The sequence below is a fragment of the Aotus nancymaae genome, unplaced genomic scaffold, assembly GCF_030222135.1.
Source record: "Aotus nancymaae isolate 86718 unplaced genomic scaffold, 86718_ANA_hifiasm-v0.15.2.pri h1tg000183l, whole genome shotgun sequence".
Classification (NCBI taxonomy): domain Eukaryota; kingdom Metazoa; phylum Chordata; class Mammalia; order Primates; family Aotidae; genus Aotus; species Aotus nancymaae.
In genome coordinates this window covers 643,389-715,477 of record NW_026988598.1, presented here as the reverse complement: position 1 = coordinate 715,477, position 72,089 = coordinate 643,389, and the positions used below count along the sequence as shown (strand labels likewise).

The window sequence follows — 72,089 nt, the reverse complement described above, 5'->3', positions numbered from 1 at the left end:
CAGAAAGTGGAGTTTGGGTCTTGCAGTGATCATGAGTTTCTTAATAATGAGGATATTCAAGGAGAGGCTGACTTAGTGGCTTGGTATAGAGCAGACGGAACATGAGATGTAACTCTTTCTGACCTGTAATCCCAGCTTGCGAACTAAGTAACATCAGTGGTACTCAGCTTTCCTTGTGTGTCTACACCATTCGTATACTCCCATCAGCAATGTGTAGCAATTTTGTGCTGGGGTGTATTAGGGAATAGTATGCTTACTGTTCTCTCTGAGTATTCATGGACTGTACTTTATGTCCCTTTTAGTTTAACAGTTCTAATTTTCTTGGCATCCTTTCTGATGTTGTAGTGGGGCCTGATTTCACGAGCATGTTGGTCTACAGGACCTGTCTGCTCCTCCACTGAAAGCTGCTAGAATGTTTTGTTACGTTGTCAAGAATGTCTGTTTATCTTGTAGCTTTCTCTATCATATCCCATTTCCACTGTCCTCTCTTCTGTCTTTCACAACGTTTTTCTTCCTCTTTCTTTGTTCATTGTTTTTTCGCTATTGGGACTTGGCTTTTTAGGTCAAGAATTCTAATAAAAGTACTCCTTTCTTCTGCTGTTGACTTGCCAGTCACATACACGGTGCTGTCTCTGGTGGGCTTTGCTTTAAAAACAAAACAAAAAACAAACAAACAAAACAAAAGCAAAACAAAACCAGCTATGCATGTTTAGAAGCTGGATTTTAGTTCCCAGCTTCTATAGGAAAGATGAGACTATAAAATATCCGATGCTTGGAATATTGCTGTACTGTGTTCCATCTCTTTTACTCTCTACTTCATTAAATCTGAAATGTGCATTTTTTTTCACATTTTAATATCTCTGAAATTGGGAGCTTCTTACAATTGATGGTATTTTAAAAATTATATGACGTTGAAATGTAGATTGGCCTAAATTTTAAAATGTAATTGTACAATATTTACTGCAGCTAGATAATAGTTTATTAAATACTCTCTCAGACTATATAACTGAGAAAATACACTAACAAATTCCCTCCTTGCTTCTAAATTAAAAACATACTATATATGAATATCGTTTTCATATATCTTGCTATTTCTTTTGCCTTCTTATTTATAAACTTGAGTCAAGCAGCTATCATTTGCTGACTACTTACATATTTAGATGCTGTTCTAAGTGTTTCACATGTATAAACTTACTTAGTAACCGCAAGTGGGAACTATTATCCTCATTGTTCAGAAGAGGAAGCAGAACCCCATACAGGTTAAATAATTTGTCCAAGTTCACATGACTAGTAGGTGGGGGAGTGAAGATTTAAACCCATGCTTTTAATCTCTGTACTTTTCTATCTCATTTAAATTTCTTATTGCCCATTTGTAATATCATTGAACATGAGGATATTGTTTATCTTTAGTAACGGAAAAATCATTTCCTCCTGATACTCTTTATCCAGTTTATCTAAAGTCTAAAAAACAAGGCAACTTTGATTTGTCACAGGGAGAACCCCCAAACTGGGATTCAGCCAGAGAGGCCACATGAAGTGGCTGGTACTGGTTGTTCCTTTCCTTTTTTAGTGCTTCCTTCAGGAGCTCTTGTAAGGCAGGCCTGGTGGTGACAAAATCTCTCAGCATTTGCTTGTCTGTAAAGGATTTTACAGACGAGGATTTTATTTTTTCTCCTTCACTTATGAAGCTTAGTTGGCTGGTTATGAAATTTTGGGTTGAAAATTCTTTTCTTTAAGAATGTTGAATATTGGCCCCCACTCTCTTCTGGCTTGTAGGGTTTCTGCAGAGAGATCTGCTGTTGGTCTGATGGGCTTCCCTTCGTGGGTAACCTGACCTTTCTCTCTGGCTGCCCTTAACATTTTTCATTCATTTCATTTGTTAGTTTTCCTTCTAACAGTCAGGCCCCTCTGCTGTAGGTCTGCTGGAATTTGCTGGAGGTCCACTTCAGACCCTTTTTGCCTGGGCATCACCAGTGGAGGCTGCAGAACAGCAAAGATTGCTGCTTGTTCCTTCCTCTGGAAGTTTTGTCCCAGTGGGGCACCCACCAGATGCCAGCTGGAGCTCTCCTGTATGAGGTGTCTATTGATCCCTGGTGGGAGGTATCACCCAGTCAGGCACATGGGTCAGGGAACCATTTGAGGAGGCAGTTTGTCCCTTAGCAGAGCTCGAGCGCTGTGCTGGGAGATCCACTGCTCTCTTCAGAGCCAGCAGGAAGGAACATTTAAGTCTGCTGAAGCTGCACCCACAGCCACCCTTTCCCCCAGGTGCTCTGTCCCTGGGAGATGGGAGTTTTATCTATAACCCTTGATTGGGGCTGCTGCCTTTCTTTCAGAAGATGTCCTGCCCAGAGAGGAGGAATCTAGAGAGGCATTCTGGCTACCAGGAGTGTCTTTTAGCATGTTAATTAGTGTATATAACTATCATTAGATATAATTAGCAGTGAGGACAACCAGAGGTCTCCTGTATCGCCATCTTGGTTTTCGTGCATTTTGGCCCGCTTCTTATCCTGTTTTATCAGCGGGGTCTTTGTGACCTGCATCTTGTTGAAACAAATCCTGCCAAATTCCTTTCTCAGGTTTACTATAGTTAATGAGGAACAGAAAAAAAAGATGTTTTCAAGGAGAAACAGAAACATTGTTAGAAAAGATTCTGGGCTGGGTGCGGTGGTTTACGTTTGTAATCCCAGCACTTTGGGAGGCTGAGATGGGAAGATCACCTGAGGTCAGGAGTTTGAGACTAGTCTGGCCAACATGGTGAAATTCCAGCTCTACTAAAAATACAGAAATTACCCAGATGTGGTGGCAGATGCCTGTAATCCCAGCTACTCTGGAGGCTGAGGCAGGAGAATTGCTTAAACCTGGGAGGCGGAGGTTGCAGTGAGCCGAGATTGCATCACTACACTCCAGCCTGGGTGACAAAGTGAGACTCTGTGCCTGCCCCCCTTTCCCCCCACCAAAAAAAGAAAATATTCTTCAGGTGGAAACAAGAAATAGTTTCCTGATCTTCGCTGGGCAACCATACTTTTATTGGTAATACTTGATTAACTCAAGTCCTCTATTGTTTTCTAGGAACTTGTTTGACTAGATTATATCATATCTCATTAGCAGGGTGACAGTTACCTACTAAATTTTGAAGTTAAATGAATAATCTTTATTTCCAAGAATCCTTGAAATTTTATATGTTCTGCAAAAACAAGTAAAACTTCATTCCTCTTTTACCCTATGAATAAAACTAATAGATGCAGATATATATATAGATATATATAGATATATAATTGTGTGTGTGTAAAAGTAATATTAATATATCAATATCATGATCTTACTGGTATATGCTGGCAAACTACTTGAATTTTTCTAAGAGAATTAGGTAAGCCTGTCCCACTCTTTTAACATCTTAGTATAATAACAAATTGAGTGAGAGTATTCAATTTGGACAGAGATACTGTCCAAAGTAGAAGAACTAGCTGCTGGACTGGGAACTGACTAGGGTGCTAATTAGAGCCCCTCTGTAGTCCTTTTATAGAAAGTGGTAAACTTAGGCCATTGCCTATGAAAACATTGAAAAGAAGGGAAGAGAAGGGTTCTGGGGGAAGCAAGGAGAAAACTGCCAACGATGGCAGTCATTGTTCCGAAGTCAGTGTGGTGCCCAGTCTAAGCTGATTTTCATTGACAGCGAACGTCCAATTCCAAGTTTTGGAACTGAGTGAACAATGGTATGTTCTTGTTAACCTGGGAGACTTGACGTAGCCACGTAACGGGGATCGGGGAGGTTGAAAAAAGGAATAGGAAATTACCGGTTTTCTTTTTTGTTTTGAGATGGAGTCTCGCTCTGTCGCCCAGGCTGGAGTGCAGTGGTGTGATCTCGGCTCACTGCAACCTCCACCTCCCGGGTTCAAGCAATTCTTCCGCCTCAGCCTCCTGAGTAGCTGGGAATACAGGCATGTGCCTCCATGCCCAGCTAATTTTTTGTATTCTTAGTAGAGACAGGGTTTCATCATGTTGACCAGGATGTTCTCGATCTCTTGACGTCGTGATCAACGCGCCTTAGCCTCAAGCAGTGCTGGTACTACAAGCGTCAGCCACCGCGCCCGGAGGATTTTTTTTTTTTTTTTTTTTTAAGACGGAGTTTCGCTCTTGTTACCCAGGCTGCAGTGCAATGGCGGGATCTCAGCTCACCGCAACCTCCGACTCCTGGGATCAGGCAATATTCCTGCCTCAGCCTCCTGAGTAGCTGGGATTACAGGCAAGCGCCACCATGCCCAGCTAATTTTTTGTATTGTTAGTAGAGACGGGCTTTCACCACGTTGAACAGGATGGTCTCAATCCCTTGACCTCGTGATCCACCCACCTCGGCATCCCAAAGTCCTGGGATTACAGGCGTGAGCCATGACCCTCGGCCTTCTGTTCCCCAGGCTGGAGTGCAGTGCTGCCATTGCAACCCCCGCCTCCCAGGTTCAAGCGGTTCTCCTGCTTTGGCCTCCTGAGTAGCTGGAACCACAGGCATGCACCAACACGGCCAGCTAATTTTTTTTTTCTTTTTTCTTTTTCAGACTGGAGTGCAGTGGTGCGATCTCAGCTCATTGCAACCACCGCTTCCCAGGTCAAGCGATTCTCCTGCCTTGGCCTCCCGAGTAGCTGGAAACACAGGAATGCACCACCATGGCCAGCTAATTAAAAAAAAAAAAAGAAACTCCGAGCATGGTGGCTCACGCCTGTAATCCCAGCACTTTGGTAGGCCGAGGCGGGTGGATCACGAGGTGAAGAGATCGAGACCATCCTGGTCAACATGGTGAAACCCTGTCTCTAGTAAAAATACAAAAAATTAGCTGGGCATGGTGGCGCGTGCCTGTAATCCCAGCTCCTCAGGAGGCTGAGGCAGGAGAATTGCCTCAACCCGGGAGATGGAGCTTCCGGTGAGCCAAAATGGCGCCATTGCACTCCAGTCTGGGTAACAAGAGCGAAACTCCGACTCAAAAAAAAAAAATTAGGTGGCCATGGTGTTGCATGCCTGTGGTTCCAGCTACTCAGGAGGCCAAGGCAGGAGAATCGCTTGAACTTGGGAGGCGGCGGTTTCACTGAACTGAGATCGCACCACTACACTCCAGCCTGGGGGACAGAGTAAGACTCTGTCTCAAAAAAAAAAAAGGCCGAGGGTCGTGGCTCACGACTGTAATCTCAGCACTTTGAGAGGCGGAGTCCGGTGGATCACGAGGTCAACAGATCGAGACCATCCTGGTCAACATGGTGAAACCCCGTCTCTACAAAAAATACTAAAAATTACCTGGGCACGGTGGCGAGTGCCTGTAATCCCAGCTACTCAGGAGGCTGAGGCAGGAGAATTGCCTCAACTCGGGAGGCGGAGGTTACGATGAGCCGGGATCGAGCCATTGGACTCCACCCTGGGTAACAAGAGCAAAACTCTGCTCTTTTTTTTTTTTTTTTCAGGCTGGAGTGCAGTGGTGCGATCTCAGTTCATTGCCACCCCCACCTCCCAGGTCAAGCCATTCTCCTGCCTTGGCCTCCTGAGTAGCTGGAACCACAGGCATGCACCACCACGGCCAGCTAATTTTTTTTTTTGAGACGGAGTTTGGCTCTTGTTACCCAGGCTGGAGTGCAAAGGCGTGATCTCGGCCCCCCGCAACCTCCGCCTCCCGGGTTCAGGCAATTCTCCTGCCTCAGCCTCCTTAGTAGCTGGGATTACAGGCACGCGCCACCGTGCCCAGATAATTTTTTGAATTTTTTGTAGAGATGGGGTTTCACCACGTTGAACAGGATGGTCTCGATCTCTTGACCTCGTGATCCACCCACCTTGGCCTCTCAAGGTGCTGGGATTACAGGCGTCAGCTACCAGGCGCAGTCTTTTTTTTTTTTTAGACAGAGTCTTTCTCTGTCTCCCAGGCTGGAGTGCTGTGGTGCGATATCACCTCATTGCAACCGCAGCCTGCCAGGTTCAAGCGATTCTCCTGCCTTGGCCTCCTGAGTAGCTGGAACCACAGGCATGCACCACCACGGCCACCTAATTTTTTTTTTTTTTTTGTGACGGAGTTTGGCTCATTACCCAGGCTGTAGTGCAAAGGCGCGATCGTGGCCCACCGCAACCCCCGCCTCCCAGTTTCAAGCGATTCTCCTGCCTTGGCCTCCTGAGTAGCTGGAACCACAGGCATGCAGCACCATGGCCAGCTAATTTTTTTTTTTTCTTTTTTTGAGACCGTGTTTCGCTCTTGCTACCCAGGCTGGAGTGCAATGACCCGATCTGGGCTCACAGCAACCTCCGACTCCCGGGTTCAGGCAATTCTCTTGCCTCAGCCTCCTGAGTAGCTGGGATTACAGGCACGCGCCACCGTGCCCAGCTAATTTTTCGTATTTTTAGTAGAGACAGGGTTTCACCATGTTGACCAGGATGGTCTCAATCTCTTCACCTCGTGCTCCACCCGCCTCGGCCTCCCAATGTGCTGGGATTACAGGCGTAATCCACCACGCCCGGCCTTTTTTTTTGTTTTCTTTGAGACAGAGTCTTACTCTGTCTCCCAGGCTGGAGTGCAGTGGTGCCATCTCAGCTCATTGCAACCCCCGCCTCCCAGGTTCAAGCGATTCTCCTGCCTTGGCCTCCTGAGTAGCTGGAACCACAGGCATGCACCACCACGGCCAGCTAACTTTTTTTTTTCTTCTTTTTGTTGAGACGGAGGTTCGCTCTTGTTACCTAGGCTGGACTGCAATGGCGCGATGTCGGCTCACCGAAACCTCCGCCTCCCGGGTTCAGGCAATTGTCCTGCCTCAGCCTCCTGAGTAGCTGGGATTACAGGCACGCACCACCATGCCCAGCTAATTTTTTGTATTTTCAGTAGAGACGCGGTTTCACCACGTTGAACAGGATGGTCTCAATCCCTTGACCTCGTGATCCACCCACCTCGGCATCCCAAAGTGCTGGGATTACAGGCGTGAGCCATGACCCTCGGCCTTCTGTTCCCCAGGCTGGAGTGCAGTGCTGCCATCTCAGCTCATTGCAACCCCCGCCTCCCAGGTTCAAGCGGTTCTCCTGCCTTGGTCTCCTGAGTAGCTGGAACCACAGGCATGCACCAACACGGCCAGCTAATTTTTTTTTTTTTTTTTTTTTTCTTTTTCAGACTGGAGTGCAGTGGTGCGATCTCAGCTCATTGCAACCCCCGCCTCCCAGGTCAAGAGATACTCCTGCCTTGGCCTCCCGAGTAGCTGGAAACACAGGAATGCACCACCATGGCCAGCTAATTAAAAAAAAAAAACAAAAAACGCCGGGCATGGTGGCTCACGCCTGTAATCCCAGCACTTTGGTAGACCGAGGCAGGTGGATCACGAGGTGAAGAGATCGAGACCATCCTGGTCAACATGGTGAATCCCTGTCTCTAGTAAAAATACAAAAAATTAGCCGGGCACGGTGGCGCGTGCCTGTAATCCCAGCTCCTCAGGAGGCTGAGGCAGGAGAATTGCCTCAACCCGGGAGACGGAGCTTGCGGTGAGCCGAAATGGCACCATTGCACTCCAGTCTGGGTAACGAGAGCGAAACTCCGACTCAAAAAAAAAAAAAAATTAGGTGGCCATGGTGGTGCATGCCTGTGGTTCCAGCTACTCAGGTGGCCAAGGCAGGAGAATCGCTTGTTGTACCTGGGAGGCGGGGGTTGCAATGAGCTTAGATCGCACCACTGCACTCCAGCCTGGGAGACAGTTTAAGACTCCGTCTCAAAGAAAAAAAAAAAAAAATTCCTGGCCGTGGTGGTGCATGCCTGTGGTTCCGCTGCTCAGGAGACCAAGGTGGGAGAATCGCTTGAACCTGGGAGGCGGGGGTTGCAATGGGCTGAGGTGGAACCACTGCAGTCCAGCCTGGGAGACAGAGTAAGACTCTGTCTCAAAAAACAAACAAAAAAAGGCCAGTCGTGGTGGCTTACGCCTGTAATGCCAGCACTTTGGAAGGCCGAGGCGGGTGGATCACGAGGTCAACAGATCGAGACCATCCTGGTCAACATGGTGAAACCCCGTCTCTACTAAAAATACAAAAAATTGGGTAGGTACGGTGGCGCGTGCCTGTAATCCCAGCTACTCAGGAGGCTGAGGCAGGAGAATTGCCTGAACCCGGGAGGCGGAGGTTGCGGTGGGCCCAGATCGCGTCATTGCACTGCAGCCTGGGTAACGAGAGCGAAACTCCGTCTCAAAAGCAAAACAAAACAAAAATTAGCTGGCCATGGTGTTGCATGCCTGTGGTTCCAGCTAATCAGGAGGCCAAGGCAGGAGAATCGCTTGAACCTGGGAGGCGGCGGTTGCACTGAGCTGAGATCGCAACACTGCACTCCAGCCTGGGGGACAGAGTAAGACTCTGTCTCAAAAAAAAAAAAAAGGCCGAGGGTCGTGGCTCACGACTGTAATCCCAGCACTTTGAGAGGCGGAGTCCGGTGGATCACGAGGTCAAGAGATCGAGACCATCCTGGTCAACATGGTGAAATCCCGTCTCTACTAAAGATACAAAAAATTACCTGGGCACGGTGGCGAGTGCCTGTAATCCCAGCTACTCAGGAGGCTGAGGCAGGAGAATTGCCTCAACCCGGGAGGCGGAGGTTGCGACGAGCCGAGATCGCGCCATTGGACTCCACCCTGGGTAACAAGAGCAAAACTCTGCTCTTTTTTTTTTTTTTTTTTCAGGCTGGAGTGCAGTGGTGCGATCTCAGTTCATTGCCACCCCCGCCTCCCAGGTCAAGCCATTCTCCTGCCTTGGCCTCCTGAGTAGCTGGAACCACAGGTATGCACCACCACGGCCAGCTAATTTTTTTTTTTCCTGAGGCGGAGTTTAGCTCGTTACCCAGGCTGGAGTGCAAAGGCGCGATCTCGGCCCACCGCAATCCCCGCCTCCCAGTTTCAAGGGATTCTCCTGCCTTGGCCGCCTGAGTAGCTGGAACCACAGGCATGCAGCACCATGGACAGCTAATTTTTTCTTTTTTTTTTTGTGACCGTGTTTCGCTCTTGCTACCCAGGCTGGAGTGCAATGACGCGATCTCGGCTCACCGCAACCTCCGCCTCCCAGGTTCAGGCAATTCTCTTGCCTCAGCCTCCTGAGTAGCTGGGATTACAGGCACGCGCCACCGTGCCCAGCTAATTTTTCATATTTTTAGTAGAGACAGGGTTTCACCATGTTGACCAGGATGGTCTCAATCTCTTCACCTCGTGCTCCACCCGCCTCGGCCTCCCAAAGTGCTGGGATTACAGGCGTAATCCACCACGCCCGGCCTTTTTTTTTGTTTTCTTTGAGACAGAGTCTTACTCTTTCTCCCAGGCTGGAGTGCAGTGGTGCCATCTCAGCTCATTGCAACCCTAGCCTCCCAGGTTCAAGCGATTCTCCTGCCTTGGCCTCCTGATTAGCTGGAACCACAGGCATGCAACACCATGGCCAGCCAATTTTTTTTTTTGTTTTCTTTTTGAGACGGAGTTTCGCTCTTGTTACCCAGGCTGCAGTGCAATGACGCGATCTGGGCCCACCGCAACCTCTGCCACGCGGGTTCACGCAATTCTCCTGCCTCAGCCTCCTGAGTAGCTGGGATTACAGGCACGCGCCACCGTACCTAGCCAATTTTTTGTAGTTTTAGTAGAGACGGGGTTTCACCATGTTGATCAGGATGGTCTCGATCTGTTGACCTCTTGATCCACCCGCCTCGGCCTTCCAAAGTGCTGGGATTACAGGCGGCGTAAGCCAGCACGACTGGCCTTTTTTTTTTTGTTTTTTGAGACAGTCTTACTCTGTCTCCCAGGCTGGAGTGCAGTGGTTCCATCTCAGCCCGTTGCAACCCCGTTGCAACCCCGCCTCCCAGGTTCAAGCGATTCTCCCTCCTTGGTCTCCTGAGCAGCGGAACCACGGGCATGCACCACCACGGCCAGCAATTTTTTTTTTTTTTTTTTTGAGACGGAGTCTTAAACTGTCTCCCAGGCTGGAGTGCAGTGGTGCGATCTAAGCTCATTGCAACCCTCGCCTCCCAGGTACAAGCGATTCTCCTGCCATGGCCACCTGAGTCGCTGCAACCACAGGCATGCACCACCATGGCCACCTAATTTTTTTTTTTTTTTTGAGACGGAGTTTTGCTCTTGTTACCCAGACTGGAGTGCAATGGCGCCATTTCGGCTCACGGCAAGCTCCATCTCCCTGGTTGAGGCAATTCTCCTTCCTCAGCCTCCTGAGGAGCTCGGATTACAGGCACGCGCCACCGTGCCCGGCTAATTTTTTGTATTTTAACTAGAGACAGGGTTTCATCACGTTGACCAGCATGGTCTCGATCTCTTCACCTCGTGATCCACCCGCCTCGGTCTACCAAAGTGCTGGGATTACAGGCATGAGCCACCACGCCCGGCGTTTTTTGTTTTTGTTTTTTTTTAATTACCTGGCCATGGTGGTGCATTCCTATGTTTCCAGCTACTCGGGAGGCCAAGGCAGGAGAACCGCTTGAACCTGGGAGGCGGGGGTTGCAATGAGCTGAGATCGCAGCACTGCACTCCAGCCTGGGGAACAGAAGGCCGAGCGTCATGGCTCACGCCTGTAATCCCAGCACTTTGGGAGGCCGACGTGGGTGGATAACGCGGTCAAGGGATTGAGACCAACCTGTTCAACGTGGTCAAACCGCGTCTCTACTAAAAATACGAAAAATTAGCTGGGCACGGTGGCGCGTGCCTGTAATCCCAGCTACTCAGGGGGCTGAGGCAAGAGAATTGCCTGAACCCGGGAGGCGGAGGTTGCGGTGAGCCGAGATCGCGACATTGCACTCCAGCCTGGGTAGTAAGAGCGAAATAGGGTCTCAAAAAAAAAAAAAAAAAAATTAGCTGACCATGGTGCTGCATGCCTGTGGTTCCAGCTACTCAGGCGGCCAAGGCAGGAGAATCGCTTGAAACTGGGAGGCGGGGGTTGCGGTGGGCCGAGATCGCGCCTTTGCACTCCAGCCTGGGTAACAAGAGCCAAACTCCGTCTCAAAAAAAAAAAAATTAGCTGGCCGTGGTGGTGCATGCCTGTGGTTCCAGCTACTCAGGAGGCCAAGGCAGGAGAATCGCTTGAACCGGGCAGGCTGGGGTTGCAATGAGGTGATATCGCACCACGGCACTCCAGCCTGGGAGACAGAGAAAAACTCTGTCTAAAAAAAAAAAAAAGGCTGCGCGTAGTGGCTGAGGCCTGTAATCCCAGCACCTTGGGAGGCCGAGGCGGGTGGATCACGAGGTCAAGAGATCGAGACCATCGTGGTCAACGTGGTGAAACACCGTCTCTACAAAAAATTCAAAAAATTAGCTGGGCACGGTGGCGCGTGCCTGTAATCCCAGCTACTAAGGAGGCTGAGGCAGGAGAATTGCCTGAACCCGGGAGGCGGAGGTTGCGGTGGGCCTAGATCGCGGCTTTGCACTCCAGCCTGGGTAACAAGAGCCAAACTCCGTCTCAAAAAAAAAAAAAAATTAGCTGGCCGTGGTGGTGCATGCCTGTGGTTCCAGCTACTCAGGAAGCCAAGGCAGGAGAATCGCTTGAACCTGGGAGGCGGGGGTTGCAATGAGCTGAGATCGCACCACTGCACTCCAGCCTGAAAAAAAAAAACAAGTACAGAGTTTCGCTCTTGTTACCCAGGGTGGAGTCCAATGGCGCGATCTCGGCTCTTCGCAACCTCCACCTCCCGGGTTCAAGCGATTCTCCTGCCTTGGCGTCCTGAGTATCTGGAACCACAGGGATGCAGCACCATGGCCAGCTAATTTTGTTTTGTTTTGTTTTAGAGACGGAGTTTCGCTCTTGTTACCCAGGCTGGAGTGCAATAACGAGGTCTCGGCTCACCGCAACCTCCTCCTCCCGGGTTCAGGCAATTCTCCTGCCTCAGCCTCCTGAGTAGCTAGGATTACAGGTACGGGCCACCGTGCCCATCTAATTTTTTGTCTTTTTACTAGAGGCAGGGTATCACCATGTTGACCAGGAAGGTCTTGATCTCTTGACCTCGTGATTCACCCGCCTCGGACTCCCAAAGCGCTGGGATTACAGGCGTGAGTTACCAAGCCCGGCCTTTTTTTTTTTTTTTTTTTTTTTTTTTAAATTAGATGGCCATGATGGTGTTCGCCTGTGTTTTCAGCTACTCGGGAGTTCAAGGCAAGAGAATTGCTTGAACCTGGGAGGCCGGGGTTTCAATGAGCTGAGATCGCACCACTGCACTCTTGCCTGTGAGACAGAGTACAACTCTGTCTCAAAAAAAAAAAAAATGCCGAGGGTCGTGGCTCACGCCTGTAATCCCAACACTTTGGGAGGCCGAGGCGGGTGGATCACAAGGTCAAGATATCGAGACCATCCTGGTCAACGCGGTGAAACCGCGTGTCTACTAAAAATACAAAAAATTAGCTGGGCACGGTGGCGCATGCCTGTAATCCCAGCTACTCAGGAGGCTGAGGCAGGAGAATTGCCTGAACCCGGGAGGCGGAGGTTGCGGTGAGCCGAGATCGCGCCATTGCACTCCCGCGTGAGTAACAAGAGCGAAATCCCGAGCTGGGGCCCCGCCTTAGTCGCCTACTCCAAAGCCCCGCCCCGCCGCGCTTCACCGCGCCTGCGGCGCTGCTCCACCGCCCCGTCTCGCTACACCGCGCCTGCGCCCCACTCCATCGCCCGCTCCCGCTCCACCGCGCCTGCGCCTCGCTCCACGGCCCCGCCCCGCTGCGCGGCGCCTGCGTCCTGCTCCAGTGCGTCTGCGTAGCGAGCGCCAGTGTTGCAGTTGCAGTCCGTCGGGGGCAGTGCGCGGGTCGTCTGGCGGTTGCGGAGTCGTTGGCGTCCGCCGCGAGGGAGCGTCGGCGTGGAGGCGCCTTCTGGCTCGGGCTGGGACCGGCTGGAGCGCGAACGAGTAACGGCGGCAACTGCGGGCATGTGGACGGCGGCCTCAGTGGCCAGCAGGTAAGGTCCGCGCGGGGGAGGGTGGGTCTTGCAGGCCCCTGACGGGGTGCGGGTTGCGGGCGTGCCAGGGTTGCGGCGGCCTGGCCGAGGGTGTAGGCGAGCGCGGCCTGCGCGGAGTCCGTTCGGGAATTGTCCTTCCGGCGGCGCCCGCACCGCGCCCACTGCCGGCCGGCCCTCGACGGGGACCCGGGCGGGGCGGGCCTCGGTCTCGGGGCGGGCGAGCGCTCCTTCTTCGCCGGCCCGTACTCCTCCGTCTTCCCATTTCCTCCGCACCCAGCCAACGTGGCCGCCACTCTCCTGTCTCCACTTACTGGCCGTTTCCGGCCTCTTTGCCAGGGGGCCTGGGCCTCGGTAGGTGCCGGGTTCCAGGGCCTCTGGACAGGGAAAGGTGCTGGGGGGACTGGGTCTCTGGACAGGGGCTGGTGCCGGGGGCCTGGGTCTCTGAACGGGGATAGGTGCCGGGATCCAGGGCCTCTGGACAGAGGTAGGTGACGGGGGCCTGGGTCTCCGGACAGGGTAGGGGCTGGGGGCCTGGTTCTCTGGAAAGGGTTAGGTGTCGGGGTCCTGGGTCGCTGAACAGGGGTAGGTGCGGGTTCCTGAACAGGGGTAGGTGTTGCGGTCCTGTGCCTCTGGACAGGGGTAGGTATTGGGGGACCTGGGTCTTTAGACAAGGGTAGGGGTGGGGTCCTGGGCCTCTGGACAGGGGCAGGTGCCGGGGTCCAGGGCCTCTCGACAGGGGCACGTGCCGTGGGGCCTGGGTCTCTGAACAGGGGTAGGTGCCGGGGGCCTGGGTCTCTGGACAGGGGCTGGTGCCGGGGGCCTGGGTCTCTCAACGGGGGTAGGTGCCTGGGGCCTGGGTCTCTGGACAGGGACAGGTGCCTGGGGGCCTGGGACTCGACATGGGTAGGTCCCGGGATCCAGGGCCTCTGGATACGGGCAGGTTCCGGGGGGCCTGGGTCTCTTGACAGGGGCAAATGCAGGGGCGCCTGGGTCTCTGGACAGGGATAAGTGCTGGCTGGCCTGGGTCTGGGGACAGGGGTAGGTTCCCGGGGGGCCCGGGTCTCTGGACAGGGGTATGTGCCGGGGTCCAGGGCTTCTGCACAGGGCTAGGTGCCGGGGGCCCTGGGTCTCTGGACAGGGGCTGGTGCCGGGGGCCTGGGTCTCTGAACGGGGATAGGTGCCGGGATCCAGGGCCTCTGGACAGAGGTAGGTGACGGGGGCCTGGGTCTCCGGACATGGTAGGGGCTGGGGGCCTGGTTCTCTGGAAAGGGTTAGGTGTCGGGGTCCTGGGTCGCTGAACAGGGGTAGGTGTTGCGGTCCTGTGCCTCTGGACAGGGGTAGGTATTGGGGGACCTGGGTCTTTAGACAAGGGTAGGTGTGGGGTCCTGGGCCTCTGGACAGGGGCAGGTGCCGAGGTCCAGGGCCTCTCGACAGGGGCACGTGCCGTGGGGCCTGGGTCTCTGGACAGGGGTAGGTGCCGGGGGCCTGGGTCTCTGGACAGGGGCTGGTGCCGGGGGCCTGGGTCTCTCAACGGGGGTAGGTGCCTGGGGCCTGGGTCTCTGGACAGGGACAGGTGCCTGGGGGCCTGGGACTCGACATGGGTAGGTCCCGGGATCCAGGGCCTCTGGATACGGGCAGGTTCCGGGGTCCTGGGTCTCTTGACAGGGGCAAATGCAGGGGCGCCTGGGTCTCTGGACAGGGATAAGTGCTGGCTGGCCTGGGTCTGGGGACAGGGGTAGGTTCCCGGGGGGCCCGGGTCTCTGGACAGGGGTACGTGCCGGGGTCCAGGGCCTCTGCACAGGGCTAGGTGCCGGGGGCCCTGGGTCTCTGGACAGGGGTAGGTGCCGGGGGCCTGGGTCTCTGGACAGGGGTAGGTGCCTGGGGGCCTGGGTCTCTGGACATGGGTAGGTGCGGGGTGCTGGACAGGGGTTGGTGTTGGGGGACCTCGGCCTCTGTACAGGGGTAGGTGTTGGGGGACCTTGGTCTCTGGACAGGGGTAGGTGCGGGGTCCTGGGCTTCTGGACAGAGGCAGCTGCCGGGGGTTGGGGTCTTTCGACAGGGGCAGATGCCGAGGGGCCTAGGCCTTGGTAGGTGCCGGAGTCCAGGGCCTCTGAACAGGGGCAGGTGCCGGGGCTTAGGTCTCTGTACAGGGGCAGGTGCCGGGGGGGCCTGGGTCTGTGGACAGGGGAAGGTGCCGGGGGGGCTGGGTGTCTGGACAGTGGTAGGTGTCGGAGGGGCTGGGTGTCTGGATAGTGGTAGGTGCCGGGGGGCCCGGGTCTCTGGACAGGGGTAGGTGCCGGGAGGCCCGGGTCTCTGCACAGGGGTAGGTGCCGGTGGGCCCGGGTCTCTTGACAGGTACAGGGGCCGGGGGGCCTGGGTATCCGGACAGGGGTACCCTGGCCAGGGTCCAGGGCATCTGGACATGTTCAGGTGCCGCGGGCATGGGTCTTTTCACACGGGCAGATGCGGGGGCGCCTATGTCTCTGGACAGAGGTAGGTGCCGGAGGGCCTGGGTCTCTGGACAGGGGTAGATGCCGGCGGGCCTGGGTCTCTGGACAGGGGTAGGTGCCGGGGGTCCTGAATCTCTGGACAGGGGTAGGTGCCCGGAGCCTGGGTCTCTGGACAGGGGTAGGTGCCGGGGGGCCTGGGTCTGTGGACAGGGGTAGATGCCGGGGTCCAGGGCCTCTGGACAGGGCTAGGTGCCGGGGTGCCTGAGTCTCTGGACAGGGGTAGCTGCTGGGGGCGGGTGTCTCTGGGCAGGTGTAGGTGCCAGGGGTCCTGAGTCTCTGGACAGGGGAGGTGCCGGGGGCCCGGGTCTCAGGACAGGGGTAGGTGCCGGGGTCCTGAGTCTCTGGACAGGGGTAAGTGCCGGAGGCCTGGGTCTCTGGACAGGTGTAGGTGCCGGGACGCCTTGGTCTTTGGATAGGGGTAGGTGCTGCGGGGCCTGGGTCTCTGGAAGGGGCAGGTGCCTTGGTCTCTGTATAGGGGTAGGTGCTGGGGGGCCTGGGTCTCTGGAAGGGGCAGGTGCCGGGGGCCTAGGTCTCTGAACGGTGGTTGGTGCCGGGGGGCCTGGGTCTCTGGACGGGTAGGTGCCAGGGGTCCTTGGTCTCTGGACGGGGGCAGGTGCCAGGGGGCCTGGGCCTCGGTAGGTGCCGGGTTCCAGGGCCTCTGGACAGGGAAAGGTGCTGGGGGGACTGGGTCTCTGGACAGGGGCTGGTGCCGGGGGCCTGGGTCTCTGAACGGGGATAGGTGCCGGGATCCAGGGCCTCTGGACAGAGGTAGGTGACGGGGGCCTGGGTCTCCGGACATGGTAGGGGCTGGGGGCCTGGTTCTCTGGAAAGGGTTAGGTGTCGGGGTCCTGGGTCGCTGAACAGGGGTAGGTGTTGCGGTCCTGTGCCTCTGGACAGGGGTAGGTATTGGGGGACCTGGGTCTTTAGACAAGGGTAGGGGTGGGGTCCTGGGCCTCTGGACAGGGGCAGGTGCCGGGGTCCAGGGCCTCTCGACAGGGGCACGTGCCGTGGGGCCTGGGTCTCTGAACAGGGGTAGGTGCCGGGGGCCTGGGTCTCTGGACAGGGGCTGGTGCCGGGGGCCTGGGTCTCTCAACGGGGGTAGGTGCCTGGGGCCTGGGTCTCTGGACAGGGACAGGTGCCTGGGGGCCTGGGACTCGACATGGGTAGGTCCCGGGATCCAGGGCCTCTGGATACGGGCAGGTTCCGGGGGGCCTGGGTCTCTTGACAGGGGCAAATGCAGGGGCGCCTGGGTCTGTGGACAGGGATAAGTGCTGGCTGGCCTGGGTCTGGGGACAGGGGTAGGTTCCCGGGGGGCCCGGGTCTCTGGACAGGGGTACGTGCCGGGGTCCAGGGCCTCTGCACAGGGCTAGGTGCCGGGGTCCCTGGGTCTCTGGACAGGGGTAGGTACCGGGGGCCTGGGTCTCTGGACAGGGGTAGGTGCCTGGGGGCCTGGGTCTCTGGACATGGGTAGTTGCGGGGTGCTGGACAGGGGTTGGTGTTGGGGGACCTCGGCCTCTGTACAGGGGTAGGTGTTGGGGGACCTTGGTCTCTGGACAGGGGTAGGTGCGGGGTCCTGGGCTTCTGGACAGAGGCAGCTGCCGGGGGTTGGGGTCTTTCGACAGAGGCAGATGCCGAGGGGCCTAGGCCTTGGTAGGTGCCGGAGTCCAGGGCCTCTGAACAGGGGCAGGTGCCGGGGCTTAGGTCTCTGTACAGGGGCAGGTGCCGCGGGGGCCTGGGTCTGTGGACAGGGGAAGTTGCCGGGGGGGCTGGGCCTGGGTAGGTGCCAGGGTCCAGGGTGTCTGGACAGGGTCAGGTGTCGGGGGGCCTGGATCTCTGGACAGGGCCAGGTGCTGGGGGCCTGGGTCTCTGAGCGGGGGTAGCTGCTGGGATCCAGGGCCTCTGGACAGGGTAGGTCCCGGGGGCCTGGATCTCTGGACAGGGGTAGGTGCCGGGGGCCTGGGTTTCTGGACAGGGGTAGATGCCGGCGTCCAGGGCCTCTGGACAGGGCTAGGTGCCTGGGTCCCTGGATCTCTGGACAGGGCTTCAATTCAGATCTCTACCAAGCAAACCTAAAAGACATCTACAGAACTCTCCACCCCAAGTCCACAGAATATACAGTTTTCTCAGCACCACATCTCACCTACTCTAAAACTGACCACATAATTGGAAGTAAATAACTCCTCAAGAAATGCAAAAGAATGGAAATCAAACTGTCTCTCACACCACAGTGCAATCAAATTAGAACTCGGGATTCAGAAATTAACTCAGAACCACACAACTTCATGGAAACTGAACAACAGGCTCTTGAATGTTGACTGGATAAACAATGAAATGAAGGACAAAGTAATGATGTTCTTTGAAACCAATGAGAAAGAAGACACAACGTACCAGAATTTCTGGGACACATGTAAAGCAGTGTCTAGAGGGAAATTTATAGCAATAAACGCCCACATGAAAAGCAAGGAAAGATCTAATGTCGACACCTTATCATCAAAATTGAAACAGCTAGAGGAGCAAGACAAAAAAAAAAAAAAAAGGTGAAGAGCTAGCAGAAGAAAGGAAATAACTAAGATCAGAGCAGAACTGAAGGAGTTAGAGATACAAAAAACTCTTCAAATAATCAATAAATCTAGGAGTTGGTTTTTTGAAAAGATCAAGAAAATAGAGAGACCACTAGCCAGATTAATAAAAAAGAAAAGAGAGAAGAATCAAATAGATGCAATAAAAAACGATAAAGGGATGTGATATCACCACTGATTCCACAGAAATTCTATCATCAGAGATGACTACAAATAACTCTGTGCATATAAACCAGTAAACCTGGAAGAACTGGATAAATTCCTGGACACTTGCAACCTTCCAAGCCTAAACCAAGAAGAAGTAGAAACCCTGAATAGACCAATAATGAGGGCTGAAGATGAGGCAGCATTTAATAGCCTGCCAACCAAAAATAAAGCCCAGGTCCAAATGGGTTCACAGCAGAATTCTAACAGATGTACAAAGAGGAGCTGGTACCACTCCTTCTGAAACTATTCCAAAGAATACAAAAAGAGGAAATCCTTCCAAAGTCATTTTATAAGACTAACATCATCCTGATACCAAAACCTGGCAGAGACTCAACAAGAAAAGAAAACTTCAGGCCAATATCCACGATGAACATAAATGCAAAAATCTTCGGTAAAATTCTGGAAACTGATTGCAATAGCACATCAAAAAGCTTACCAATCACGATCAAGTAGGCTTCATCCCAGGGATGCAAGGTTGGCTCAACATACACAGGTCTATAAACATAATCCACCACATAAACGGAATCAAATAAAGAAACCACATGATTATCTCAATAGATGCAGAGAAGGCCTTTGACAAAATTCAACAGTCCTTTATGTTAAAAACTCTCAATAAACTAGGTATTGATGGAACATATCTCAAAATAATAGAAGCTATTTATGACAAACCCACAGCCAATATCATACTGAATGGGCAAAAACTGGAAGCATTCCCTTTGAAATCTGGCACTAGACAAGGATGCCCTCTCTTATCACTCCTATTCAATATAGTATTGGAAGTTCTAGCCAGAAATCAGGCAAGAAAAAGAAATAAAGTGTATTCAGTTAGGAAAGGGGGAAGTCAAATTGTCTCTACTTGCAGACAACATGATTGTATATTTAGAAGATCCTATTGTCTCAGCCCCAAATCTCCTTAAACTGATAAGCAACTTCAGTAAAGTCTCAGAATACAAAATCAATGTGCAAAAATCACAAGCATTCCTATACACCAATAACAGACTAAAAGAGTGCCAAATCAAGAATGAACTGCCATTCACAGTTGCTACAAAGAGAATAAAATATCTAGGAATACAACTAACAAATGATGGAAATGACCTCTTCAAGGAGAACTACGAACCATTGCTCAAGGAAATAAAAGAGGACACAAACATGAAAAAACATTCTATGCTCATGGTTAGAAAGAATCAATATAGTGAAAATGTCCATACTGCCCAAAGTAATTTATAGATTCAATGCTATCCTCATCAAGCTACCTATGACTCTCTTCACAGAACTGGAGAAAACCACCCTAAACTTCATATGGAACCAAAAGAAAGCCTGCATAGCCAAGACAATACTAAGCAAAAAGAACAAAGCTGGATACGTCACGCTTCCTGACTTCAAACTATACTACAAGGCTACAGTAATCAGAACAGCATGGTACTAGTACCAAAACAGAGATATAGAACGATGGAACAGAACCAAGGCCTTGGAGGCAATGCTGCACATCTACAACCATCTGATCGTTGACAAACCTGACAAAAACAAGCAATGGGGAAAGGATTCCCTGTTTAATAAATGGTGTTGGGAAAACTGGCTAGCTGTGTGCAGAAATGTGACCCCTTCCTGACACCTTACACTAAAATTAACTCCAGATGGATTAAAGACTTAAACGTAAGACCTAATACCATAAAAACCCTAGAAGGAAACCTAGGTAAAAACATTCAGGACATGGGCACAGGCAAGGACTTCATGACTAAAACACCAAAAGTATTGGCGACAAAAGCCAAAATAGACAAATGGGATCTAAGTAATCTCCAGAGCTTCTGCACAGCAAAATAAATAATCATTAGAGTGAACTGACAACCAACAGAATGGGAAAAAAATTTTGCAATCTACCCATCTGACAAAGAGCTAATATTCAGAATCTGCAAAGAACTAAAACAGATTTACAAGAAGAAAACAAACAAACCCATTTAAAAGTGGGTGAAGGACATGAACAGACACTTTTCAAAAGAAGATATATATGAGGCCAACAAACATATGAGAAAGAAAATGCTCTTCATCACTGGTCATTAGATAAATGCAAATCAAAACTACATTGAGCTACCATCTCATGCCAATTAGAATGGCAATCATTAAAAAATCTGGAGACAACAGATGCTGGAGAGGATGTGGAGAAATAGGAACACTTTTACACTGTTGGTGGGAGTGTAAATTAGTTCAACCATTATGGAAGACAGAGTCTCAATTCCTCAAGGATCTAGAAATAGAATTTCCATTTGACCCAGCCATCTCATTACTGGGTATATATCCAAAGGATTATAAATTGTTCTATTATAAAGACACATGCACAAGTATGTTCATTGTGGCACTGTTTACAATAGCAAAGACCCGGAACCAACCCAAATGCCCATTGATAATAGACTGGACAAGGAATATGTGGCACATATACCCCATGGAATACTTTGCAGCCATAAAAAATGATGAGTTCATGTCCTTTGTAGGGACATGGATGAATCTGGAAACCATCATTCTCAGCAAACTGACAAAAGAACAGAAAATCAAACACCGCATTTTCTCACTCATAGGGGGTGTTGAACAATGAGAACACATGGACACAGGGAGGGGAGCATCACACAATGGGGTCTGTTGGGGGGGACTAGGGGAGGGACAGTGGGGTTAGGGAGGTTGGGGAGGGATAACATGGGGAGAAATGCCAGACAGAGGTGGCGGGGGATGGAGGCAGCAAACCACATTGCCATGAATGTACCTATGCAACAATCCTGCATGATCTGCACATGTACCCCAGAACCTAAAGTACAAAATACATATATAGAAATAAAAATTTATATATATATACACACACATATATCAATATATTTGGATATTGATATAATCTCATGTACATATATCTCATATATATTGATATAATCTCATATATATATATATATATACACACACACACACACACACATATATGTGATTATATCAATATCCAAAGATGTCATTTCTGGAAAGCTGATTTGGAAAATATGGATTAATGCCTTGACCAAAAAAAAAAACTTTTCAAATATTTCCCCCAGTCTTGACTTTGGAACCTGAACAAAGAAAAGTTTCACCTGAAGAACAGACCCTTACCCACTTAATTCAGGGAAGGTCTTCACTTGCCTTCCATCTCTCTTGTGCAGAGTCCAGAGGAGAGATCAGATGAGCTCACTGATCACTGACATATTAACCTTACTGACATGCAAACATGGAACAATGGATGTAAAATTTCCTATCCACCAAGGAAGTGACATCTCCTGGTTCTGGGAATGAGCCAGATCAATGTGGAGAGTTGATAGTGTTTCTATTCAACACTTGGGAGAAGACAGAAAGTCTTGTCAGTGGGAAGACAGAAATGCAATTGGGAATGGAGGTTGGTATGTGTTTCTCATTACTGACTGACTTTTTTCATTCATCTAGTATATGCTGAGTGTTTCCCCTAGAATAATTGACCTTTAGAAAGATGATTCCCCTCACAATTGTGTTATTTTTGTGCTGAAAAACTGATTTTGATTTGTGTTTCATATAGTGTGCATTGAAATAATGGGGGGAATCTCTGTATGAAAGGAAAACAAAGTTTTTCTTTCCTCCTCAATATTTCCAGAGACATCTGCTCAGATTATCTGAGTTTTCCCATTCATAGGATGAGTCTCCTCAATAAATTCCACAATTCTGTGTATGATCATTTAGGCATAGATCACAGTGACACTTGGAAGCATGGTATAAAAATATACATATGTCAAATAAAAATATAAACAAATGTTAAAAATGGAAAACAGATGAGTAAGGCAGGGACTAGCTTGTAGTTATGTCAACAGGAACAAACACTGCAGTTTCAGTCAAATATTTGCTATCTTTGTAGTAGAAGATTTTGACATGTAAACTTTAATTTTGTTGCTTTATAAGTAACTGTGATGCTTAATGACATGGCAGCTTTTAGTATCTTAGGCCATTTACTGAAGGCCTATTAAATCATTTCAAGGCATGTAAGCCAGTGCTTCTGAGAAAGCAGTGACATACATGCTTTCTCCTGATTTCTCCAACTATGTAAAACTTCATTAAAGCTATTCCTGAACAATATGAAGGAAGTTCCTTGAGTAACATAAATCTTCCCAATCTTTTGCCTCAGGAGAGAATGTGGATTATAGAAAAATAGTGGGTGTGAGTAAAGTGGGAAATTATTTGGGTAATGAGAATATATTTTTTCCTTTGGTCAAGGAAGGAAATCATTGAAACAAGATTGGAATACAGAAATATGATACTAACATATATGGTAAGTTCTTGAGAAAACAGGCTGATAAAACAAAATTTTAAAACACAGAAACAATAATATTAGATTTAGAACAAAGTTTATAAGAAAGTGTAAAAAAAATACATTCTTGTTCAGGATACATAAAGAACTCTTACCAATCAATAAGAAAAAGGCAATCAATTAAAACATGGTCAAAAGATAACAACCAGGTATTTCATCTAAGAAATGACAACTGGCCAGTAACCACAAGAAGATATGCTCAACATCAAAGGGAAATGCAAATCAAAACAACAATGAGGTACCACTTACCACTAGAATGCCTATAATAAAAAGATGAAAAAAAAATACTGGAAAAGATGTGGAGAAATTGGAACCCTAAACCCTGCTCGTGGAAATGTAAAATTATACAGCTGTGTTGAATAACAGCCTGACAGTTCCTTGAGATTAAACATAGTTACCATTTGACTTAGATTCCCACTTGAGTAGTTACCCAAGAGAAACATGTGTCTGCATGCATGTCCAGTGCATTATTCATAATAGTAAAAACCTGGAAACAGTCCAAATGTCCATCAACTGTTAAATAAAATGTGAGATTTCTATGCAATAGAATATTAATCACAAATAAGAGGAAACAATCTACTGATACATGCTGTACAATATAGATGAGCCTTGAAAACATTATGCTAAGTGAAATAACCTAGACACAAAAAGTCACTATTTCATGATTTTACTTATATACTATACCTGGCATAGGTAAATTCATAGAGACAGAAAGTATAATAGAGGTTACTAGGGATAAGGAGAGGGATTATGGGAAGACATTATTTAATGCATACAGAGTTTCTGTTAGGGATTATGAAAAGTTCTAGAAATTAATAATGTTGATTGTTGTATGACATTGTAAATGTATTTAATTCCATTGAAGTATGAAGTTAAAAACTGTTAAAATGTGAAATTTTATATTATATATACTTCACCAGAACTTTAAAAAATAATTGACAATGCTTAACATCTTTTAAACAGAAGATTTAGAATAAAAAATTTCAAGAAAAAACTGTTTAAACATTATTTTGAATTAAAAATATGAACTTAACCTTCTCCCCCAAATCAATCTTATATTAACAATATTAAAAAAAACCCCACATATGTATTAGATGCAGAAAAAACATGAGAAAATTGAACATTTTTCATTAAAAAAATAATCTCGGTGGGGCCAGGTGTGGTGGATGACACATGTAATCCCAAGAGTTTGGGAGGTTGAGGCAGGTAAATCACCTGAGGTTGGGATTTTGAGACCATCCTGACCAACATGGAGAAACCCTGTCTCTACTAAAAAATATACAAAATTATCTGGGCATGGTGGTGCTTGCCTGTAATCCAATCTATTCACGAGGCTAAGGCAGGAGAATTGCTTGAACCTGGGAGGCGGAGGTTGCGGTGAGCTGAGAGCGGGCCACTACACTCTAGCCTGGGCAACAAGAGTGAAACTCCATCTAAAAAAAAAAAAAAAAAAAAAATCTCAGCAAACTGTGAATACAGGAGAATTTCCTGAACATGTCAAAGGGCTTCTTTAAAATGCCTAATGCTGGCCGGGCGCGGTGGCTCAAGCCTGTAATCCCAGCACTTTGGGAGGCCGAGGCGGGTGGATCACGAGGTCAAGAGATCGAGACCATCCTGGTCAACATGGTGAAACCCCGTCTCTACTAATACAAAAAATTAGCTGGGCACGGTGGCGCGTGCCTGTAATCCCAGCTACTCAGGAGGCTGAGGCAGGAGAATTGCCTGAACCCAGGAGGCGGAGATTGCGGTGAGCCGAGATCGCGCCATTGCGCTCCAGCCTCGGTATCAAGAGTGAAACTCCGTCTCAAAAAAAAAAAAAAAAAAAAAAAAAAAAAATACCTAATGCTAACATCCTACGTAATGATGAAAGACTGAATGTTTTCCCCTAAGACCAAGAATAAGACTGGCATGTCAGCTCTTACCACTTCTGTTCAACGCTGTACTGGAAATTCGAGCCACTGTAACCACTTTTAAAAGAGTGTCAGGAGAAGGAAGAAAGGAGGGAAGGAAGAAAGGAAGAGTGGAAGAGAGGAAGGGAGGGAGGAAAATAAAATAAAAGGAATTTAGACTGAAAAGAAATGAGTAAAACTGTCTTTGTTCACAGACATAATCATCTGTGTAGAAAACCAAGTGAAATCCATTGCAATATTACTGACATCAGTAAGTGAGTTTTGCCACATTGCAGGACACATGATTGATATACAAAAATCAACTGTAATTCTATATGTTACAAATAAACTGTTAGGAATTGAAATTTTAAAAATAATACTATTTCTAATAGCATTAAAATATAAAATTCTTGGGAATATATCTGACATACTATGCAAAATATCTGTACAATGATTACCAAAAAGTACTGTGGAGAAAAATCAAAGAAGATCTAAGAAAATACCTTATTCATAGGTTGAGAGACTCAACATTATTAAGATGTTAATTCTTTCCCATGACATAATGCAATCCCAGTCCAAATCCAAGCAGGTATTTTGTAGAAACTGACAACTGATTTTAAGACTTCCATGGCATATAGATAACACAGAAATGCACAGTAACTCGGAAAAAACAAAGGAATAGATTTAGAGAGCAAATACAATGCAGTTTGAAGAATTATTACAAAGCTACAATAATCATAACAGTGTGATTTTGACATATAGATAGATCAATGGAACAGAACAGTGTCCAGAAACCAGGTATACATCACACTCACACACACACACACACACACACACACACACTTAAAATGTCACTGGTGAAGTGACTGCTTATGAACAGTAATTGCTTGATACATTAATCTAGGATCTGTTGGCCTTAAATCACTACCATAACCTTGAGCAGTTGATGATGTCTTTGTTTTCTGAGAACAGTTTCAGTGTGCAAGCTGATGGTTCCATAGAGATGGCAGAACAAAGTGTAGAGCCAGAAAAAAAGGGATACCCACAGACTTCTTGAGATTTTTTTTAAAGTTATAAAACATGATAAACTAATGAGGCATAAGTATACTTTTCATTATGAATGTTTATGTTTTCACATCTTTCAGTAATGTGTATAAGAAAAAGTATTTAATGCAGTATTTATTAACAAAGCAATGGAGAGGGATGACATTCACTATTTACAGTTCATTTCAGAAATCAATGATTTAAATTTAATTCATAATTTTTGGCAACATACCCTCATGTACTTCTGCAGTTATGTTCTCTTGCACACCTGCTGTATTTGAAAAAGTCAAATATTATTAATAATGTTTAAATTAAACAAGAGACATTCTCATGTAGCTCCATTGTAAGTCAAGGAGTATCTCTACTCTGGGTTGATCATCCCTAACCTGAAAATCTGAAATCCAAAATGCTCTACAATCTGAAACTTTTTGAGCACAGGCATGTTATCACAACTGGAAAGGTCCACACCTGACCTCATGTGACAGGCTGTGATGAAAACATAGTTAAAACTTTGTTACATGCAAAACGTTTTTGTAAAACATTGTACAGGCTGGGTGTGATGGCTCATGCCTATAATCTCAGCACTTTGGGAGGCCAAGGCAGGTGGATCACCTGAAGTCAACCAGCCTGGCCAACATGGTGAAACCATCTCTACTAAAAATACAAAAATTAGCCTGGTGTGGCAGCATATACCTATAGTCCCAGCTACTTGGGAGGCTGAGGCAGGAGAATTGCTTGAACCTGGGAGGCAGAGGTTGCAGTGAGCTGAGAACACACCACTGCACTCCAGCCTGGGTGACAAAGCAAGACTCTGTGCCCCACCGCACCCACTCCTCTCTTGCAAAGAAAAAAAAGAAAATGAAAGAAAAAAGAAAAAGAAAAATATCGTATAGAATTATCTTCAGGCTGTGTGCATAAGGTATATATGAAACATAAACGTATTTCATGTTTACACTTGGTACCATTCCCAAGGTATTTCACTAGGTGTATACAAATATTCCAAAATCTGGAAAAAATCCACTTTTGGTCTTCTCAATAATTTCAGGCAAGGGATATTCAATCTGTCCTACTAGAAAAATAAAATTCCTTTTCAATGTGACAGAAATTAAGAGATTGTCTTATTGAACTTCAACTTACCAGAATTTTCGGAAGCTGCTCAATTTTGTTCGCTTGCTCTTTCATTCTAATTTTTAACATGACATTTTCCAGTGTAAGCCTAAAATACATATATTTTAAAATAATTATTTACAGACATAATTTTTAAAAACAACATATAAATTCTGAAAAAATATCTGAAGAAATAATTACATAAATTCTGAGACATTTGAAAATTAGAAAATTGAGCAACTGCCATTTTTCTACCTTTGTTTTGTGGATGATGTGTAAAATTAAAAGTAAAGTAGAAAAATTATGCATTTCAAAATAGCTTACAGCTGAAATTTTTTCTTGGCTTCACATAGACATACTTATTATCTTAACTGATATAGTTCTCATACTACACTACTCATTTGCTTTATAAATACTCAAGATATTATGTGTGCTGCTTTAAATTGTACTTTTGCACGTGGTCTGGCATCTCCTCATTATATCTTAGAGTCTCTGTGAGTTGATCCTGGATTTCCTGTATCTAAAACAAAGAATTGAAAACAACCTTTAGGTGTGGAAACCAAATGCCTATCAATAGGTAAATGAATGAACAAAAGATGGTATATATAAAATACTGTTTTTAAACTATCAAAATGTATTTTATTAAAAAATGATAATAATCTAGGACAAATCATCTATTACCTGTTTTTAACTAAATTTTATTGGAATGCAGCCACACTCCTGCAATCTGCATATTGTTTGTGGCTACATTTGTGCTGTAAGTGCAGTGTTGAGTTGTTCCAACAGGGATCTTATGGCTCACAAAGTCTCCAATAATACTACCTGGTCCTTTACAGAAAAATTTACTGACCTATGCTGTAGGATTAAAATACAATATTTTTCTTGCTTTTACTTTATATTTTATCAGATACTCAAATTGATAAATTTGGTTAAACGGGGAAAGAGAAAATTACTTTATGGTAAGCATTTATATTTTTGAATTCCAAACACCACTACCACATCAGCTATAATTTTGTTTCTTTTTTGTGTGTATGCATTTAATTTTGTTGTAGCAAGGCAACTTATACATTTTTAATATTTAAAACTAAGCATCATCTTTCCTCTCCAGGCAAACCACAAGAAAATTTAAAAATAAACGGGAACATAATTAAAATAGACAAGATCAATTTCAAATAAGATCCTACAGGTTCTGTTGATTGAGTAGCAGGGCTCACATCATCATTAGGAGAGAATTTATTTACAAGTGTCATCTTAAACGGTAGGGATGTCCATTAAACATGCCAAAGGATAAGCCATGTTATCAAAATGCCCACTTGACCCACGCAAACATCTCAAACCTACCCTTTGCTGACCTTCTATAACTCCATTTTTAAAGTTGTTTTTTTTTTTTTAAACTAGAGAAAGTAGACAGACACATGTTGGCAAATGCTAACTGCTCATAGTCATATGACTCTGACTATAGCCCAATATAAAGTCAGAGCAAGGATTTTTATCAAAACAAAAATTTATTCTGTAGAATGGCCTTTCTGTACAAGTTAAACTGAAACCCATGAAATAAGTAAGCACAAGTTCTTTATTCACACAGAAAAGTAGAGATTAAAAAAAGAAAAATTTCTGAAACATTCCATTAGGAATTATCCTCTGAATTAATCTGGCTTGTATCCCCATGGCAATACAAAAATCACTAAAAATATACTGTAAGCAGAAAAAAAAATTATCTAATCTATGAGAAATGATGTGTAATTCTCAACTTTCTTAACTGGAAATATTATAAGAAAAATATTTATTATTATAAAACATAGCAGAGATTGAGAAATGAGTGCATTACAAAGATAATAAAATTAATTATAATTAAAATATGAAAAAAGCTGTCCACTAAAACTAGTATCCTACAACAGTTGATATTAACCAGCTACAGAGTAACTGTTGACATGCTAAGTTTCATACATACCTGACTTCTCATCAGTCCGAATTTCTTTTTTGTATCTCGTGTCTCATCTTCTAAAGTATTTTGACGTTGTGATGAAATCTCTAGCATACCTTCTGACAGTAATTGTTTGTTCAGGGCATCACCCAGTTCTCGTTTGAGTTTTCTCACAACTACCTGATAAGATGTTATTTTTGTTACGGATTTTACATATCACCTTATTATTAAATTGTGTTAGTAATATTTAACTCTAATGTATACACTTAGAAAAGTATCACCACACACACAGATTCTTTCTTTTTCCCCCTCATGTGTATACACTCCTGTTTATTAATGAATCCAGTTAAGGATAAAGAAGGTGTTATCTTCATGCCAAACTGCTGCTGTGTTACTCATACAACAGATTCAGTCCACTGATGAATATGCACTGAGGTTTTTAAGCCTCAAAAAGAAACAGGTATGTGGGTGGGACTGGTGGTAGTGAATTTTACACTGTGCAATGCTTTCTCTCTTTTTTATAAGAAGAAGCTCAAATCAACCTCAGAGTTCCTCACATATTCAGTCACCTGCTCATATCCTTCCAACAGATTTCCATCTCAGAAGAAAAGTTACATTCCAATGGCCTTCAATGCTCTAGGTAACCTGGCTTCTACCTCCCTCCCTGATCTTGGCTGCTATGTCTCTCTTCCCTACTCCCTCCATTCCTACCACCCCTCATTAATCTGAAAATGGGGATCCAACGTGAAACTAATAAATCACAGACAGCTAAGCTTATCTTTGTACAGGACATTATATCCAAATGAGAGTCACTGAGCCTTGAAATAAAAATTATAACCACATTTTTCATTAAAAAATCGAAAGTAACTTATAAATGCTAGTGGGAAGATTAAATCAAATCTAGTTTGGTAACATTTACCACATTTTCCCCATATTATAATGTAAGAAAAACTAGATGTCTTTGAAGAATGGAAAGGTCACATCAATGTATAATTTAAGATTGAATTATTTTCAGATTTAAGTGAAATTGACATGAAAAAAAATAAAATTGACCAGGCACGGTAGCTCATGCCTGTAATCCCAGCACTTTGGGAGGCCCAGGTGGGCGGATCACTTGAGGCCGGGAGTTCAAGACCAGCCTGACCAACATGGTGAAACCCAGTCTCTACTAAAAATACAAAAATTAGCTCAGCATAGTGGCAGGTGCCTATAATCCCATCTACTCGGGAGGCTCAGGCAGGAGAATCACTTGAACCTGGAAGACAGAGGTTGCAGTGAACGAAGATCGCACCATTGCACTCCATTCTGGGCAACAGAGAGATATTATAAATAATATTATATTATTTATAAAATAATAAATAAAATTATACCAACTAAGATACATTAAAAGCTATTGAAGAAAAATAATTTTAAAATAGGGATTACACTTTTGTTCATCTGGGAAATCTGGAATTAATGGTCAAAGTAAACCAATTAATTGAATCAATTTCAAAATAACACTTTAGGTATGAATATTTCTTTATATCTGTTTTATCATAATCCTAAAATGTGGCAACATACAGACATTAAAATTATTTCAGCAGTGTAAGACTACATTATAAATATTAGTCTATATTAACATTTTGTAACTGAAATGCTTAAAATTTCCTGAGTGTCACATTGTCACATCTCTTAGCTCTAACTTTTATTTGCTGGAAACAAGTTACGTTTTTTAAGGTGATACAGCAGATCTGTTTATCGTGTATATACTTTCATATTCAACTAGATTCACTGTTTAGCCATAACCAAATATTACTTTAAATTTTACTTCAGGAAGTTTGAAAAATATGTATTTTTCTTGATACTTACTTCTTCTTCTTTCTCTTTTTCATACTGACATTGCCTTTCTTTTAAAAGAACATATTCCTCTATCAACCCCTTGCTGTTCTCTTCTAGCAGAATACAGTGCTTTCTACACTCAGCTTGAAGTTTCTCTACAGTATCTTCACATTTGGCTTGGATATTAATTATTAATTTTTCCTGATTGTCAGCTTGCTTGTGAGCATCATTAAGTTGCTGTTGATGCAATGCATTTTGGCTTTGTATCTGAAATAGTTCATCCTCTACAGATTGTTGCTTTCTCACATATTTTTCCACTATATGTTGGTCATTTTGGTACATGTGTTCAATGGCCTTCAATCGACACTGTGTTTGGCTTATGAGTCTTTGCATGTTTTCTGTAGCCAACGTCTTTTTCTTGAGAGCCTCTCTTTCACAATGGAGCTCAGTTTCCAGGCCACTGGATTTACTCTCAGCTTTAGAAAGTTGCTGACAAAGAATCTGAATATGAGAATTCATATTTTCTTGTAAATGACACCACTGATTTACTGTGTTCTGGAAAGCAAGCTGTAGGTCTCTTTTTGATGACTGACTTTGATCACGATCACATAGAACAGCAGCCAGTCTACAACTGTATAATTCCAGTTCTGTTTCCAGTCTTTGCTTTCTTTGTTTTTCCTTCTCTAGCTCAGAATTGAGCACTGTATTCTTATCCAATGTCAGAGCATTAAGCTTTTCACTATACCAGTTTATCGTTTTTGTCAATGTTTCCTCATTCAGCTTTAGAGTCTTTTCAAGGTCTTCACTCTTTTTCTTTATAATTTCAATATCCTTGAAATACGTATTTTCATTTTCCTGGTTCTGATGTTTTATTGTGTCTATTTCTAGCCCGAGTCTGGCCATTTCATCCTGCATCAAGTGATTTTTCTGCCGCAGGTCTCTTTCTTTTTCATGAGTACGAGAACTCTAAAACAAAGAAAACTTTCAATTAGTACCCAAAAAAATGACACATTATGACTTCTTCTGAAACTAAATAAGTAATAACCCATACATTTATACAATGAAAGAATTGTCATCTGGATATCCAACTGGAAAAGAGAAGTTGAATCAAAACTTCAAACATTTTAGAGCATAAATTCTCAAAAGTTCAAAAATGTATTTCAAGACAATTAATTTTAAAAAAGGCTTTTACTGAATTTCAACAAACCCAAAGGCATAAATGATTAGTAACTATGAGTACATTTAGAAATTGGGTTTACACACTAACATCTAACCTATACTTTTCCCTATAGTGTAAGAGCCTTAGCTCTGCAGATATTTGGACAGATGAAATTTTCCAAATTCCTTTCCTTTTTCCTGCAAATATTTTATAGATAATTCTACTTTTCTTACATTTTTAGAGTCAGTTTTAAGAATGACAGGTATTGATAAATGATAAATCTAGGCATTGTACTAAGCACTTTTATATGCATACATCAATTCAGTCATTTAGTTATCACAATTCTGAAGGGAAAGTTTAAAAATACAAGAAGCTGCTGGATTTTCCCCAGGTCTTCTGACTCCTAGTGCTCCTCCACCAGATCATGGTTACTTCCATGAAGTAGATATGCAAATACAATAAAAATCTTTTCTTTCAAAACACCAAAAGTAAAGAAGATAACATTTATAAAGCTCTTCTTAGGACATCATGAGATTATGTACTATTATGATAACTTTTATTTCATTTTCACAATGCTTGAAACCATAATTAATGTGAAATAGAAAAAACTATATTGAACTATATCACTAGGAACAAATTACTTATCTATAAAATATCACTAAGTATATATCATGGAATATCATTGTTTTCCAAAGGTCTTTGAACTGAAATAAAATACTACTTTGATGCCAAGATTTACAATAAATAATTGTAGCTATAAGTGTCATTCATTTTTAAGATGAAACAAAATTTGTGGTTTTAGAACTAAATATATATTAAGTCAAAGGGATATTATAATATTAACAAAATAATATTAGAAATATAAAATTTTACCAAATGTTAATGTACCTGATATAAATTATTTCTTACAGTCTTCAATTTCATTTCCAATGATTTGAGAATCAGTTGAAGTTGTTTTTTCGCTCCAGCTTGTGTCCAATATTTCTTTTCCATTATTTCGAACTCTTCTGTACCTTTTTCATACTTTTCAGGCTTTCTTCTTTTTTCTTCTTGTTGTAAGATTAATCTGTGGTTAAATATACTTATCTTAAAATCCTTTAAAAACAAAGCACTCGTATGCTGGTTTATTTTCCTAATAAAGTGCTCATGCTCTTGAATATTTTTTCTTTCTGGTTTTCATGTTAATTTCTCACTTCAATGTCTTCCAAAGGACATATATAAATTGAAAAGTAGTAAGGAATAAACATTCTGCTAATTGATTAGCTTCTGTTACTAATAACTCTAGTAAATATTATTGAAAAGGACATTGAAAATTCTTAGGTAAAGTTGCAAGCTAAAAATTACCTTTTCTTCACACATTAATAATTACTCCTCAGTCAGAATGAATCATTTAGAGTAAGCTAATTAAAAAGAAGTTATTTTTTATAAATAAGTTGATACCTTCAGCAGAAATAAATTTTCATATTCATGAAATATTGCAGGTATCCCTAAACATGATTTACATTGTAAGATAGCACCTTCAGGTGTCTTCTTGCAACATTTATCTGCAGATAACTATCATCCAAGCCTCGGCTAAGGAATCTAAGATGTTACCCCATACCTTTTATGTTTCTTTTTTTAATAACACTTTTAACTTACCCTATTGATTATTATGTATTTTACAAACAATGTTAAAATCCATTCTCAAACAAGACAAAATTTAATATTTAAACAGTAAAGAGTAATATGTGCTTTCAGCATAGAATCTTGATTTAATTTAATCTCTGTAGCAGAGACAGATGTTGACTAAGCTAATCAGTAATCACTAAAAGTAAAATTCCATTTTACTTTTAATTCCTTGCATACTAAAAGTAAAACTAGGCCAGGCATGGTTGCTCATGCTGTCATCAGTGGATAATTTGCAGTCAGGAGTTTGAGACCAGTCTGGCCAAGGCCAGTGGATAACTTGCAGTCAGGAGTTTGAGAACAATCTGGCCAACACAGCAAAACCCTATCTCTGCTTAAAAAAAAAATTAGCCAGGCATGGTGATGCATGCCTGTAATCCCAACTACTTGGGAGGCTGAGGCACAAGAATCACTTGAACACAGGAGCAGAGGTTGCAGTGAGCTGAGATTCCACCACTGCACTGCAACCTGGGTGACAGAGCAAAACTCTGTCTCAAAAAAATAAATAAATAAATAAAAATAAATAAAACTGAATAATTTTAGAAATAATTACTCTGGGTGGAGAAAAATATCCATGTCATACTCTGTTGAATTATAAATTAATATAAACTTTCTTAAGAACAACTTAGAAATATTCATCAAAAATCTTTTTTAAAAGCTCCTATACTCTAACCAGATAGCTCTATTTTGAAACATTTTTCCAAAGTAAATGAATAGAAATGGAGAAAATTATGGCTATGTAGGATGTTCCTTACAGCATTAATACAATAAATTAAGACCCCAATTTCAATTTATTAAATAATGAGATTGCCATAGAGTAGAAATCTATATAATCATTTAAACAATGATTTAAAGGAATATGCAATTAATTATTAGAGAAATATTCACAATTAAGAGCTTGTGATATTATACCCAAGAATTTCACATTCCACAATTTTAAGAAGTTTTTTTCTCTATTAAACCCTAGAAGGTAAGTCAACTATTATAAAAATTATCCTACATATCTTTAGTATAAACAGCTCAAATATTTCTTTAAAACTAGAATGTTTTACCTTAAATTATGGAGCTCTTGTTTCCATTCAAGTTTCTGATGCTCTGACTGTGATTCGGTTTTGTCTGTTTCAGACAGTTCCTTTTGTAGTGTACTAATCTTATTTTTCATTTTTTGAAATTTCACTGTAAGTTGTTCACAGTAATATATTTTATGTTCTACTAATATTTCATGTGCAGATACTGCATTCTTGATTTTCAATAGGCTAACAAAATCTGTAACCAAGGGAAAACAAAATAGAGATAAAATACATGAGTAGGGTTTTAGATATAAAGGACTGTGGATATCAACATGGCAATCATTCATACACTGAATGAGTATGTATATATTGACTGCCTGCAATGTGGAAATTATAGAAAGAGCTTCAGATAAAACAGACAACACGTCCGACCTTGTTCAGCTTAAAGCATAGTGAAGAACAAAGACAAAGGTGACAAATATAAATTCAGATAGCTGCTTTAAGAATACATAGTTTTATAATCACATAAGAGAATTTGACCTATAATTGCCCAAGGGAAGATTTCCCTGAGGAAGAGAAGGCTACACTGAGAAATGAAAAATGAGAAGGAAGCACTTGAGCAAAGGAGGAAGCAGAGCACTCTGGCTAGTCTGATGCATGTTCTGGAGCTCTGCTGCAATCTGCTTCCAGCCAAGAGGGAGCAACGGGTGCTGATTTTCTTTCTTACCTGAAGCCAAAAACAACCAGGCAAAATAATGAAACAATGCCTTTCAACACAGTGGACTTTGGTAATGAGGATGGTAATCACTGAAAGACAAGAAACAAATGTAGGCCTTACAAAAGTCCCAGCTTTTTGTGTGGACAGAGCTCCCAGGCCATGACAAAGGGAGAAAATCTGACACAAGATTCCCTGAGCTGTGGTGGTGACGCTAAGAGTCTGGTAAAATGAAAGCAGAGAGAAATCACAGGACAGAACACTTGAGAGGAGAAAGCAGCAGAGGAAACAAACCCTGGACATCTGCAGAGGTCCACTCTAAAGTATTTAATAGAATAATGAAAAAAATCCACATGTGCTAGGAAACTTCCTAAGACCAAGGCGGCAGGGAAAACAATAGAACAAGATTAGAAGAAACAATGTCTGCTGTTCTCGAAGCGCCCAGAAGAGGGTCCATTCCCAGGAGCCAGGTCCAAAAACTCATACTTCACAGGACAAGAAATAATCAGGAAACTCTTGCCTCAGGAGTGGCAAATTACCCAAAATCTAAAAGCAAGAAAAAAAAGAATTCTGTTTATAAGTAAATGACTGTACCCCCAAAAAACCTGCGACAATAAGTGGAGGCATGTAAGATATTTCTTTAAAAATCAAACCATACTTGCAGAAATGCCAATTGCAATGTCAGAGGTAAAAATGACAGAGGCTGAAAATAAACACAGATTAAACATCACAATCATAAATTTGACATGATGAACTATGAGAAACCTTCAAGCAACTAATATATGTCCCCAAATAGGAAGAAAGACAGAAAAGAAAACTGAAAAAAAAAATGGCCAAAAACATTCTAAACTTGGCAAAATCCATAATCCCACAGATCCAGGAAGGAACTGTCTGGGAAAAAAAATAAAAGGGTACCATTGTCATTTTCTTATGCCATCTATGATGTGGTATAACATCACTTGAAGGCAGACTGTGATAGGTTAAAATTATATACCATAAATCTGAAATAAGCCACTAAGATAGCAAACAGTTACATACAATCAACCAAAAAAGAAATGTGAAATTAAACTATAGAAAATAGCTGACTAATCTAAAGGAAAGCAGAAAAAGAAGAAAAGAGGAACAAATAACAGCGAGACTAACAGCAATCGAACAGCATAATGACAAAAAACGTAACTATATTGATAATCACAATATAAATGAAACTGGTTTATAAGCCTCAATTAAAAAGCAGACTGACAGACTCAATAAGAAAGCAATACCTAACTACATGCTGTCTATACGAAGTGCACTTTAATCGTAAAGACATAAATTGGCTACAAGAATAGGAAAACAATACATGCTAACACTTTTCAGAAGACTACTGAGAAGAAATGGTTGTATTAACATTAAAGTCGATTTCACAGCAAAAACATTTCCAGCAATAAATAAGGTCATGTCATAATGATAAAAGTTTCATTTAATCAAGAAGACATAATAATCCAAAATGTTTATGCCTCTAATGTCATAAGAAATTCAAAATGCAGAAGGCCAAAGTGGATAGAACTACAAAAAGAAATAGCCAATTTCTAAGTAATCTGAGGTTTCAATACCTTTTACTCAAGAAGTGATAGAACAAGGAGACAGAAAATTAGGAAGAACAGAGCAGACTTATCACCATGCTTTTCAAGTATCTATGGAACACTTATTAAAATAGACAATATTTTAGGCCATATAATAAATCTCATTAAAAAGATTTCAGTAGAAGAAGGCCAAATAGGAACAGCTCCAGATTGCAGTTCCCAGTGAAAACGCAGAGGGTGAGTGATCACTGCATTTCCAAATGAATTTTGAATGCCCACAGACCTGGAGATTCCTGGGCCGAAAATCACCACGAGTCTCTAGCGCAGTTGTTTCAGCTGGTGCAGTGAGTTGCTGCACAGAAACTCAAAGAAATTCGGGTGCTATTTCAACTGGTGACTAGAACGCCTGAGACACAGAGTCACCCGTTCAACTGAAAAAAAGGGGGCTGAAACAGAGAGCCAGTTGATCTGGCTCAGCTGGTCCCATGCCCACAAAGACCAGCAATCTGAAACGCTCTGGATTCAGTGTTTCACAGCAAGCACAGCTGGACTGGGGATGGTCCAGCTCTGCGGGGGGAAGGGCGTCCGCCATTACCGAGAAAATCCTACATTACCAAGAATTAAATCCATTAAATCAGCCATTACAGAGACAGTCTGCCATTACTGAGGCAGACCACCATTACTGAGACAGTTCTAACTATACTCCTATAAAAAAAACTGCAAGGAAGTTCACACAGCAGCTGGGCAGGGCCATGGCAGCTCAGCAACACCGATGCCGGCAGACTGTGACTAGGCTACCTCCTCGCTGGCCAGGTCATCTCTGAAAAAAGACAGAAGAATGTCAGGAACTTATAAATAAAGCCCCACCTTCCTGGGACAGAGCACCTGGGAAAAAAGGTGGTTATGAGTTCTGCTGCAGCAGACTTAAATGTACCTGCCCAGCAACTCTAAACAGAACAACAGAGCTCACAGCTCAGCACTTGAGCTCCTATAAGGGATAGACTGTCTCCTCAAGCAGCTCCCCGATCCCTGTATAACCAAAGAGACACCTCATAAAGGAGAGCTCAGGCTGATATCTGGCGGGTATCCTTCTGGGACAAAGATAAAAGAAGAAAAGGGGCCGGGCGCGGTGGCTCACGCCTGTAATCCCAGCACTTTGGGAGGCCGAGGTGGGGGGATCATGAGGTCAAGAGATCGAGACCATCCTGGTCAACATGGTGAAACCCCCTCTCTACTAAAAATACAAAAAATTAGCTGGGCATGGTGGCGTGTGCCTGTAATCCCAGCTACTCAGGAGGCTGAGGCAGGAGAATTGCCTGAACCCAGGAGGCGGAGGTTGCGGTGAGCCGAGATTGTGCCATTGCACTCCAGCCTGGGTAACAAGAGCAAAACTCCGTCTCAAAAAAAAAAAAAAAAAAAAACCTAGCAGCAACCCTCACTGTTCTGAAGCCACTGCAGGTGGTCCCCAAGCAAGTAGGGTCTGAAGTGGACCTCCAACAGTCCTACAGCAGGGGAGCCTGACTGTTAGAAGGAAAACTAAGAAACAGAAAGAAACAACTTCATCAGCAACAAAAATGACATCCACTCAGAGACCCCATCTGAAAGTCAACAACCACAAAGACCACAGATAGATAAATGCACAAAGATGGGAAGAAACCAGTACAAAAAGGATGAAAATACCCCAAACAAGAATGCCACTCCTCCTCCAAGAGATCGAAACTTCTCACCATCAAGGGAACAAGTCTGGATGGAGAATGAGTCTGATGAATTGACAGAAAGAGGCTTCAGAAGGTGGGTAATAACAAACATATCTGAGCTAAAAAGTCATGTTCTAACCCAGAGCAAAGAAACTAAGAAAGTTGAAACAAGGTTTGAAGAAATGCTAATGAGAATAAACAGCTTAGAGAAGAATATAAACAACTTAATGGAGCTGAAAAACACAGCACGAGAACTTCGCGAAGCATACACAAGTTTCAATAGTCGAATCGACCAAGCAGAAGAAAGGATATCAGAGATTGAAGATCAACTCAATGAAATAAAACAAGAAGGAAAGATTAGAGAAAAAAAGAGTAAAAAGAAATGAACAAAGCCTCCAAGAAATATGGGATTATGTGAAAAGACCTAATCTACGTTTGACAGGTGTACCTGAATGTGATGGGGAGAATGAATCCAAACTGGAAAACACTCTTCAGCATATTATCCAGGAGAACTTCCCCAACCTAGCAAGGCAGGCCAACATTCAAGTCCAGGAAATACAGAAAACACCACAAAGATATTCCACAAGAAGAGCAACCCCAAGGCACATAATCATCAGATTCACCAGGGCTGAAATGAAGGAAAAAGTGCTAAGGGCAGCCAGAGATAAAGGATGGGTTACACACAAAGGGAAGCCCATTAGACTCACAGTAGATCTCTCCATAGAAGCCCTACAAGCCAGAAGAGAGTGGGGGCCAATATTCAACATCCTTAAAGAAAGGAACATTCAACTTAGAATTTCATATCAGCCAAACTAAGCTTCATAAGCAAAGGAGAAAGAAAATCCTTTATAAACAAGCAATTGCTCAGAGATTTCATCAGCACCAGGCCTGCTTTACAAGAGCTCCTGAAAGAAGCACTAAACTTAGAAAGGAACAACCAGTACCAGCCACTCCAAAAACATACCAAATGGAAGGAGCATCGACACAATGAAGAAACTGCATCAACTAATGGACAAAACAACCAGCTAGCATCAAAATGGCAGGATCAAATGGAAACATAACAATATTAACCTTAAATGTAAATGGTTAAATGCCCAAATCAAAAGACACAGACTGGCAAATTGGACAAAAAGTCAAAACCTATCAGTGTGCTGTATCCAGGAAACCCATCTCACATGCAAGGATACACATAGGCTCAAAATAAAGGGATGGAGGAAGATCTACTGAGAAAATGGAGAGCAAAAAAAGCAGGAGTTCCAATCCTAGTCTCTAATAAAATAGACTTTAAACCAGCAAAGATCAAAAGAGACAAAGAAGGGCATTACATAATGGTAAAAGGATCAATAAAACAAGAATAGCTAACGATCCTAAATATATAAGTGCCCAATACAGGAGCACCCAGATACATAAAGCAAGTTCTTAATGACCTACAAAGACACTTAGACTCCCACACAATAATAGTAGGAGACTTAAACACTCCACTGTCAATATTAAACAGATCGACGAGACAGAAAATTAACAAGGATATCCAGGACTTGAACTCAGACCTGGACCAAGCAAACCTAATAGACATTTACAGAACTCTCCACTCCAAATTCAAAGAACATACATTCTTCTCAGCACCACATCACACATAAAACTGACCACATAATTGGAAGTAAATCACTCCTCAGCAAATGCAAAAGAATGGAAATCATAACAAACAGTCTCTCAGACCACAGCAAAATCAAATTAGAAGTCAGAATTCAGATACCTAACTCAGAACCACACAACTTCCTGGAAGCTGAACAACTGGCTCTTGAATGTTGACTGGATAAATAATGAAATGAAGGCAGAAATAAAGATGTTTTTTGAAACCAAATGAGAACGAAGACACAATGTACCAGAATCTCTGGGGCACATTTAAAGCTGTGTCTAGAGGAAATTTTGTACCAATAAATGTCCACAAGAAAAGCAAGGAAAGATATAAAATCGACACTCTATCATCAAAATTGAAAGACCTCGAGGAGCAGTATCAAAAAAACTCAAAAGCTAGCAGAAGACAAGAAATAACTAAGATCAGAGCAAAACTGAAGGACATAGAGACACAAAAAACCCTTCAAAAAAATCAATAAATCCAGAGGCTGTTTTTTTGAAAAGATCAAAAAAATAGACAGACCACTAGTCAGATTAATAAAAAAGAAGAGAGAATAATCAAATAGATGCAATAAAAATGATAAAGGGGATATCACCGAAGATTAAACAGAAATACAAACCACCATCAGAGATTACTATATACAACTCTATGCACATAAACCAGTAACCTGGAAGAAATGGATAAATTCGTGGACACTTACACCCTTCGAAGCCTAAACCAGGAAGAAGTTGAAACCCTGAATAGACCAATAACAAGGCCTGAAGTTGAGGCAGCAATTAATAGCCTACCAACCAAAAAAAGCCCAAGTACAGATGGGTTCACAGCCAAATTCTACCAGACATGAAAAGAGGAACTGGTATCACTCCTGAAGCTAATCCAAAAAATCCAAAAAATCCAAAAAGAGGGAATCCTCCCCAAATCTTTTTATGACACCAATATCCTGATACCAAAATCTGGCAGAGACTCGACAGGAAAAGAAAACTTCAGGCCACTATCCAGGATGAACATAGATGCAAAAATCTTCAATAAAATACTGGCAAACTGATTGCAACAGCACATCCAAAAGCTTATCCATCACGATCGAGTAGGCTTCATTCTGGGGATGCAAGCCTGGTTCAACATATACAAGTCTATAAACATAATTCACCACATAAACAGAACCAAAGACAAAAACCACATGATTATTGCAATAGAGGCAGAGAAGGCTTTCGACAAAATTCAACAGCCCTTTATGCTAAAAACTCTCAATAAACTAGGTTTGGACGGAACGTACCTCAAAATAATAGAAGCTGTTTATGACAAACTCACAGCCAATATCATACTGAATGGGCAAAACTAGAAGCATTCCCTTTGAAATCTGGCACTAGACAAGGATGCCTTCTCTCTCCACTCCTATGCAATATAGTATTGGAAGTTCTAGCCAGAGGAAACAGGCAAGAAAAAGAAAGTGTATTCAATTAGGAAAGGAGGAAATCAAACTGACTCTATTTGCAGATGATATGATTGTATATTTAGAAGACTCTATCATCTCAGCCCAAAATCTCCTGAAACTGATAAGCAACTTCAGTAAAGTCTCAGGATGCAAAATCAATGTGCAAAAATCACAAGCATTCCTATACACCAATAACAGACTTAAAGAGAGTCAAATCAAGAGCAAACTGCCATTCACAATTGCTACAATCTCCTTGAAGGACCTCCTCAAGGAGAACTACAAACCACTGCTCAACGAAATAAGAGAGGACACAAACAGATGGAGAAAAATTCCATGCTCATGGTTAGGAAAAATCAATATCATGAAAATGGCCATACTGCCCAAAGTAATTTATAGATTCAATACTATCCCCATCAAGCTACCAATGACCTTCTTCACAGAACTGAAAAAAACCACCTTAACCTTCATACGGAACCAAAAGAGAGCCCGCATAGCCAAGTCAATTCTAAGCAAAAAGAACAAAGCCAGAGGCATCATGCTACCTGACTTGAAACTATACTAAAAGGCTACAGTAATCAAAACAGCATGGTACTGGTATCAAAACAGAGATATAGACCAATGGAACAGAACAGAGGCCTCAGTGGCAACGCCACACATCTACAACCATCCAATCTTTCACAGACCTGAGAAAAACAAGCAATGGAGAAAGGATTCCCTGTTTAATAAATGGTATTGGGAAAACTGGGTAGCTACATGCAGAAGGCAGAAACTGGACCCCTTCCTGACACCTTATACTAAAATTAACTCCAGATGGATTAAAGACTTAAACATAAGACCTAACACCATAAAAACGCTAGAAGAAAACCAAGGCAAAACCATTCAGGACATAGGCATAGGCAAGGACGTCATGACTAAAACACCAAAAGCATTGGCAACAAAAGCCAAAAATAGACAAATGGATCTAATTAAACTCCAGAGTTTCTGCACAGTAAAAGAAACAATCATTAGAGTGAACTGGCAACCAACAGAATGGGAAAAAATTTTTGCAATCTACCCATCTGACAAAGGACTTATATCCAAAATCTACAAAGAACTAAAACAGATTTACAAGAAAACAAACAAACCTATTCAATAATGGGCAAAGGATATGAACAGACACTGTTCAAAAGAAGACATATGTGAGGCCAACAAACATATGAAAACATGCTAATCATCACTGGTCATTAGAGAAATGCAAATCAAAACTACATTGAGATACCATCTCATGCCAGTTAGAATGGCAATCATTTAAAAATCTGGAGACAGACGCTGGAGAGGATGTGGAGAAATAGGAACACTTTTACACTGTTGGTGGAAGTGTAAATTAGTTCAACCATTGTGGAAGACAATGTGGCGATTCCTCAAGGACCTAGAAATAGAAATTCCATTTTACCCAGCAATCCCATTACTGAGTATATATCCAAACGATTATAAATCATTCTATTATAAGGACACATGCACACAAATGTTCATTGCAGCACTGTTTACAATAGCAAAGACTTGGAACCAACCCAAATGCCCATCGATGATAGACTGGACAGGGAAAATGTCCAGGACCATGGAATACTATGGAATACACCATGGAATACTATGCAGCCATAAAAAATGATGAGTTCATGTCCTTTGACGGGACATGGATGAATCTGATTTTTTAAAAAGGAAAAACTCTCAGGAAAGTAAGAATCCAGGGACCTTCATCAGCATGATAAAGAGCATCTATGATGAACCCACAGCTAACATGCGTCATGGTGAAAAACTGAATATGTTCCCCAGAAGATGAAGAACACAAGAATGTTTGCTTTCACTGCTTTTATGTTGCATTGTTCTGAAGATTCTGGCTAGTTTAGTTAGGCAAGAAAAAGAAAAGTCATCCCAGTTGAAAAAATAAATAAATCTGTCTTTATACACAACCATGATCACACAATAGGTTTGGGTAAATTCTAACCTATGGGCCAGCTTCTTGTCTTTGTCAATGATCACAGCTGTGTTCATTAATGTACAGGTTGTCTATGGATGCTCTCATACTACAATAGCAGAGTCAAACAGCTAAAACAGAGACCCCTTTTTCCACAAGTCTTTAATAAGAAACTACTTTAAGAAAAAGTTTGACAGTCTTTGGTGTATATAGAAAATCTCATCAAATCTTCCAAGAATGTACCAGAACTACTCAGTGAGTTCAGTAAGATTGGACTATGTAAAATCAACATAGAAAAGCCAATTGTATTTCTATATATTAGTGAAAAACAATCGGAGTAAAAATTTTAAAATATCATTTATGACTATATCAAAATGTGAAATACAGAAACATCTGATAAAACACAAGAAGACCTATATACTAAAAACTACAAAATATTACTGAGAAAATTAACTATGACCTATATAAATGCAGACATACACTTCTTCAGGAGTAGAAAGATTCATTATTGTTAAGATGTTCATTCTCCATAAATTAATCTATAAATACAACACAATCCCAACCTAATGTCCAAAAAGCCAGGAGGCTTTTTTTTAAGTTGACAAGTCAATTCTAAAGTTCGTGTGGAAATGCAAAGGTTCTAGTACAGCCAAAACAGAACAAATAACAAAATTGGAAAACTGATTTTGAGAATTATTATAAATCAATAGTAATCAAAACAATGTGTCACTGGTACAGGATGAACATCCCTTATTCAAAATGCTTGGCACCAGAAGTATTGCAGATTTTGGATTTTGGAATATTTGCAAATATATAAAATGGTACCTCTAGGAGATAGGACCCAGGTCTAAACATAAAATGTGCTTATTTTTCAAACACACCTTATACACAAAGCCTGAAGGTAATTTTATTTTATTTTAATTTTTGAGATAGTCTTGCTCTGTCACTCGAGCTGGAGTGCAGTGGTGAGATCACAGCTCATTGCAACTTTCACTTCCCAAGTTCAAGCGATTTCTTGCCTCAGCTACCTGAGTAGCTGGGATCATAGGTGTGCATCAACACGCTTAACTAATTTTTGTATTTTTAGTAGAGATGCAGTTTTGCCATGTTGGCCAGAATGATCTCAAGCTCCTGACACAAAGTAATCCTCCCGCCTCGGCCTCCCAAAGTTCTGGGATTATATGCATGAGCCACCGTGCCTAGCCTCTGAAGGTAATTTTAAATATTTTATAATTTTTTGCATGAAACAAAGTTTGTGTACATGAGCTGCTCAGATATGGGACTTTCCACTTGTGAGATCAGGTTGACAATAAAAACACTGGATTTTACAGCATTTCAGATTTGGGATTTTTGAATTAGGGATGCTCAACCTATATAAAGAAAGTCAAATACAGACAGTTTCGAACTTAAGGTGTTTTAACTTAGTAACTTTACAATGGGTTTAATGAAGTACCACTTAGCTTTTGACTGAAATCAGAAGTAACCCTACCATAATTTGAGGAGCATCTGTAAATTAATAGAATTCAATAGAGTCCACAGGCAAATAGATGACATACAGGCAACCAGTTTGTTTCTGACAAAGGCAGGACAGCAATGTAGTAGAGAAAGGATAGCCATTTCCATACATGGTGCTCAAACAACTGGCTGTTCATATCCAAAAAGTTAACTTGAATCCATATACCTCATTCTATATATAAAAATGAACTCAAAATGAAGCGTACATTTAAATGTAAGACCTAGAACTATAAAACTTCTAGAATGAAGCATAGAATAAAATTTTTGTAAAAATTTTGAGAAAATTACTTGTGCTAGGCAAAGATTTCTTAGATATGACATAAAATGCAAACTCTGTAACTAAACAGAGTTCATCAAAAGTAAAAACTTCTGCTCTTTAGAAAAGACACTATTAAGAAAATGAAGTGAAGCCACAAACTGGAAAAAATGTTCTTGTAAAGTAATAGTGTCCAGAACTCTTAAAATTCAACAAGCAAGAAAACATCCACCTAATATTGTAAATGGAAAAAGATATGAAAACACAGTTCACCAAAGAGGATGTACAGATGGCAAATAAAACATGGAAAGATGTTCAATATGTTTATTAGTCATTAGGATCATGCACAAAATCCACACCCATGAGAATGCTACAGATAAATACTGCAATACTTAGTGTGACAACACAGCAACTGAAACTGTCCTATTCTGTTGATGGCAATGGAAAATGGTACACGTTTCGGAAAACAATTTAGCAGTTTTTCTAAAAAGGGAACATAAAGCAGCACAGGACACTTTCATGGGTGATGGATAAGATAACTATGTTCATTATGGTGACAGTTTCACAGGTGTATACACCTATCAAAAAACTTATTAAGTTGTACATCTTACATATGTGCACTTTAACATATATCAACTATACCCCACTAAAGCTAAAGATTGTATGAGCAAACACCTGGGGCACTGGCTGTGACATGGAGAGAAAAAAGGATATGAAATGATGCAGTATAAAGCTAGAGTGCTGACATGTCTACCTTATAGCAATGACAAGTGGCAGTTGGGTGTTAAGCAAGCAGGTAACATGATCAGATGTAAATTTTTAAAATGTATATAATTATGGTTGCAGAATAGACCATGGTTTTGGAAGGTGGAACAGTAGGGAAAAGAGTTGAAAAAGAGTTATCACATTATTCAACATACGAGATAATGACCTGACCCTGGGTAAAGGCACAGGAGAGAAGCAGAGTCAGCAAAAAGATTGGGAGTGTCATTCACACTGAGGAAAGTACAGTGGAACGATCACAGCTCTTTGGTTAAGAGTATACAAGATAGAGCAGTTCTCATTCCATATTCACAAAAAGCATGTTTCTGAGATGAACATCCCTATAACACATCAGTGATCTATGGTACAGTGTGTGCAATGTGTGCAAACATTACTGTAGGCTAGGGAAAAAGCCTTATATTTATGCATTGGTCCTACCTTTACACTCCACTCTATGTTGTTCAATGAGTAACATAAAATTCTTATCATCAGAGTAAGGCAACTCATCATCCTCTGAGGTTGTTTCAGATGACTGAATTATGTCATCGAGGTCATCCTTGAAATGTACATGTCTTTTAACCTATAAAATAAATAACACTGTTTCAAAATGTCCCCCAAATATTTATAGCATATATTAAATGTACACCAGTGGGAATTATTCATCTTTTTTTATGAGCAAAACCAAAGTACTTCTTAAAATAGTTAATAGACTGTGGTTAAAAGGGTACCTTTATGAATGGTTACTGCTGCTTTTTCAAAGCCAATATCTTTACTACAAAAGATTTTCTGTTTTTTTAAGTGACCTTTAATAAGGGATTTTCAACAACATTCTTGACAATTTACTTTTACAATACCTTGTTCTTTTTATTAGATGTTTTCTTTGCAAGCCTAAAAGAAAAAATTACAATCAGGCAAATAGTAAATATGTAAAATACAAAGACTATAACTATTTTCTATATAAAAGCTCTATATTTATCATTTCTCTCTCCTATTCATAAAGTTTACAGGTAATATTTCACAGGTGATGTAAAATACAATCATTTTCTACAAGGGGATAAAGTAAATGGAAAGGGTAGCATTAGTTTTCTGACAGCCAAAGAAAAAGAAAAAACATATTACTTGCATTATTTGATAGAAAAATATATATATATATATATATATATATATATATATATATATATACACACACACACACACACACACACACACACTAGGTTTTCCTCTTGTTGCCCCTATTTACTTATTTATTTATTTATTATTTATTTTTTGAGAGAGTCTTGCTCTGTTGCCTGGGCAGAGTGCAATGGCATGATCTCGGTTCACTGCAACTTCTACTTCTAGGGTCCTGGTGATTCTCCTACCTCAGCCTCCTGAGTAGCTGGGATTACAAGTGCCTGCCACCACACCTACTTATTTTTCATTTTTCATTTTTTTGTATTTTTAGTAGAGATGGGGTTTCACCATGTTGGCCGGGCTGGTCTTGAACTCCGGAACTGAGGTGATCCACCTGCCTTGGCCTCCCAAAGTGTTAGAATTATAGGTGTGAGCCACCGCACCTGACCTTATTGTCGTTTTCTATACAAACAAGATTTAATTGGTACTAAGACTTATTTGATAAATATTACTTATGTAACAGAAACGCTTTTTAAAATTATGACATTAGTGAGCTTTTCAGGACATACTGTGCAGATACTATGTACTATTCTAAACACTGTACAAGTGTTTAAGTCACTTGAATCCTCCCAACAATTCTGTGAGGTAGATAACATACCAGGCATTTTATAAAGTAAGAAAGTAGGCATGGAAAGGCCATATAACTTGCCCAACCTCATAAAACTTGTTAGTAGCAGATTAAGCATTCAAACCCATGAACTCTGGCTCCAAAATATGTGTTTCAGGATACTCTATAATACACTATAAAAGTAATATTTATTTTCAAGTGTTTACAAGTAATATAATAGCAGATGAATTCATATTATCTTTCCATTTCTTTCTATGATTACAAATAATAATCTCTGAATCTTGAAATTTTTTAAAAATTAGATTTTATACCTATGCAGCTTTGGAAACCTGCTTTTAATAAACTGAAAATTTGGTTTCTCTAAAGAAATTCACAAAAAAAATTCATTCATCCATTCAACTATTTATTCATGCATTCAACCGAAACTTGCTGAGTGTACAAGACATGTCAAAGACACTGTTGGTCCACAGAAACATTTAATTTTTACATTTGAACTATACAGTCCAAAAGTAACAGTCTGCAATTATTTTTTCAGTAGTTTGCTTTTCTATTATTAATTAGAAAGCTTCCCCTTCCCAGCATCTGAACAACCGTAAAGGAAACATACCTGTTATTTTAGACTACCTTGGCACAGCGATTTGTGATGCTACTTTCAAAGGTACTGTGATACATACATCATCAAGGCAAATTTAAATTCTATCCAATATGACCTAGTGTTTGTATGTTTATTGTTACAGAATTTCTAAAAATATATGCATGTGAGTTTAAGTCATGATCTTCATGTACCATTACATTAAAATAGTCCACTCCTGAACCAATTCTGAAAAAAGACCACTTCTGATAAAACTAAACATGAATAGAAATTGTATGAATAATTGATTTACTATAGATATTTAAAAGATAACTTTCCAATCCTCAGACATGCAAACAAAACCAAATTCCAAAAACACATTTCTTCTCTACTGGCTCATTCTGAACAGCAAACAAGAATACTCTAACAGCTTCCATTTTAAAATTGAAAAAGAAACAAGAGTCATTTGAATCTCGCATTCTTCTTCTTTTACTTGTTACCCATTTCTCTACTCCCTTTTGCAGTCAAAGTTCTCTCAAGATTTGTCTGTGCTTAGCCACTACAGTAAGGGTTCCATGGCAACCAGTTGAAACACATCGTTTTAATCAGTCTTCCAGCAGCATTGACACAGTCGAGTATTCTCTAGATTAGTCTGTCTACACTATTTTCTTTCTGGAGAAAGTAATCACTGCTAATATTCCTTTACAAGGAGGTAAGAAAATTAGAGATTTTATCCTTCTTCATCCTTAACCATTTCACTAAAACTGATACCATTATTTTTCTGGAAGACTACCAGGAAAAATTATATATGAACATGAGAAAGACATTATGGAAGAGGCAAAAGACAAGAGGAGCTCACCAGGCCAAAATAAAAACAAAAACAGTAGGAGAAATCCATTTTATATAGAGAACAGAATGTGAGCACAGGGATTAGGCACATGGCATCCAGTTGTTTCCTGGGAAGTTGAAAGGTAAAAAAAACACATGAAAGCAAACACTGAAAGAAGAATGCTACAGTAAACTTGAATGCTACGCTAAAAGGCTGGAGCTCGCTGCCTGCAAGGCAATGACTCTTAGACATGGGGTCATAGTTGGATTTGTGCCATAGTTACTGTTTTAACATGTTTCATTTAAATTAAGTTTTCAGAATACTATGTGGCACATAAAGCCTGAAAGAAACTGTAAAATTACCTTAAAGGGAAAAAACACTTGCTTTTAAAATACCTATGTGTCTTTATATGTAGTTCAAAAATAGCACTATTCTGATTAGTTTGAATTTTGTTTGAAATGATTTAGAAACTTTTGTATACTTACAGTGTGGTATCTATTCCTAATATGAAAAGCTGGATTTATCAGCAGAAAATTGTAAACATGAATAAGAATATCACTATCATGTACCTACATAAATTTAAAAAAAGGCTGAAATTTCCCATTGGAGATTATTATGTAGGAGTTCAGCCTGAGCCCCTAAAAACACAAAAAACAAAAATAAATCCATCAATTTTACCAAAAATATATGTAGATGAGTCTTCTGTTTAAGACTAAGCTTCTAAAAACTATCTTTCTCAGATAACAAACAATTTCTCTTGACTCAAACTTAAAAAATAAGTATATAATTCTGGAATATAAAATAGTGTTCATTTGAGCATAGTTGATAGAAGGCAACTTTCAAACAGAAAACATCTGATTAACATTGCCACAAACTAAGGAAAACTGACCTGTAGCCATGGTAACAGGTAGCCACCCAGAACCAATTTTTAATCTAGTCAATCAATGACCACTGGCCTCATTAACACCAACCAACGAATGTCAGCCACTTGCCTCTGAAGACATCCAGAGACAAACTCATTCCAATCAGCATGCCTGGAAGTGCCAACTAATCCACAACAGTCTTACACAGATAACCACATTACTCCAGATGATGTCAACCCAGTTATGCCTATGAGAGTCAGCCAAGCCTTCAACTTCACTAGTCCACAAACCTTTTATAAGGCTTAGTAGCTGCTCCATTACAAGAGACTGTGCCTATATACACCATGGAATATTATGCAGCCATCAAAAATGATGAGTTCCCGTCCTTTGTAGGGACATGGATGAATCTGGAAACCATCATTCTCAGCAAACTGACACAAGAACACAAAATCAAACACCGCATGCTCTCACTCATAGGCGGGTGTTCAACAATGAGAACACATGGACACAGGGAGGGGAGCACTACACACTGGGGTCTGTTGGGGGGGAACAGGGGAGGGACAGTGCGGGGTGGGGAGTTGGGGAGAGATAGCATGGGGAGAAATGCCAGATATAGGTGAAGGGGAGGAAGGCAGTAAATCACACTGCCATGTGTGTACCTATGCAACAATCTTGCATGTTCTTCACATGTACCCCAAAACCTAAAATGCAATAAAAAATAAAAAAAAATTTAAAAATTAAAAAAAAAGAGACTGTGCCTGACCAGCACAGACTTACTAGAGAAAGCAATAAATCAAACTTTTTTTTTTTTTGAGACAGGGTCTCGCTCTGTTGCCCAGACTGGAGTGCGGTGGCAAGATCTCGTCTCACTGCGAACTCTGCCTTCCAGGCTCAAGCAATTCTTCTGCCTCAGCCTCCCAAGAAGCTGGGATTACAGGTGCACCACTACTGACAGCTAATTTTTGTATTTTTGGTATAGATGGGATTTCACCATGTTGGCCAGACTGGTCTTGAACTTCTGACCTCAAATGATCCACCTGCCCTGGCCTCCCAAAATGCTAGGATTACAGGAGTGAGCCACCGCACCTGGCCAAATCCAACTTTTATCTGTTTATTTCAGAAGCTAAAGGCTCATAATCCTTTGAAAAGAATTTTTACATCCATTGCATTCACCACACGAATATTTTATTATTCCTGATAAAATACCAGTGAAGTTTGCAACTCCTATGATTCCTTGTACCATGACTGAAATGATCATAATTACCAGTAATAGAATGGTGAATGACCACAATATTAGACTTTTCTCCCTAATTAGAAAACTATTAATATAGAGAGTATAGCTCATTAAAAGCCAAAAGAGTCCATAAAGAGCATAAAGAGCATATAATTGCCAGGTAAAATTGTCAGAATGAACCCATATCAAACTGTACTTTAAGTGAGTATTAATGTTTAAAACTGTACACCAGGATAAACCAGACTAGAAAGGCAAAAGCTTAAATCAGGAAAATAAGAGGTCAGATCCTGTGCTGGCTTTTGAGTATTAGGAGAAAATTCGGCATGTATTTTGAGTGAAATGAGAAGCAATTAGAAGTTTTTAACCAAAAGAGTGACATAATCTGACATGTTTTAATAGGTTCACTGGTTAAGAATTGATGAAAACAGGATTAAACATGGAGAAACAGAAGACCAATTAGCAGTCTATTATGCTAATCTAGATGGCCGATCAGATGATAGTGGAGTTGCTTAGACATGAAAGATGTGACTGGTTTTTGGATATATTGTGAAGTTAGACCTGACGAGATCTGCTAACATCTTAGCTGTGGAGTGTCAGAGGTGGGGGTTGGGGGAGGGAGACAGAGAAAGCATGTGTGAGTCAAGGATGACAGCAGGGTTTTGGGCAGAGCATTTACAAGAGTTATGATTAATGGAACAACAAAAGACTACATGAGGGGCAGGTAGGAGGAAGACCATCGGTAGCTAGATTTTGGACCTGATAAATTTGCTGTATCCAATAGTTAATCAAGGAGAGATGTCAAGTAGACAGGTTGATAAATAGGCCTGAAATGGACTGGAGGTATAAATTTAAAAATCATTAGCATATACAAGCTAGTAAAAGTCACAAGAAAAAACCTCAAGAACTGAGCCCTGGGTCACTTCAATCTGTAAAAGGTAGAAGATGAGGAGACGTAAGCAAAACAGGCTAAGATCAATGGACTAGAAAGTCAGGAGGAAAATCTAGGTGAGTGAGTGAGATTCTGAGGGCCAGTGAAGAAAGTGTTATAGAGGAGAGAGTTTTCCATTGGGTCAAGTATTGCTGATAAGTTACATAAAGCGAGAGCTAAAGGAATTATGCCTAGATGTATTACAGTGAAAAATCAGTGACAACCTTGAGAATAACAATTTTGGAGGAGTGGTGAGAGTGAAAATTATGGCAGTGAGTTAAAGAGTGAATGGAAAGGAAATTTGAGTCCATGAGTACAGACAGGTTAATTTTAAGGATATTTTCAATCATTTCATAATGATTAATAATGATTAATGATTAGTTACATAGTATGTTTTAATATCTTAAAAGCTTTTAAAAATTATACACACACACACACACATGCACACACATACACACATATATATATATGTCAAGCCAGACATATATGGCAAGTCAGACCAAGGTACTAAATAACATCATAAAATTATAGAACTAAAACACCCCTTGAACATTTCTAGATTATAAAGCTGGTTATCATTTTGGTCATGCTTATAAAGACCACAGAAAGACTAAAGGGCAGTATTTCTTACTTGAGAAAAATCACTCAACTCTGAGATATTTTATCATCAAATATACAAAATGGTTAGTCATATTAAAATAATAAATTCTACAAGATGAAAAAAGGTAAAAATTCAAATCTTATTTTGTCTACTGAATATTTTAAATTATATAATAGGAAGTCATTGTTGTAAAATACGGTGTTGTGCATACTGAAATATCTTTTGAAAGGATAATGGGATGCATTCAAAGTGCCTCAAAAGAGGAGGTTCACTGCATTAGCAGCACCTTGGTTTTGGCATAGGAGTCAGCAAATCAGTACTTGTGGGCCAAATTCAGCCCACTGCCTGTTTTTGTAAGTTTTCTTGGAACACAGTGCTACCTATTTATCTATTGTCTATGAAAGATGTCAGAGACCTTCTGGTTCACGAAGCCTAAAGTAGTTACTCTTTACAGGAAAAAATTGGGTGAACTACTGACTTGGTAGATCAAAGATCCTTTGATATATTTTAACAAGTTTTACCAATACACTGAATATTTACATGGAATATAGATCCCCTTGTGAAATCCCTTGACAATATTCAGATTATCATGAGAATCAATATTTGAGAACTCATGCATTGAGAACAAGAAACAAATGTCATAACTAGCAATTTTGTTGGTAATGCAAAGTGCCAAGGTAGCATGTAGTTTCCTTTTGCAACTCAGTAGATATTACAAGTATCAAGATATTACAATATCATATTCTGACAAAATTTACTTAAGATGTGTTATCAAACTAAATGTTTTAAATATCCATTACTGATGAAGTAATGAGTATACTATAGATCCAATCTAATTTTAAAAACAGGGTTGCATACTACGTTATTTAATGGGTATGACGATTTACCTATTTCCTTATTAATGGGATTTTAGACTATCTCCAGCTTTGTGATATGATGATGCTATAATGAAAATTCTTAACATATATAAGCATGTAACATATGTAAAATCCTTAACACAGATTTATTATACTTAAGATGTTTTATATTATTAAATATTGCTACTATTAAATATTGCTATAGGCTTACCTATTATACTCTTCACTCTTCTGCCTGGGAAATTGATGATTATCAGGTTTTCTGCTCCTTCTTTCTTGGATTAATTCATCATCATCACTGTCACTGTAATCGGCATGTAGGTTTCTTGACACTTCCATTTTCTTATTTCTGCATGTTTTCATTTTTTCTGCAACCTTCAATGAAAGTTTAAACACTGATGGAGAGAGATCCAAGATGGCTGATGATTAGCAGCTCGGGCACGTACCTCCCAGTGAAAGTGCAAAGAACGAGAGGACGCCACACTTTCAGACGAATATTTGTTGCTCACGGACCAGGAGATTCCCAGTGGAGGAGCCCCACGGGCCGCCAGAGCGACTCTTGTGGCCGGCGTGGTGGTTTTGCTGGTGCCTTAGCACGCCAGTTCTTGGTGCAGAGTCTGGAGATTCCCAGGCAGAAAAGCACCATCAATCTTAACACCACTGTTTTGGCCGGCTCAGTGGATTGCTCAGATCTCGGCGCAGGGAATCAACAAGTTGGACATCAGAGACCCAGTTAGAAAGCCGGTAATTATAAAGATGACAGACGGACAAATATATAATGAAGGGAAGAAACCAGCGTAAAAAGGTAGAGAATACTCAAAATCAGAATGCCTCTCCCTCTACAGGGGATTGCAATTCCTCATCAGTAAGGGAACAAGGCTTAATAGATTACACGTGTGTTCCAATAACAGAAGCAGGTTTCAAAACGTGGGTGATAAGAAACTTCTGTGAATTAAAAGAACTTGTTCTAACCCAATGCAAAGAAACTAAGAACCTTGAAAAAAGGTTTGATGAAATGTTAACGAGAATGGACAATTTAGAGAAGAATATAAGTGAATTGATGGAGCTGAAAAACACAACACGAGAACTTCGTGAAGCATGCACAAGTTTAAACAGTCGAATTGATCAAGCAGAAGGAATGATATCAGAAGTCGAGGACCAGCTCAGTGAAATGAAACGAGAAGACAAGAATGCAGAAAAAAGGATGAAAAGGAATGAGCAAAGTCTCCAGGAAATATGGGACTATGTGAAAAGACCTAATTTACGTTTGATAGGTGTACCTGAATGTGATGAAGAGAATGAATCCAAGTTGGAAAATACTCTTCAGGATATCATTCAGGAAAATTTTCCCAACCTGGCAAGGCAGGGTAATATTCAACTCCACGTAATACAGAGAACACCACAAAGATATTCTTCAAGAAGACCAACCCCAAGGCACATAATCGCCAGATTTATTAGGGTTGAAATGAAGGAGAAAATACTAAGGGCAGCCAGAGAGAAAGGTCAGGTTACCCATAAAGGGAAATCTATCAGACTTACAGCAGATCTCTCAGCAGAAACCCTACAAGCCAGAAAAGAGTGGGGACCAATATTTAACATCCTTAAAGAAAAGAACTTTCAACCCAGAATTTCCTATCCAGCCAAACTAAGCTTTATGAGTGAAGGAAAAATTAAATCTTTTGTGAACAAACAAGTACTTAGAGAGTTCACCACCACCAGGCCTGCTTTACAAGAGCTTCTGAAAGAAGCACTATACATATAAAGGAACAACCAATATCAGCCTTTCCAAAAATACATCAAAAAGCAAAGAACTTTAACACAATAAAAAATTTACATCAACTAATGGGCAAAACAGCCAGCTAGCATCAAACGCCGGTATTAAACCTATATATATTTTAATTGGATAAAAAGCCAAAACCCATCGGTATGCTGCATCCGGGCCCATCTTACATGCAACAATACACAAAGACTCAGAGAGAAGGAGGAAGATTTACCAATCAAACAGAGAGTAAAAATAAACTAATAAACAAAAAGCAGGAGATGCAATTCTCGCCTCTGATAAAGTAGACTTTAAAGCAACAAAGATCAAAAGAGGCGAGGAATGACATTACATAATGGCAAAAGGATCAATGCAACAAGAAGAGCTAACGATTCTATAGATCAACGAGATAGAAAATTAACAAGGATATTCAGAACTTGAACTCAGACCCGGAACAAGTAAACTTAATAAACATTTATAGAACTCTCCACTTCAAATACACAAAATATACATTACCACCTCACACCTATTCCAAAGGTGACTATATAACTGGAAGTAAATCACTCCTCAGTAATCGCATAGCATTTCATAGGTTTAAATTAAATATTGGTTGGCTGCTTGTTTGTTATCTTCTTCCCTTATTCCTTCCTGACTACATCATTAAGTATAATTATCAGTATAAAAGAGCTTTTCAATACCCATTACTAAATTGCATTCTAGCCTGGGCAAGAAAGCAATACTCCCATTCTCTCTCCCTCTTTCTTTTCCTTCTCCCTCCCCCCCATTCTCTCTCTCTCTTTCTCTTCCTTTTTCCTCCTTCCTATTCTCTCTCTCTCAAAAAAAAAAAAAAAAAAAAAAAGAGGTTCATTTAGGAAGTTGTAGAGGCACCTCAGTCCTCTTGAGCCAAGAATGTAAAATTTCAAGCTTGCCACTTTTTTTTTCTTCTTCCTCCTCCTCCTCCTCCACTGCTGCTACTGCTGCTGATGCTTCCTCTTCTTCCTCCTCCTCCTCTCCTCCTCCTTCTCCTTCTCCTTCTCCTTCTCCTTCTTCTTTCTTCTTAAAAAAAGGAAAAAAGAAAAAAAAACAAAAGAAAGTTTAACACTGATAACAATTGCCATTATTTTATCTAATAGAAAGAACTTTTTTGTTTTCATTCATTTTACCACTTGACTCTGTCATGATAATGGTCATTAAAATATTTTGTATTTAATTTTATCACTATGTAATTATTAGCATAAATTATGTTATGATTTTTTCATCAATATTCATATAAAGTCTGAATCATTTCTGTCTGAGTCAATAAAACAAAAATTTCCACACTTTCAAAAATGGCTCATTTGAAATTTGTGCTTTTATTCCTTCCACTCTTTGCTGTCTAATATAAATTTTCATCCCCGTGTGATGAGCAGAAATAGAGAAATAAAAGGACAAAGCCATGAAATCTGTCCCCTTCTATCTTTACCTTCTGCAGTTTACACTTAATGGCCAGATTTAGAGAATGTGGCATTGTGGGGCTTCAGGAACAGAAAGGAAAATTTCCCCTTTCTGCAATAAGCTTTCCCCACTGTCTTTCATTTTTCTTTTTTCATTTGGATCCTAGGATATCAAAAATGTGAAGGTGCTTGCTGAAAAACAGGAACCAAAATTTGAAACCACAGAAGAAGCAGAGTGAAACCGCTGAGATGCTAGGACAGAGTTCTGGAAAATGAGATGTTTGCTGCTGTGCAGAGAAGGCGAGTCGTGAAAAGAAAATACTGAAGAACAGGATCTCAAGATGAGTAAAAAGCCCCCAAATCACCCTGGAATCACTTTTGAGATTGGTGCTCATTTGGAGGCACTGCACTACTTAACAAAAATGGTTTTCATCTGTTAAATGTACACTATGTCTTCTATACCTTTGACGATTACCAAAATCAAATGAGAAAACATAGAGAAAAACAGTCAGCACTCAGTATCCATCACGAATTGAAAAAATCGACTATGAGGAGGGCAAGATGTTGGTCTATTTTAAGTGCTGGAGTCATCGTTATGATGAGTGGATTTACTGGGATACCAATAGATTACGACCCCTTGAGAGACCGGCACTAAGAAAAGAAGGGCTAAAAGATGAGGAAGATTTCTTTGATTTTAAAGCAGGAGAAGAAGTTCTGACTCGTTGGACAGACTGTCACTATTACCCTGCCAAGATCGAAGCAATTAACAAAGAAGGAACATTTATAGTTCAGTTTTATGATGGAGTAATTCGTTGTTTAAAAAGAATGCACATTAAAGTCATGCCCGAGGATGCTAAGGGGCAGGGGAAATCCCAGCATCCACTAAGCTGGTGTTGTCCTATCGACCCAGCTGGATCGTGTAACCAGTCTATGGGAAGTGAGGATTGGATAGCTTTAGTCAAAGCAGCTGCTGCAGCTGCAGCCAAGAACAAAACAGGGAGTAAACCTCGAACCAGCGCCAACAGCAATAAAGATAAGGATAAAGATGAGAGAAAGTGGTTTAAAATACCTTCAAAGAAGGAAGAAACTTCAACTTATATAGCCACACCAGACGTAGAGAAGAAGGAAGATCTGCCTACATCTAGTGAAACATTTGTTTGACTTCATGTAGAGAACGTTCCAAAGATAATCTTTCCACAGCCAGAGAGTACATTATCAAACAAGAGGAAAAACAATCAAGGCAACTCATTTCAGGCAAAGAGAGCTCACCTGAACAAGATTACTGGTTTGTTGGCATCCACAGCTGTTGGGGTGGATGGTGCTGAAAAAAGGGAAGATTACAATGAAACAGCTCCAATGCTGGAGCAGGCATGAAATGGTAGCATTTGATTTTTTTCAAGGTTCCCACAGGAATGATGACGGAGCTTTAGTATCTACATAATTGAAATTCCCCTTTTGATCAGATATGGGAATAGGAAGCTAATTAATTGATGATATATTTTTCACTCTGCCTTCTCCAAGATATATAGATAACTACAGACTTCATTAATGTTTGATTTCAGTAGACTGGCATTAAAGCCTTTGTCTCCAAAATTTGAAGGCCTGGAGGGCCTGGAGACAGGCATCCCAGGGTATAAGCTTCCAGGTGGATCACCTTTAACTAGCTTACAAAAAGACCTTTACACAAATACTTTTCATTTCTGAGTTAAAACAGGGTTTTTTGACATCTAATAAAGCTTCTTTTGTAAGAAGTTTCTTTTATATTGTAACAATTGGTGCTGTTAGATTGACTATGTGTTTTATGAATTTATCAATGAGCCATACATTTTTGCTAGGATGTATATTTTAATAACTACAAAAAAAGAGAGTTTTAAAAAACTATTAAGGGTCTGTCTTTAAACCACCTAATAGAGGAATTTAAAAGTGAAGGTTGCAGTTACTAGATTTTGCATTGGCTACCTTCAGATTCCCACAATACTTGTACTTAATGAATGGTGCATGCTTTTACATTCTCTAAGGGCTTAACTTCTTAGGCACTGTAAGACTGTAAGAACACAGTAATAGCCATAACTTGATTTCCTTGGTTCTCCTGTTTTAAAATCTGAGCCTTAACATAGTTTTAATATATCCTTTTTGTATTACTTTTCTTTATTAGTAACCTAATAAAGACGACTTTAGAATGAGTATCTTTTGCTCTACTCTAGATGCGTTTAAAAAAATATTCCAAATTTAATTGATATTGTATTGAGTTTTTCAGGGTTATTTTAGGCCTGATTTGATAACAGTGCGTTCTTTTGGTGCCTCCAATAATGTTGTATGAAATCAATGGGTCTTTTAAATTGATTAATATGTCACTGAATCATATCTTCTGATTTTCTGTGATCATCAAACGGTTAAGTCTTTGCTGCTATTGTCAATATATCAACCAAATTTTAAATAACTTTACTGTGTATTACTATATTCAACGTCCCAGTTATACAATATTTTGTATTTTCATCACTGTTTATGGTATTCTCAGAGTGTGATAAATCTTAGTGTCCATGCCCACCCTAAATTGGGGTCTGCTTTTGACATGTTGTTGATGGGATAGTCTCAAGCATAGACTATAAACCAACTTTAGAGTCTGAGACCAGGTACTAACATTTTTTTTAATAGATGGAATCTGTCTTTGTCATCCAGGCTGCAGTGTAGTGGTGTGGTAGGCTCACTGCAACCTCCACCTCCTGGGTTCAAGCGATTCTCCTGCCTCAGCCTCCTGAGTAGCTGGGATTACAGGCTCCCACCACCATACTCGGCTAATTTTTCCATTTTTAGTGTAGCCAGGTTTCACCATCTTGGCCAGGCTGAGAAGAGGTATACTATCTTAACCTGGAGAGTGTACTGATAACCCTCAAGGAATGATGATAGAGTCAATGCTTTGTCTTTTGGGTTTCTCTTTAGAAAAATCAGCATTTTATAAGGCTACATGCATAAACAGCCCCCAAACACTAGATCAGAAGCTTAGCCAGCTTAGACGGGGGTCAGGCCATGGTCTTAGGAACAGCAGAGAAATGTCAACTGGCAAATTCACTGGACTCTGTAGCCTCCCCTCTGCCCTTCATGCAGTCAGAGTATCCTAAATTGGGTGAGATATAAAGCTCAAACACGACATGCTGACACAGTCTCTCCTTGAACAAAACTTAGGCAGCTCCTCTGAGCCCTCTTCTTGACTAGGTGTAGACCTTAGCCCCCATCCTCTCTGTGTCCTGCCCATTCCAGTTTTATCAAGAATCCTACTACGTCAATTTAGAGAATCCCCCACCCTCGATGTTTGATCATAACTGAGTAAATTCTTCCCCCCCTTTGATGTATAATCCTTTGCTCTACCTTCAAGAAAAATTCTATTAAGATAGTTCAGCAAAAATCCCCATTACCTTAATCCAATTCTGCCTACATTGACACCTTTATTCCATTAACTGGCTATAAATCCCTAGCTGCCTTTATTGCGTTCAGAGCTGAGCCTGATCTCTCTTCCTATTGTAATGGTCTCCACACCTATGGCAATAGTTCTGAATAGAGTCTTTCTTACCATTTTAACAAATATCTGAACATTTCTTTTAACACTAGTATCCCTGATAATGTGAGTAGGGCCAGAAACAAGTATAAGTATAAAGCCAAGATTGGAGAAATGGTGACATGAGGTATCAAGAAGACATTGATGGAGATGAGATGGACAGCCACGTCACTTAACTTGTCCAAATGGAATTTCCATGAGGCTACTTTTGGCTTCATCCCAAGATATAGAGATGCATACATTTATGTAGACTCACAGTAAAGTCTTTTAAATGTTTAGATCTTTGGATAATTGAAACCATTTCTGAAAAAATAATACACTCTATGAAGTATTCTTTCAAAAATTAGGAAGAGAATTCACCTTTTTTCCTGAAGAGCATGTGGAAATTACTACTCCAAAAATGTATATGATATATGTAGACAATTTTGACTATTTTTAATAGAAAAATGTGCTAGGAATAATAAATAACTCATTTTTGAAAGATTCATTTATTGGCCAATAAGTTTTATTTTATTGATGATCATGTAAGATATGTTAATTTAAATCATTTTTACACTTAAATGATTTTTCAATATACAAACTATACCTGAAATTATTTCTTTATAAAGTAACCTTCAGCAGAAAATTTTTCCAAATATATATCATGTACTAGAAAATGCTTCTTAGCTGCATCTGCATTTAATGTCTTATTACGCATACCTTTCTCTAGAATTTAAATCTTTTTGAATGGCCTTAATATTTTGTATTTTTTGAAATGTAGCCAACAGTCTCTCTATAGTTACACTTAATTAATACTAAACGTAATATTCTTGGCCATTTCAATAAATTCCACTCTATATCATAATACTGCTTTTAGTTATACTGCAAAAAGGAATTCTAATCTTTATTGTAATCATCATCATCATCACGATCAAGTGGTGTTCAGTAGCTGGTGGAGATAAAAATGGTGCAATGTAGATCATTATTGAAGCTGAGTTATGGGTACGTAAGTATAGGGTATACTACTACATTTATATTAATACATTTGAAATTTGCATAACAATGTTTTTGAAAAAGAAAATAACAATCGAAAATCTTTATTGCATACTCTCCATTTATGTTTTTAAATTCTCACAAGATGCATATCTTCACAAACTAAAGATAAGCTTGAGTGGGGTGCGTGACTTGGTCATGCATGGGGAAAACAGTTGCTTAAGTTCACTAAGTTTCTAGAATGGGAATTCAAGCATATAGGCCTGAACAACTATCTTGTTAAATTTTATAGGTAACATTCAAGAATGCATTAACAGTCAGCACTGCAAAACAGTCTCTGAGATGCAATTTTCTCTGAGATAAAAATCAACTTTTTATAAGATGACTGATGTATCTGCTCATACTATAAAAAGAGAGCTATGTGTATACCTTGGCAAATGTTAAAAATTAAATTAACTCTATTATAAATCAGAATTCTGTTGAACATAAAATTGTAATACATATGTGTGCTGTATTGTAATATATATGTACATGTTATATATGTATATATTTAGATACACGTGCATATATATATAGATTTTACATTTTGGGGGGAGAAAATATTTTTGCTTGTTTTCTGACAAAAGATCAGAGTTTTCATCAAGTTTAGAGTAAATACAAAAAGTTTAGTTTTCCACATCTAGGAATATTTTATTTTCTGTCACTTTAGTGTAGGATGTAGAAACTATTATAACTCACCCACTTTGTTATTGTTTGTCTTCCCTTTCTTCTTCAATTTTCCTCTGCATCCATCTAAATTAATCTTTTTTATTTTTTGATATCTTGTTATTTATCAAGTTAATTATTTAAAAAATAGTCAATTCCAGATGGCTGTCATCAAATTTCCCTCTGAAGAATGATCTTGAAATGGATCATTATGATGTATCAGTAGAGGGAGGCTTAGAATGACTGACTCAGGAACACTCACACTAAGGGCACAGCAAGACACATCAGGTCAGTGCAATGAGTAACTGACCGACTTAGGAAAGAAACTCTTGTGGCATACATGTGTAAAAACATGAGAAATTTCAAAAGCTTGCCAGGTTTTCTAGGACTCCATCTGGTCGCATATTATGGGCCATCCTTGTGCGCATTTTAAAACTGATAGGCAAATTACAGCAAGGAAAATTCAGAGCTCAAATGGTCAACCTGCAACTACAGAGTTAAGTAAAGCTTTCTATTTCTCTTTCCTTTTTTGTCTGCTTTGAATCTGCTGATATTAAGCTACTGATGTTGAGATAAAACTCACTGTTTATAGTACTACTAATTTAAGGCTACTTTGAGATTTTGTTTTTCTTATACAATTCAGACTGTTCTATCTAAAATGTAAAGATTGGAAACATTTGAAACTAAAGGAGAAAAGATGTAAAGCAGTTTTTTGAAAATGAAACTGACCTGGATAATGTGTTAAGCAAAATTTTGGTTGACAGCCATCACTGGTTTACCTGTTGGGGAAAACAAAGGTTAGCCATGTGAACAAGACCAACTTTGTAGACATAATTTGGATACACCTGCCTTTTTTAAAAATTGATTTATAGAAACATTGTGACCTGACCTGTGTTATCTGAAGTCAGCTGACCAAGAGCAAAGAAGTTTCACAGCATCCTCAGGACTTCACTGGTGCTCACGTCTGCAGTTGATCGTCACCTCTTGACTTTAATCTCCTCCTCTTCCCCTTTCCTTAACATAAAAGGGAGTTTAAAGTTTATACTAACTTAAGCTGTTCTTTAAGAGACTAGACTGTCATGTTCTCAGTTTACTGGCTTTCTGAATAAAGTTGCTTTCCTTGTTCCAACACCTGTCTCTTGACTTACTGGCTGTCATGCAGCAAGTTGTATATGTAGACTTGGTTACAATGTGGCTGTTATCCTAGACTACAGGCTTTCCCACCCAAGTATAAAATATGGAATGACTAGAAGCAGCTAGCATGCATCACTTTTACAAAGAGAATAAGGCATGGTAGTTAAACACAAGCTCTTCAACTGGATCATATGGGTGGACACACTGGGATTCACTGAGGAATATTGATTCCTCAGTGCAACCCACAGATAACAAAGAAGAGATAGGACAACCACCTACTCAGAAGCAGTGTAGAACCAGGGGAGACCCCTCACTGTGGGGAAATGGTGAATAGTGACAGGACCTGGGGACCCACACTTCTGCCATGGAACTTTGCAAACCTGAACTCTAGAGATCCCCCATGATCTCCCTGCATTGGGGGTTCCAGACTGATGTGGAGAACTACATGGATTCTCAGCAGAGCTGCCACTCAGGCACATGCAAAGTCCCCTGGATCCCTGGGACAACCCACAGCCCCCAGAACAACTGGCTGCAGATCCAGCAATGAGGGAGGCCAGGTTCCCTTGCACGTCCCCAGAGTGGGGGCGGAATCCATAGGGACTGAGCAGCAGATGAACAGCAGGTTTCTCCCTGACTGCACCTCTCTGAATAAGCCCAACTGGTCTGGGACCCTAGCATGGCCTCCCCAGCCCCACCTGAGCTCTCAGGCTAGGAGCAGCTTTGCACTTCCCTGAGATGTAGCTCCCACAGGTAAGCAAGCAGAGCACCATTTTTGCTTCACTACAGCCCTCACTCCTGTTGTCCTCTCGCTTGGGAGGGAGAGTAATGATGAGGGACTAGTGCAGACCCCCAGCACAATACAGCTGTCTCACAGAAAGGCAGCCAAAGTTTTCCACATAGGACCTTGTCCCTGCTACTCCTCACCGTGCAGAGCGTCCCAACCTGGAAGCCCAGGCACCTCTCGCCTGGGATCTCAGGCTAGTAGGAGCTCTGCACTTTCCTGGGACAGAGCTCCTAGAAGTAGCAGGCAGGCCACTAGTTTTTCTGCTCCACAGCCCTCACTCCTGTTGCTGTCATTATTGGGAGGGACCCCAATGATTAGGGACTAATGTGGTCCTCCAGTACAACAAGGAGGGCTTATGAAAAGGGAGCTAGAATGGTATCAGTTTTATAATACCCTAAGCAGACATCCCAACCATGCACTGCTTGACTTCTGACCTACAGATACTGCAAGGTAATAGTCTCCTGTTTTAAGCTGCTAAAATGTTGGTAATTACATGGCAATAGAAAAATAATATACCTATGCACATTTTTTATCTATGAGCTATTCACAATCTTCATATACACAACATATTTTCAAGCAATATCTGTATTATAAATATTGAAGAATGTGTAACAGTTTTCATATTTCAAAAAAATTCCTTGTAGATATACTCTTTAAACATTGCTTTAGTATGGACATGCCATAATCAGAATTATTTTAATCTTTCCCTCATGTCCATGTTTTAGTGCTATTATAAATATTGTATCACCTCTAGTCATTGTGCTTTGTAGCTACTGAAAAAAATTATAAAATTCTAAGCTTTGACAATTTTTCAAAGCTTGTAATAAAATAATATAATAAAAGTCACCTAACTTGCTGCTAAAAGAGATTGTTATGATTCTCCTTGATAACTTTCCAGTAACACTCTCTAAGTAACTATTTTTGGTTAAAAATTAAAATATATTTACATTATTTAATTCATAGTCTATGTAATTTCTAAACAGACAAATATTTAGTAAGCTAAATTGAACTGTATGTCATGAAATGTTTACTTCTTATGTTTACCTAATATTAACTGTCAACACTTCTGTATGTGTTGTAGATTGAACTTATATTAGGTTATATTCAGGTTTATGACTATAGATACTTACTTTGCCAAGTATAATCTTAAATATGGTGACAGCAAAATTAAATTTGTTTGAAATGCATTGTTTCATGATGGGTGCCACATAGAAACTTACAGACTTTTACTATGGACACCACATAAAAGATGATGCTTCCAAATACCAGCTAAAAATGTCCAAAGACAAGTTTTGTTATAGTAGATGTTGTCATCTACTACTTATCTGTGTATTCAGTTTACTTTAAAATTCCTGTGTGAAAATTCCATTGTCAAGTTGATGTTTTAAAGTAATGAAGAAAGACTAGTTAATAGTTTTAATTATGACACACAGTTTGGCAGGAAGTCATTATAATTTTACGCTCACTATATGGACCTTTAATATACTTCCAAATGAATGAAACCTTCCTAGGACCAGAACATAGGCTGACATCAAACTTTTCAATATTTTACAAATCATAAAACTTTTAAGATAATTCTATACAGTTTTTAAGATGTGTATTATTCAGTAACTGCCTCAGAAAGTTGGGATTACATTTATGGTTTCCTATCATTTTCATCAACTGAGGATGCTATTTGGGTGACAATAAATAGAAAAGAATAAGTAGCCTAGTAGTGTTCTTTATAACAGCCTAAACTCAATAGCTGAAAATCTAAACACATAGACTATATATATGAGTGTAAATCACAGATATAGCCAACATGTCCGCATTTAAATATATTGGTATTTTAATCTCTATTAAATGTACTTTTTAAATCTTAGCTCTACCCTACTATAATAATGGCAGGGGAGCCATTGAGAGGTCAATTAAAGTTAAATAACTAAGTTCCAGTCCAACATTTTTAAGGAATCAGGGTTCTACTTTACTACATATTAAAAGCAGTTCATTAAACAATTTAGAGTAATGGCTTAGAGTTCTGTTGGTAGCTATTAGTATTACCGACTGTGAAGCAGCTGCTTGATTTAATTTGCAAACACTTGTTCTATTCATTTACAAGCAATATTAGCACCTACACTCTTGCCAATAAATTAGACATTGTACCTATTTTGCAATAAGCACCACTAACTACTGATTGATTGTAATTACAGAAGATAACCTATCATATTTGCCAAGGCCTCTGGTTCTGGTGCTTATACTCACCTTAGAAAATACAAGGAACTGATGTATCTTTGATATAACAAGTTCCTTTGCAAATGTCACACTTTTTGGTAAATGTTTGATGAAGTAATGCACCAAATAATATTTTTATTGTACAGTATATTTTGAATGGAGTTCTGTGTGTAAGACAGTGGATACACAATATAATTTAGTGGAAGTTGCTACATAATTGACTTTTCAAGTATATAAGGCATAGTTTTATTCATACGTCTGCCTAAAATCTTAGGAGTACAGCTTGCTCATCTTCATTAGAAAACAATAATAGCCTCGTGTTGTTTAGGAGCAAAGTGGTAGCTTTAAGATTTTGAAATTTTATACTAACACACACACACACACACACACACACACACACACCCAGGGCCAAAAAATTAATCTAAGCCACACCTAGGGAAATATGATCATATTCAGAATAAATTTTCTAAATGGCAAATTACTAGTCCACTAGCTAGTTTGGGACAATGCAATCTAGATATCTATATATAGCAATCCCTGGAGTGATTCTTTACATGTCTTTAAAGACGTTTTGAAAATGAAGATGATAAAACATTTAAGTGAGAATGTCTGGACACAAATTTTTTAATTACTGCAAAGAGATAAAAACTCACATAGAAATTTATCTGTTTTTAAAACTAAAATAAATAATTACAATATTAATTTCTGACTGTATGCAGTGTTCAGTCATCAATTTTTAATTCTCCCTGACCAACCACTTATACCAAAAAACACATGTTCTCATTTGTTCACCACTGTGCTATTTACAGTAGCTAAGACATAGAATCAACCCAGGTACTCATTCATGGTATACCATGGAATACTATGCAGTCATAAAAAGTGTTTCCTTCTTTAAGAGATCTCAATCAGGATGAATATCCATTGTAGTAATTCCTACCTTAAAAAAAAATCCTCTACGTGACATCTTCCTTTGCTATAATGGAGGATGGCCTTGTTTCTCTCTACTCATTTATGCAGCAAACTCCTCAACAGAGTTACTGACGAGCACTTCTTGAACTTGCAGACAAATAATCTAGATACTTTTCTGAAATTTGGGCTTGATTCAGTAGGTCTTCAGTATTCTTGCAGTCTCAGCTACTTGGAAATCTGAGGCAGGAGGATCTCTTGAGCCCAGGAGCTTGGGGTTGTAGTGCGTTATGATTGTGTCCTTGAATAGCCACTGCACTGCAGCCTGGGCAACATAGTGAGACCCCATCTCTAAAATAAATAAATAAACAGGGGGGGGGGGGAGAGAGAGAGAGATTCTGAATACCTAAGAAGTTTAATAAGCTCTCAGGTAATGCCAATAATTCTCCATCAAGGACCACACCTTGAAGAGCAAGGGTCTGTAGATACTTTCTTTTCTCTTTTTAAGCCCCTCCAACCGGGCTTCACCTCTCACAATTGCCTCCTTGGGTTGCTACAAACTGTGCTCTGGCCACTTTTAATGTCAGTGCTCATTTCTTCTTGACTGTAGAATTTCACTCTCTTGAGAGGCTTTCTCCTGTTATCTTCTAGGACCCTTCCTGCTTCACTGATTCTGCCTCCTTTGTGAATCCTCTTCCTACTTCACTGATTCTGCCTCCTTTGTGAATCCTTTCAATCTTTCCAGAGTCTACACAGTGGACGTTCCAGGGTAGAGACCTCCCTTCTCTAATCACACTCTCCTCTTCTCTCTGTGTGATTGCATTCAGATGGATGGCTTCAAATCCTCCAAAAGCTGATAATTCCTGTGTTTGTACTTCCATCTCTAACATCTACCCTGACCATCCAAAGGTTTCCTTAATATTTCTACTTGGAGATCTCAGGAGTCTCAATCATGTCATTCACAAAACAGAATTTTTAAATTCTCTCCCATACACTCCCCTCATCTCAGGAATAAGTTCCATAATGTACCCAACTTAATAGACCAGAAATGCAGGATTCATCTTTGTCTTCACTCTTTCCCTCACCTTCCACATACAGTTCATTAGCAAATTAGATTCTCAAAATATATCTCAATTCTGAGACAACTTTCTAGGGTGCTACAAACCTTATTTAATCCTTTATCTTCCCTCTCTGAAATGACTGCACTAATCTCTAACAGGGGTTTCTGCTTCTACTATGACAAGGTACGGGTCCACAAGAAAAACTTATCTCCAAAGACATAATTGACATGCAGAGGTTACAATGCCCGAAAATATGCTTAAAAATATTCAGAATGATATTGGTAAATATCCAGCATGCCCATCTTCAAGTCATTCCTGTTGTCTTTTATCTATTAATTTTAGGGGAGCTTGAATAATTATATGTGATATTCCCAAATGAGCTATCAGCAATACCACTCTAAGAAGAATGAACGCTATATTTCCTCTTTTATCCACTGACTAAAAATATAGTATCTTCACTTCTGAAATATTTCTTCTAGAACAAGGCAATTCTTTTCACTTCCAAGTGTTTTCTGAGAACAGAGTCTCATAAACTGTCATACAGAAGAGCATTTGAAGGAAAGGTATAACTTGGGAAGCTGACATTCTCAATATTTCTCAGTCCACTTTAAAAATATCAACTCTGAAACCATAAAGTCAGGGGAAACTAAATTTTGTTCTGAGACCTTTGAGGTCAACAAATCCCAATTCATATCCCTGCCTTTAAAAGTACTTAAGTTAAGCTGTTAAAATGGAAGTCAGATCCAAGGTACTTTATTGATTTCAAGACTATATTATTATAAACTTAAATTTACCCATAGCTAAGTTTTTTGATGTTGCTGTTGTTCTTCTTCTTCCTTTCATTTTTCTTTTAAGATAAATTTCCAATAGCACACCAAAGCCTGTCATTCAGGGATCAGAAATATTTGGCTTGCTGCCAGTTTTTGCGTAGCCTGCAGGCCAAGAAGAGCTTTTAGATTTTTAAATCATTTTATGTTAAGTGTCTATGTGAGTAGCTACGTAATATCCTTGATTTTACTTTTTGTTCCACGAAGCCTAAAATATTTACTCTCTAGAACTTTAAGGAGAAGTTTGGCAAACCTTGTAAACTTCGCTCCCCTGAGAGTACTTACTTGAACAGAAAATCAAGTGTTCCATATATTTTGGATCTCCCATTCTCCCAAAGAGTGTCTTTCTCTATGGATTCAGCTTTTCATTTTTTTCTCCGCTAAATTACAATGAGTTGCTAATTTCCCCAGTGCTTCATCTACAGGTACGACTTCACCCACAGATGAGTGTCTCCTCATTAGCACTCTGAGGGTTCCCACTCCCTGATCTCTCAAGAAACAAGGGTATCAACAAGCATCCAGCAAAAGTCAGGTTAAAGAACATTTTCTGGATCAGGGTACCTGGAGGTGGAAATTCTGGCATGACAGTTGCAGAAGTTAAAGATGGAGTACTCCTATTTTCAAATGGCTCTCTACTTCCGGTCATCTGAGGCAGAAGTCATGAGGGACGTGTCTTTGTGTTTTCTATGTGTGGGTTTCCCTTGGGAACTTCAAAGAGTATGGTGCTGAGACTAGGAAGGGCAGTTTCAGGGATGGAGTCACAAATTACTCCATCATGGCATGAGATGATGCCAACACGGCATGAGGTGACTCTGTCATGGCATGAGATGACTCCATCATGGCATGAGATGCCTCCCAACATGGCATGAGATGACTCCTAACATGGCATGAGGTGACTTCATCATGGCATGAGGTGACTCCATCATGGCATGAGCTGCCCCATCGTGGCATGAGATGACTCCATCATGGCATGAGATGACTCCAACACAGCATGAAGTGACTCCATCATGGCATGAGGGGACTCCATCATGGCATGATATGCTCTATCGTGGCATGAGATGACTCCATCTGGCATGAGATGACTCCAACACGGCATAAGGTGACTCCCTCATGGCATGAGATGACCCCAACACAGCATGAGATGACTCCATCATGGCATAGGTGACTCCATCATGGCATGAGGTGACTCCATCGTGGCATGAGATGGCTCCATCATGGCATGAGATACTCTAACATGGCAGGAGATGGCTCCATCGTAGCACGAGGTGACTCCAACGTGGCATGAGGTGACTCCAATGTGGCATGAGGGACTCCAACATGGCATGAGTGGTTCCAACATGGCATGAGTGACTCCATCATGGCAGAAGATGCTCCATCATGGCATGAGATGGCTCCATCATAGCATGCGATGACTCCATCATGATGTGGGTTGGGTCTAACATGGCATGTGATGACTCATTATGGCATGAGATGGCTCCATTATGGAGCAATATGACTCCACCATAAAATGAGATGGCTCCACCATGGCATAAGATGACTCTATCATGGCACGAGATGGTTGGTTGGAACAATTTAGATGGTTCTCAGCCAAATACTAACATCAGAGTCACAATGCACAAGATAGAGGAGAGTGGGTTCTGCTGAGTAGAAGTGTCTGAGTCTAAGCTGCTCTGCCTACCACCCTTTTCTCTAGAGTTGCTAGTGAGTATCTCCTCCTTCCAGCATTGCTGGTTAGTATTTCTTCTCTTCTGGGGTTGCAGTTAGTACTTCTTCTCTCTAGGTTTAACTAATACTAGAGAGCTTTTACACTTATTTTTTCACTCCCCAAAATGTCCAGTGATAATATACACACCTGCCCCACCTTCTTGAATGCTCTATTGATGCCTAAAATGTATTTATTTTTGTTATGGAGCTATGCTGCATCCTTGGTGCCAAGCTTTTTTGTAGTTCACATGAGGTTGCTAGACATTATATAATGCCAAGAGCTCTGCAAACATCTTTGATTAACTAGTAATAATTCAAAAGAATGTCCACATATACAGTGATGGACAATGGCTGGAATTCAGAGAAAATCATAAAACATTGTAATGAGAGAAGACTTATTTCATTTCCTTGTAAGTTATATGCTTTTTCTCAAAATACACCATTGTGAAATATTCTATCTGCTTAGTCTATGAGTCAATTATTATAATATCAACAGAATTTTCCAAGAAGTTCTAATATAGGCAGACCAACCAAAAAGAGATTCTCAAATGGATAATAGAAATACCATCAACTTCTCAAACCTATGTGGTCTACGTAGCCAGCAATGCATTGCTGGCTAAGGACCCATCTATGTGCAACTCAGAACTTTTGAAAAGAAATAACTTTTATTGAAGAATATAAATGGTGGTTTTGTATTTCTAAAAATGCTAAAAATTTTAAGAGAAAACTATACTTTTAAATTTTCTTTTCTTTTAGATGGAGTCTTTCTCTGTCACCCAGGCTGGAGTGTAATGGTGTAATTCTCGGCTCACTGCAACATCTGCTTTCCGGGTTCAAGCCATTCTCCTGCCTCAGCCTCCTGAGTAGCTGGGACTACAGGCACACACCACCATGCCCAGCTAATTTTTATATATTTTTTTTATTAGAGACGGGGTTTCACCATGTTGACCAGGATGGTCTCGATCTCTTGACCTCGTGATCCCCCTGCCTTGGCCTCCCAAAGTGCTGGGATTACAGGCTTGAGCCACCGTGCCCGGCCAACAATTAAGTTTTTCTACAGGAACAATGAAGTCCTTCCCTTCTGTAGCCAAGGAGTACTGTCCAATGACTGAGGCCTTTAGGACCCAGAAGTTGTCCTTCTGGACCCTCTGAACTGGGGTTACGTTAGGAGTGGGATTAGAAGGCACTAGCTCTCAGGCCTCTCATGGCCATCAGTCTCCTACGGTAGTGCCCCACATACGTAACAGGAGGTGACATTAAGAGAATGGGCTACACTTTCAGCTAGCTGAAGGAACAATGACTTTGTCTTTTTTGGGAGTTCTGGTACCAGCTCTTCTGTCTCATTATAAAAAGTTTGGTATACCGGTTTCGTGCAATGCCCTTGAAACTCCCCTCAAATTAGAATCTTAGCCCATGGGTCAATTCTAGTCCCAACAGGGGTCTAAGAGGTTAGTAATTATTAGTTCTAATGTATTACAATGTCCAGGAGTACAGGAGGGATTAATTTTTCCCTTCTGAAGGAAGACACGGTCATTCTCATTCTTTTTCCAAGTGGCCCAAACTACACATAACCCATAGGTGCATTCCTCACACCAGTACATTTCCTGGCAGATATACTTGTTTTACACTACACAACCTTTTTCCCAACCAAGGTCGCCACATCACGTGTGTGGCACAAGCATCGAAGTTCAGGGTCATGTATATACTGAGAACAGTCTTCAAAGTCAGT

At 41.0% G+C, this 72,089-nt stretch overlaps 2 protein-coding genes across 2 annotated transcripts; one reads left to right on the top strand and one right to left on the bottom strand.

Moving 5' to 3' along the window:
• Positions 1-27,309: 27,309 nt before the first annotated feature.
• LOC135273003 (ankyrin repeat domain-containing protein 62-like) lies at positions 27,310-53,719 on the bottom strand. The gene is made up of 7 exons (XM_064371810.1): positions 53,523-53,719; positions 46,542-46,575; positions 46,126-46,267; positions 34,201-34,414; positions 32,372-32,549; positions 30,314-31,290; positions 27,310-28,675 (listed from the first exon to the last, which is right to left on the bottom strand). Exons 1-7 carry the CDS (start codon positions 53,672-53,674, stop codon positions 28,495-28,497), a joined length of 1,878 nt encoding a protein of 625 aa, XP_064227880.1. The 5' UTR covers positions 53,675-53,719; the 3' UTR covers positions 27,310-28,494.
• Positions 53,720-56,605: 2,886 nt separating this feature from the next.
• On the top strand, positions 56,606-59,339 carry LOC110567441 (PHD finger protein 20-like protein 1). Its single transcript, XM_064371811.1, is given in 2 exon segments — positions 56,606-56,928; positions 57,023-59,339. Coding segments are annotated over 2 exon segments (939 nt in total). The 5' UTR covers positions 56,606-56,844; the 3' UTR covers positions 57,878-59,339.
• The last annotated feature ends 12,750 nt before the right edge of the window (positions 59,340-72,089 follow it).

What these genes read in the sequence shown, in the direction of transcription:
- LOC135273003 (XM_064371810.1), bottom strand. Translation starts at nt 53,674, where the DNA reads ATGAAAACATGCAGAAATAAGAAAATGGAAGTGTCAAGAAACCTACAT. An exon ending in ACATAGAGTGGAGTGTAAAG is followed by an intron (nt 34,415 to 46,125) that starts GTAGGACCAATG and finishes CCTTGGTTACAG; the next exon opens with ATTTTGTTAGCCTATTGAAA. An exon ending in TAAGAAATAATTTATATCAG is followed by an intron (nt 31,291 to 32,371) that starts GTACATTAACAT and finishes TCTTTGTTTTAG; the next exon opens with AGTTCTCGTACTCATGAAAA.